The sequence below is a fragment of the Aquila chrysaetos genome, chromosome 3, assembly GCF_900496995.4.
Source record: "Aquila chrysaetos chrysaetos chromosome 3, bAquChr1.4, whole genome shotgun sequence".
Classification (NCBI taxonomy): domain Eukaryota; kingdom Metazoa; phylum Chordata; class Aves; order Accipitriformes; family Accipitridae; genus Aquila; species Aquila chrysaetos.
The window spans coordinates 15,311,543-15,382,658 of NC_044006.1; the positions used below are offsets into that span (position 1 = coordinate 15,311,543).

General features: G+C 46.6%; 1 protein-coding gene across 1 annotated transcript; it reads left to right on the top strand.

Annotated features, from left to right (window-relative positions):
• The first annotated feature begins 1,692 nt into the window (after positions 1-1,692).
• On the top strand, positions 1,693-28,736 carry CHMP4B (charged multivesicular body protein 4B). Its single transcript, XM_030007552.2, has 5 exons — positions 1,693-2,102; positions 23,167-23,344; positions 24,097-24,211; positions 24,775-24,901; positions 27,922-28,736. The coding sequence occupies exons 1-5, from the start codon at positions 1,907-1,909 to the stop codon at positions 27,987-27,989; spliced, it is 684 nt and encodes a 227-aa protein (XP_029863412.1). The 5' UTR covers positions 1,693-1,906; the 3' UTR covers positions 27,990-28,736.
• Positions 28,737-71,116: the final 42,380 nt, after the last annotated feature.

Consider the following 71,116-nt stretch of genomic DNA (forward strand, 5'->3'; position numbering starts at 1 on the left):
TGCTTGTGTGAGAGTAAGAAAAGGGCAGGTAAAAGCTCTACCTCCCCTTGTACTCTTCAGCCTCCAATGTTGTCAGTTGGAGGGGTAGGGAGGGGGGGTCTCCTGCCCTGGGGGAGGTTTCTATAAACCTCAGTGGATTTTTCTCATGTATTTTTTTTTCTTTCTTACGTATCTGCCATTACAACGTTAGCAAGGTAGAATGAGGCAGGATCCGTTACACAGCTTTGTTGCTGAACTCTCACTTTGTACATAAGGAGGCTGTCTTTCTGTTACCCGTGCAGTGCTTTTTCCTGCTTGCTGAGGGAACAAAAAGGATCTCTTGCCCAATAAGCTGTTGTTTGGTTCATTTTTCCTCTCTGCCATTTGGTGTGTATATGCTGGCCTGTTTTACAGAGCACAAAATAGTCCAACCCTGCTCAAAAGCAATGATTAATTTTTTGGGGTGATTTCCAGTGGTAAACACTACTATTGTCTGTTATTAATTAACTTGTTTTCATACCACTACTGTGACTGGAAAGGGGGGTGTTTATTACTTTTACAGATCATAGAGGCCAAGGCACAAACAAACGCAAGTCAAAAGTATCCAGTAAAGGTTGGTACCAGGCTGAGGCACTTAAAACTTGATTTCCTCGTTGGACTTTGGACTCTGTGGTCATATAGCATGGAATTATGTCCATACTGCCTCCACAAATCAGAATGCGCAACTGAAGTGTCCAGGAAATGAGTTCACAATTAGTCACCACCAATTAAGCAACTCCGACTCTGGACTGTAATACTCGATTTTGTAAAGTTGGCAAGCTGAGAAAGGGAAGTTAAAAAAAGAGATTTCAGCAGGTGTTGCCTTGACACCTTAGCAGGCTGTGCGCAAGTGGTGGAGTTTGAGCGGTACGTGAAGGCCGGTAGGCGACAGCGCTCTGCCGTCACTTGCTGCGCGGACTAGCGCTAGAGAAGGATTCGCACCCGGGCCCGCTCACGGCGGGGGCAGGAGGCTCCAGCCCCGGCTCTGCCGGCGCGATGGCCGCCGAGGGCAGGCTCCCACGTTAACTTCTTCAACCGTGGCCCCGTGTGCCCGGTTTCCCAAAGCACCTGCCCCAGCCCTGTCCGGCCCTCGGCGGCGGTTTCAGCTCCGCCTTCCTCACCGACTCACGCTCCTTCCGCGTTTCCCCGCCAGACGCGGCACACGCGGCCCGAAGGCCCCGTGGGCCGGGACCCCGCCCCGGCAAGGCCCGTGGGGCAGGCAGAGGCGGCCTCGCCCCGGCCCTTCCCCGGACCCGGCGGGCCGCGGTCCCAGGGCGGCAGCTTCCCCCGCCCCGAGGAGGCCGCTGAGGCGCGGCGGGGGGCGGCCCTCCGCCGGGGCTGCTGCCCTGCCCGGCCCCCGCCCGCGCACCGCTGGGGCCGGAGGGAGCCCGGCCGAGGGCCGGTCCGGGCCAGGCCCACCATGGCGCCGGCACCCCACCCCGCCCCCGTCCGGTGGCGTCAGCGCGGCCCGTGACGCCACTTCCAGGTTCTGCTGGGGAGACAGCCTCGTCCCGCCCTTCCCGCCGTGCCCCGCGCCGGCCGCGACTACATCTCCCAGCAGCCCCCTTGAGCGGTTACCGCCTGCTGGCGCGGCGCGGCGCCGCGGGGCACGCCGGGAGTCGTATGCGGCGCGGGGGCGGGGAGCGGTGGCAGCGGTGGCGGCGGCGGCGGCGGCGGCGGGGCGGGGCGGGCTGAGGCGGGGCGGCGGGGTGCGGCGAGTCCGGCGAGCGAGCGGCGGCCTGGGCCGGTGGACTGACGGTCGGTCGGCCGGCCGGTCTGTGAGGAGGGGGCACGGAGTGAGGGGAGCGGGTACTGGTGCTCCACGGCCGTCCTCGCCGCCCCCGCCACACACCGCGGCCTCGGCGGCCCGGCCCGGCCCGGCGCAGCCATGTCGGGGCTCCTGGGGAAGCTGTTCGGGACGGGCGCCGGCGGGAAGGGCGCCGGGAAGGGCCCGTCCCCGCAGGAGGCGATCCAGCGGCTCCGCGACACGGAGGAGATGCTCAGCAAGAAGCAGGAGTTCCTGGAGAAGAAGATCGAGCAGGAGCTGGCGGCCGCCCGCAAGCACGGCACCAAGAACAAGCGCGGTGAGAGGCCGGGCCGGGGGAGGCCGGGCCGGGCCGCCCCTTCCCCTGGCAACAGGTCGGCCGGGCCCGGCTGCCCGGGGTGGGGAGGGCCGGGGCGGCCCGTTGGGTTGGTGGCTGCGCTCTGCGTATAGCACAGGCGTACGCGTGTACCTGTATTTTATAGCTTGTTGCCTTTATTTTATAGCGCGCTGCCTGGGAGCTGCGGCAGCCTGCTCTCCAGGGCCTGCTGCCCTTCCCTAGCAAGGTTTATACCGGAGCAGGCTTTCCCCGCCTCGGAAAGGGCAGCCTTTATGTCTAACGTGGGTGCCGCATCACTCCCGCGTGATAACGATGTCACGGTGTTGCTTGGCTCTTCTGTGCGAGGTTCGCTTTCTGTTCCGTGTGCGCGTCGCTTCAGGGAGAGGCCAGGAAAATATTGCAAAGCAGGAGCCGGGGTTTTTCTGGTTGCGTGCAGGAGTAGCTGGAAAAGCAGCGCATCAATATGGAATAAGGCCTTGCTTTACTATGTTGTTGTTTTTTCTTCTGACAAACAAAGCTCTTTACCCAAACCGCTGCTCAAATTGAGGATTATGGCTAAATATATTTTTATTGTTGTCAGCGTATCCTAAAGCTGTAAGTGGCTTATAAATGGATATTAGAAATTGGTGATCACCAGGTAGAACTCGGCTCGCCGGAGGAGGTCTAGCTATGTATTTGTAAGCAGTGCTTGATACGCATTAATGGTCTGTCAGCCTGAAGATAAGCAGCAGGTTGTCAGCTATGTATTTTGGTGCTCTGATGAGCTTTTTGCTTGTTTTACAATGGTCATTAAAAGCGGCATTTTCAGGAAAGCATATTTAGATTTTTGTGTCGACGATGCCCTTTTTGTGCTGGGACACAGCAGAACCGCAGGGCTTGAAGCGGGTGGTGCGGCTCTGTCTGTGGCATGGAGAGTTGCTAATGCACAACTGTTGGCCAAGTAGCAAGGGTTAATTTACAGTAATTACCTATAACAGTTTCTGCTTCATTCCACTACTTTAGTCAGCATTTCAAGCCTCCTTTCAAACTTCAGAACAGTGTGCTGCATCAGGGCTTCTCACTTGCCCTGTATTTGAGCGATAGTGCAAATGGAGCAAGCTCAGGAGTGCTTGCTGGGTTTGTAGGCAAGCAGCAGCGTGGCACAGGCCTGACTTGCTGCCCCAAGTGTCTTCTGAAGGACCTCAACAGAGCCTGGCTTCAGGCTTAACTGAGTTAATTTCTAAAGCAAATTTATTGCAACAGTTTTAGTAAGTCTGAGTTTCTTGTGCAGTTTTTTGCCTAGCTTGGTAATGAGCTTAAAAGGAGAACTAAAATACATGACTTTCTAGCCTTCCTCTTCTTCTGCAGTTTCTGCATCCTCTGTCTTACACTGGTCCTGTTTAACTTCTACTAAACTCTTTCTGCTGCTGGTTGGTCAGGTCTTTATCTTGCTCTGCTGTAATGTCATCTCTCTCCATGCCTTTCTGTACATGCTGCCTGTCAGTGTGCTCTGGAGCACTTTGGGTAGTGGAGGGATTAAATTTCTTTAGAGGTGGAGGAAGGAGAAAAACCTGCCCATTCACTAGCAGCATTCTGGGTCAGACTAAGGTCTCACAGAAGGACAGGATCCTGATGAGTAATTAAGGAGCTGTGAAAAGGAGAAGGGCTAGGGATGGTTTTCTGGTGGAAAACAGACCCTCTTTTTTCCAGAGGACTTATGAAACTAAGAGGCCAACTTTTATTATTGGGCTGCTAGGAAAGACAGCTGGTTATCTGCGAGGGAAGCAAGTTCCTGTCAGGACAGACTAAGGGCCTGCTCGTTTATTCTGGGTTCAAGATGTCAGTCATCAGTTGAGCTGTAACAAATTGCATTTTTTTTATATGGAGTTGTTTGGATTTTTTCCTCTCGGACTTCAGGCTGTTTTATAATCTAGAAATTATGTAATTTTGATGCAAAAATCTCTTAAATCCATAATTTAAGTGAAAATAAAAAGGTGTTGGTTTTATATGTGAAAGTGTCTTTTCAACTATGTCAAAGTTTTTCCATTAAAATGTTTTAAGTAAAAGCAAACAAAAGTGAATTAAGTAGACTTTTTTTTTGTTGTGTTGAATCAACTTCTAAAAAACACAGCTTGAAGAATCCTTAAGCTTTCTTAGTTCTCCAAGACTTAAGCATTTTATTCTGGAGATTTCTGTATATCCCTGCTGTTTATAGAGAAGCGTACTGTGGATGGTGCATATGGGTAATGCACAGCTGGACAGTCGTGCCGACATTAGTGGAAGCTGCTGTGGTAAAGCCGGCAGAAGAATATACGTGTCTGCAGCAGTGGGGCAGGGAGCTTACCTGAAAGCTTAAAGCCACCTTGGAAAGATATTTTTGTTTTCTCAGAGGAAAGATGGACATCTGACACACTGGGGGTAACAAAAGGAAACGTTTTCTGCTCTCCAGCACACTGTGCGATTGTTCGGGTGCCAAGTGAGCGGGGTTTCTAAAGGCTCATTGACTAATTCCTACAGCACTTCTGGAGTCTAACGAAAGCACAGAAGCTTATAGGCCTTCTTGTTCCTCTGCCTGCCCCAAGCACATGCAGGTTTTTATTAATTTATGAGCTTATACATGTATATTTTTCATAATCTGGATTTAGGATATCCAGGCTGTATAACCAGACAACTCCTCATGAAATTCTGAAGTTATAATGAGTAACTACCTGGAATAAATTTCCTTAGTCTGTGTTGTTTCTTGGCATGGGAGGCTTTCAAATTTTAGTAAAAAGTTCCTTTTTTTCAGGGTCTTTCTGTTCTTTTCTGGCTGCACAGATGTGGCAATTTTATGATCACCATGCATTCTGAAGGAACTCAAGTCATTTTAATAAGTAATAATTTTTTATTTTTTTTCTTTCACTCTACCAATTCCTTCTCATTAGTCCACAATATCAAAATAGCTCCTGGGGGAGGGAGAGGGCAACAGTCTCCAAGTGTTAGGTTGGTGCGAAGGCAGCTATGCTGCTTCTAGAGAGTGTTAGACCAGCAGTTATGGCTTTAATGCGCATGTCATTTTTTGTCCGTGGGATGAAAAACTGCCGAGGAGAAGACTGCTCATCTTTAGAAAGGTTTCTTGAAAAGATGCAAGTTAATATTCCCTCTTCTGGGAAGAACTTGGGTTATGCTTGTTTTTTTATGTGTTCTCATGGAAATGTTCAGCCTATTCCTTTGAAAACAGTGTGGGTTCTGGTGTTTATCTCCGCTCCCCCCCCTGCCCCTCCCTGAGGCTTCTCAACACTTTTACTCTAGCCCATGAGTAGTGGACTTACTCCTCTCAGTGAAGTTAATGGAAGTGGCAGTAGTACAGTGTAGTTTGAACACCAGTCAGCGCAGTATCTTACTGGATTTTAAATCTGTCCTGAAAATAAATTTTGTTTTAACAAAAGAAGTGCACAGCTGTGAGCTTGACGGTTTGGAAGTACTGTGCTGCTGCTGCATCCTTTTATTCCGCTCCAGTTTGTCAATATGGCATTGTTTCATCAAATCTGGTATATTTTATCAGGCACTCAAACTTCATGAAACTAACGAAACTGCTAGATCTTGCCAAGGGTAATGAAGTTCTGGGGCTCAGTATTCAGTTTCAGGATAGCTCAACCTGATCTTAATCACTGCTGCTCCAGTTTTTCTCCTTTCCTTGTGGCTCTTGCCTGGTTGCACAAAGCCAAGCTGCCAGAGAAATAGCACGTGCACACAAAGAAGCAACGCGTTAATTCCTTGATCTCTGACTACTTTGGGTGTAATGATTCCAGAATCTGTTTCTCATGAAAACCCAAAGCTCAAGTTATTTCTCAATATTACAGTAGGGAGAGGAACCAGACACTGTCCTAGGGTGCCATTTTTATAAGTAGTCCATTCTAGAGTTTAGATCCAGTGTGAATCAATGCAGTTATGTTCCTGCCTGCCACTAGATTTTACCTTTTTGTTAATGAACACTAGGTCCACAAATACTGGAATGAGTGAAAACCTAATATCGTGCCAATATGCAGTAAATATATTCAGGCTTTAGCAGGAGACAGACATTTCATGGATTTTCTGTCAACTCTGATTTCTGTTAGCTAGTGTTTTTTCTTCTCTGAGTCAAAGTTTCTCTTTCACTGTAAAAAAATATAACGCTATTTTTTTCAGCACTGGTGACTGAGTACACAAATGAATGCAAAACCACTGCTAGATTCCTGCTGTATAATTCAGGCTTTTCCTGGAAAGAGAACACTCCTCCACCCGGCACCAAAAACAAATAGGGAAGTTGGGTGTAGGCTGAAGCCAAAAGTCATGATTTTATGCCCATCTCCAGCTTGCAATAGATCACAGTGCTGCCACAGGTAAGTCAGTTCAGCTGGCTGATCTGATGGAAAATGAACTGTTTACCATCCCCCTACCTTTTTTTTAACCTGTCACATCAGTCTGCTGATCTGATTTGCCTGTTGTTGGAGGGTTACTGTGGCACCGGAGAGGAGACAGAACTGCCCCTTTCCGTAGCAGCTTAGTTAACCTGGCTGAAACATACAACTGGTGCATTGTGGTGTGGCTGTGGAACTGGCACTGGCTGATCTCGAGTGATGTGGCTGCCAGAAGCGGTAGTGCCTTGTCCTGCCTGTTTCTCTTCTGCTGGAGTTAGCATTTGTGTGGGCAGTGCTTGAGTTGGATTGGTTTGCTGATCCAGCCAAAACCTAAGTCTTTAAAAAAAAAAAAAAAAAAAAAAAAGGAGTTTTCTGCACTTAACCACACAAATGCTAGAGCTGGCAGGCAGGACAGGAGGTCAGGAATGTGACTGAAGGAGGAGGGCAGTTCTGCCTCTCCTGGCAACAGTCCCCTGCTTGGTCAGCTTAGAGGTACTAACTGTGATAAAATCTGAGGGTGATGTGCAATCTCTCAGCAAGAGGGCCAGCTGATCATTAATTAAAAAATGGAAGCATGCCTGCATGATGGCGTGGACATTTTTGTTTAGAAGTTTGAGTGGTTCAGAATGTTGCAACAATCTGGAATTCAAGGAGAGGAGAAAGCTGCAACCTCAGGCCTGGGTACAGGCAAAGGCTCAAATGGCCTGCGACCATGTATGTAAGGTCTTAGACATCAATGCATTGCTTGCGAACGTGTTTTTAAGGCACTGCTTGGCATCTGGCAAGAGAAGTGATCTCTGCTCCTAGAATCAAATAACATGAACCTGGTTTTGTTTCCATGAATCATAAGATGCTGATGTAGCGGAAGCAGGAGTCCTACAGCAAACACTATCCAGCCCTTCTTGCTGTACTTCAGTCTGCCTTTTCTGTGTTTCAAGTCATAGTCTAATGTAAAATGCATCTCTGAGTTCCAGGTGCTTAACTGTAAACCACAGCTTCAGTGCAAGAGTACTGATAGCAGTGCTGGCCTGAGTCCTTCATCTCCCCTGAGATTAATGAGTTGAGCATTAACCACCTGGCTTGGGAAAAGTGTGACAATTACCCTTTTTAAATAGGTGTTTAAAAGCAAGAGGAAACTTCTAGTTTGTAATTCTACCCTACCTGTGTTTAACAGAGACTTTTGGAGACAGATTGCTGTGCTATAGAACAGTTTGGGAGGAATGGGGGGATTCACAGACACTTTTTAAAACAGCTTTAAAAAGTGGCATAAATAAAACCAAAACCCCTCTGGTCCTGTCAGATGTGTTTTGATAACTGTATTTGATGCAATACATCCTTTCCTGTTCCTGTTCTCTATCAAGCCCTTTCAGAAGGGAAACTTGGTGTGTTTGCAGCTACTGACTTTGTTTTTATTACTTTTTCTCTCCAAATGTATTAGATGTTGGATTCTAGTATCTCATTAAGCTCCAGGCCTAGTTACTGAATCCTGCTTAAGGGCTCCTAGTGCTAGTTCAAAAACTGTAATTTGCAGGTGATGCAAATTGTTAATTTGGGTTAACTCCCTTTTACTTACTCAGACTTGTGCAGAAAACTGCCAGGTTGTTTCTCTCTGGCAGAATTTGTGCTGAGTTGTGCAATGTTTATCTGGGCTGGGATGTTGTTAGGCTTTGCACTTGTATCACTCAGGCCTCTCTGTCAATCCCTTCTTGCTCATTCTGACTGGGTTCTGGTAAGAACCATGTGCTCGTACTTGAACGTCACCTGGGGCATGCAGCAGGATCCCAGTTGGATTCCTGGGATGCTGGGGATGGCCAGGCGCTGTGCACTCAGGTACGCTCCGTGGTGCAGTCTACAATGCTGCTTGGCAGGCGGGTCAGCGTAGAAAAGGTGCTGTATTGGGGCTTGGAATTAAAAGCAGTCAGTGCTCCTTACCTGGCGAATCTTAGTGCTTCCGGGCCTGAAGTGATGGTGAAGGACATGGCCAAGTGTTGTGGTTTAACCCGAGCCAGCAGCTAAGCACCACGCAGCCACTCATTTGCTTCCCCCCACCTAGTGGGATGGGGAAGGGAATCGGGGAATAAGTAAAACTTGTGGGTGGAGATAAAGACAGTTTAATGGGACCAAAAGGAAGAAAATAATAATAATGATAATAATAATAAAATGATAATAATAATAATAATAAAAGAATTGGAATATACAAAACAAGTGATGCACAATGCAACTGCTCACCACTTGCTGACTGATGCCCAGTTAGTTCCTGAACAGTGATTCGCCCCCCCAGGCCAACTCCCCCCACTTTATATACTGGGCATGATGTCACATGGTATGGAATACCCCTTTGGCCAGTTTGGGTCAGCTGTCCTGGCTGTGTCCCCTCCCAACTTGTTGTGTCCCTCCAGCCTTCTTGCTGGCTGGGGGTGAGAAGCTGAAAAATCCTTGACTTAGTATAAACACTGCGTAGCAAAAACTGAAAACATCAGTGTGTTATCAACATCATTATTGTACTAAATCCAAGACATAACACTATCTCACCTACTAGAAAGAAAATTAACTCTATCCCAGCTGAAAACAGGTCACTATGCTTCATTGCTGAGCAGGGGATTAATTTAACATGGAGAAGGGAGGGACGGTGTCACAGCAAGAGGAGTCTGCAGCCAGTGCTGTCCAGGAAAAAGATTTTTTCTTTTCCTTTCCCAAACTGTTTTGCAGTTGCTCTTTGGCGTTCAGGAATGACCTACATTAGGAGGGTACCACCACCTCTAAGCTCTTGTAGGGCTTGTGCAGACTGTGTTGCCTGTACTACTGGATTGAGTGGACGCCCTTGCTAGAGGTGTGCTGCAGCTGTGCATGTCCATGTGCCTCTGTGTCTCCCTCCTGGCAGCCCAGCCTCTCTTGCCTGCACACGGTGCTTTGCATTGCTCCTGGGCGCTTGTACTTGCTGGAGGCAGCAGCAGGCTGGGGGATGTACTGCTGGCACTTTCTGAGTCTAGCTGGGAAAAGACCACTGTGATGATTTTGGCAGCTTTTTGCTCTCCCGTGTGAAATCCCCATCTGTTTTGGAAAAAAAGTTTTTAATATTGCCCTTTCTTTTTTTTTGGAGTAGTATGTGCTGCTTGTTCCAGAGACTTTGTATGGGATGTGATGTGAGTGGGGAGGATGTGGCCTGACCTTCTGCAGCCAGCAAGGCTCTGAAAAAGGTGTGGTGTGGGGTGTAAAGTAAAATCTTGCTGTTTACTCACGCCACTTAAAAATGGATGATTTTGCAAAACTAAAAGTTGGAGCAGCTTGCGTGCTTTAACATGCTTTCCATGAAGTTTTCAGCCAGGCATCTAGCAAACTGGAACTCCTGGCACAAAGTGCTTGAAACAAAAAGGTTGCAGTTGGAGAATCCTAAACAGGCCACACATCAGATGTTGATAGACCATTGGCTTTCCCTCAGACAACCCAAGGCCGCAGCACATAGCTGATGATAAGGAGGTTAGTTCTGCACGTAATCATCCTGGTTGAGTCTTTGAGCAGAAGTTGTGTTACAGTTGCTGAAGATGTTGGCAGATGCATGCAGGTCTGCTCGCAAGGATGTGGCCAGGTTGCAGGTGAGGAACCTGTGGGCACTGTGGACCTTCCTGGGGCCAGTACTGAGGGCAGTGAAATGGCCACAGTGGCCTTGCACTGGTGGGAACATGGGAGAGCAGAAATTTCCCCTTGGTGGAGCTCAGTGCCTGACTGGGGCAAAGGAATAATAGTTCTGCCTGTGATGTCCTTGTAGCTGGAAGCCTAGCTGGAAAAGGTCTGCTATGGCTTCCTCTGGGTTCATTGTTTAAATAACCATTTTTGTAGGGCTAATACAAGCATAGGGTAATTATACAGACAGCTGTTGTCTTGTAACTCTCAAGTGATTGGCAGCGAATGATGGAAGTTTGGGGTTGTCCAAATAACCAGGATAGCCATCTCTCTTGCACACACTGGGATATGCATGTTGATCCTTGTGCGTAGCAAGCAAGGGCTGATCTCAGTACAGACTTTCATGACTGCTCCCTTCCCATTTCTGAGCTTCTGCACCAGCCTATGCTCCTGCAGTCAGCTGTTTCCCCAGCTCCTTACCCTCCCCCAGATAAGGGAAGCCAAGTCAGCAAGTGTACTGGTACAACTGATAGTCCATCTTGGACCGTGCTATTCCCACTTTCAGGATCATATCTGGAGCAATAACCAGATCATACCGCTTTCCAGACAGCAATTGCTTCAGAACAGAATACAAGATTAACAGGTCTTTGTCCCCCAGTCCCTCATCCAGTAGGTCTGACGTGTTGAAGTCAAGGGTTGATTTAGGCACAAGGTAAACCAAGAGACTTGGTAACATAGTCACTATCCTGCTGGTGCATATCCCTTGAGGTTAACCTGATAGTGACCGTTTGTGAATTTGGCCATGTAGCTGCATCATGAGCTTGTTTGGATACCTAATGCCACGTTACTCCACACATGGAAAGACTTGCAACGTCTTTCACTGTAAAACCTGTCTTTTTGGAGTCCCCCTTTCTGATAAAGCTGTCATCAGCCATGCTGACTGTCTCACTAATGTGGTGGTGTGTTAAGTGTTACCAAGCATCCATACTGTATGTGCTCTTCATGGCTTGGCAGGAACTTACTCAGGTTTAAGGAAGTCATGTTTACTTCCACGTTGACTGCACAGACATTGCTTGGATGTAGTGGAACCGAAGAGAAACATAAATGTCAGGGTGACAGGAACATCAACCAATGATATTCAGAAATATGCAGGTGATTTTTGTTAGTTATGAAATAAAACAGCTTGATACAAAGCAAACTTCATATTGGGCTAACTAGGAACTGTGCACAGTCTTTACATCTCCCTTGGAGGTGGTACCTTAATAAAATGTCCTGACAGAATCCCTATGGTGGGCTCAGCATGTGCAATGTCCTGGGAGGAAACTGAGTGGTAGAAAGCCTCTTCTGATAAGTGCTTCCCTGGCAGCACCATCAACTTGTGATGGGAGGACTACAGTAACAATGTTTATTGCTAAACCTGGCTTCTGGAGCTGATCACTGGCTCGGAGTATGGGATTGCCATTAAAAAAATGCAATTCAGTTCTGGCTCGAGCGATGTACTGCAGTGTTGCCAATTAAGTGTTTGGAGGTTGATTCAAGAAGTACAGATTTTTTTTTATTTAATTTTTTTTTTTTAATAAATGTGGTTCATCTTATTTGCTTTATAACTTTTGAGTGTGTTTTCCACTTTTCCCCCTTAGTTGTTAGTGTTGGAATCTGAGCATTCATGAAAAAAGTAATTTTTCACATCTCAAAATAGCATAAGTTCACCAAACGAGATGTTAAGAGAAATGCTAAATGTTATGACAGCCTCAGTGAAATTCTTAGACTTGGCAACACTCTAATAATAATTGCCCAAAGCTGGAAAATGCATGATAGATTACCCAGGCAGACACTTGTTTTAATTCCCCAGGAAGAGAAGTCTTGAAATGGGCCACTTAAAGGTAGGATCTTCCGAGTTTTGTGACTTAATCACAAAAATCTGGTTAAGCATAGGGAATTTGGTTGGGTGGGTGTTTTTTTCCCTGTGAGAAAAGAACATTTTGAGATACTTAAGAAGAGCTACTTCTGTTCTTGTAAAGCTGAACCCTCTACCTGATGCATTTCTGGCAGGGATACAGAAGAAGATTATAGTTTTTCACTGGAATTCTCTTTAACAAGGTATCTTCAGCAATCACAAAATAAAGAAGAAAACCCATAAAGAGTATTTGCAGGCTGTGAGAATCCCAAGTTGTGCTTAAGAAACATATTTTTCTCATGCTAAAAGTTTAAACTTTTGGTGAATTCTGAACAATTATCTTCTTTTATACACATATAAAATTCTAATGTGAAATAAGCTGCAGGTTTTTAACAGAAGAATTATTGGGCAGTATAAAAGGGTAAGGGAGGATAACTTATTCCAGCAGCCTTAGAAAATATCTAGTTGTATTTGGAAAGAAGAAATGTGTTTTGGGTAAATCAGTTTTGGAGATGACTTGCAATCCCCTGCCGTCATCCAATGACATGCGGGACCGCAAGAAGTGAAACACTGAAGATTGGGAAATAAGGTATATGCTTTGCTTTCAGAGGGTGGATCAGATTTAGTGTGATGGTTTCAAGCATTAGGCCTAGATGATCTTGGCTGGTCTGGCGTTTCTTAGGCTCATTCCAACTGGGTGGAACAAACCCGTTGGCTCCTTCTCTGTAATTGGGATCTCTCTTCCCTGGTTTTCTCATTTGGGCTTCAAATCTCGCTGTAGTTGACATTTTTTTCCTTTTTTCTTGGACAAAGCTGTCCCAGACTCACCTAGAGATTATTTTACAGAGCATTATTGACCAGAGGATCGTTGCCTTGATGTTTAAGGGGCATAGGTATCAACTTCCAAGGCTGAAGGCTTGGTTGCTTTCTGGACTAGCCACCTGTGTTCCCTGAAGAAGGCCAGGCCAGGAGGAGGTTACTCAGCTTGCTGGTTCTGCATCCACAAGTGCAATATGTTTCCGTCTGGAACTTTCAGCCTGAGTGAATTACTCACTGTTTCAGGAATAAATAGCACTGTAATCATGGATTCTGACCTTCGGAAACACGCTTTCTGCACTCCTTATGAAAATGACTGCTTGTGACTAATTTGTAATAAGGAGCGTGACAAGGAAGTGCATTACGCTTCAAGTATAGCTGCCTTACGTCTGGGCTGTGGGATGTGGAACAACGTCAATAATTGCTGGTGCAAAGGTCGAGTCGACGCTGACCAGAGCACTGAGCAGTGCCACAGTCAGTGATGGTGTGAAGGTAGTGGTTACTGTTCTGTTTGGGTATTGCATGTATCAAACCTCTGATTGCTGTTGTATGGGATGGTTTTTTCTTTATCTTTTTTTTTTCACCTTTGTGTATTTATAGATTTTTAGACCAGGAGTGCTTATTGTTTAATTTAATCTCTTGCACAATAGACTAAATGTTCTGGCACTGCTTTGCTCAAGAGGAAGTTGTAATCTTGTGTTTTAAATACAGATAGTACAGAAACCTTCTTGTATTCTCTGCCTGGGTTTGGATGCTTTAATGAAGTAGTTTTAATCAGTCAGTTCATCTCTGAGCTGGGAATAGTTGCTTTCCTTTGAGGATAGGGTTTGGGAACTTTATTAGATGTTTAGTAGACAAAGATAAGTGGAGGACCAAGACTGAACTCTGCTCACGATTCCCCACTAAAAGCATAGCATCTCCCAAAAGAAAGGCAAAGGCACAGGAAGCTGCCGCGAGCACTGGGAGCTACGCTGGAGACATTAGGCCCTGGCATCTGGGGGAAATGTGTGATAATGACTTCAGACATTCACGATAAAGTGACTTTTAGACTTGTGTATGTCCTCTAGACATCATAGATCTCAGTAGGTGATCCTCACGGGAAAGGAAATCATGCTGCTTTGCACTGTATTAGCCTTGGAGTTGATGTGACTTTATTTTTAACTATGCTTTGGTACCTCAGTCTCCCAACCACTTTCACACCGTGACGTTTAAAATCAAACCTGACTTCTTGGACCTCTGACATTTTGTGCTGTGCCATCAACTTGGCTCAGTGTAGCTGGGTATTTAATGGAAAACCAGTTAGGAATATGCTTATGTATCAGCTTAGTGGCCATGCTTGCTTTCTTCCTCTTCAGTCCTTTGTACGAGGTCAGCATGTAAATGTCTCTGAAAGGCTTTGTGTTTCTTTTCAGGGGTAGGAATCTCACTAACGTGCAGGGTGTGGGCAAGGCTCTGCTGGAGCACGGGAGGGGTAGGAAGTATTTGCAGACCGGGAAACAGCACCAAAACAAAAATGCTCAGGCAGAAGCTTGCAGGACAAGGGTGCTCTCTAGCTGTTATATCTAGAGTAGTTACATGGTTTTGGAAATACCCTGAAAGGTTTTGGAAACACCCTGAAAAGATCTGACCTCTGGGACCCTGCGTAGAGAATCAAGAGTCACCAGCTTCTGCATTTTGTAAGACTTGCCTGGTCTGGGATGAGCATTCGTTGGTATGTGCTGCAGATCTGCTGTGGCAAGATACCGCTTGGATGCTTTTATACTTGGTTTGGTTTGAACCAACACAAGCATTCGTCAGCTGGTTAACAGCTTCCTGAGCTAGCAAATCCCTGCAGAAAGATATTTATTCAAGGCTGAACTCAGTGGTGTGAAAGAAGTTTGGTAAGACCGTAGTGGGATTTATATCTACCTTTTTATCTGCTTGTAGCATTGGAGGATACTCTGTGCATTGCTTTACATTACCTTTTGCTTCTTAGGAATTTTTTTGAGATATTGTAGGCAGTTTGCTAATTCTAAATAGAATGAGAGATGAGCAGTTGTTGCCTGAGATTAAGCTGCTCTACTGCAGACTCCACGGCAGGCAAGGCAGCCAATTACTTCTTACACCTACTGGTGCCTCTTGTCTATCCCATTTCAAGGATGGCGAGGATGTTGTTCCTGATTACATTTGCCGCCGAGGCAAGTGCCAGGAAGATGGAACGGTATTTTCAGAAGCAGCAAAAATAATGACACTTCTTTCTGTTGAGCAAGTTATAGATGGATACACAATATAACGTGCGAGACAGTCACACAGTATTAAGTTGATTATCTCAATCATCTCTAGTGCCTGGGCTTTCTGCCAGAGGGGCCAACAGACCCCCATTTGGGAAGCTCCTCTGCAGCTGTCTTGCACTATTTATTTTGGCATGGCTGACATTTGATGTACGTTAGTTTTGAGGCTGCTGTGGAACTTCTTCATCCCATATTAATACAACTGGTATCCTTTCGCAGTGGTATCTCTGCTGCTGCCATTTCTTTTCTCGTTTGCCAGAGAGAATGTAAGAATTAGATGTGAGAGTAAGTTATTTTTTTCCCCTCAGCTGGAGTAATCAGAGCTATTAACCCATGTGTCTTCCTCTGTATGAGAAGCCTTTCTGTTTTAGGTATCAGTGTGATTTTTTAGCAGATTTTTGCCGAGGCAGGAGTTGGATAGGCAGGAAACATGCCTATTATGAGCCATTAGTTGGCTCAAATTCTCTGGGTTCACAAACGTGTGGACCTTGGTACAAGTATGTTTTTTAATTCAGTGAAACTCTTGAATTATACTCCCAGTTGTTCCCAGTGCTCTTTGAAGTAACTGGTTGTCCTGCTCCACTCAAGTTGAGACATGTTTTTGCTAGCAAAATTTGGAGTTGCAAGTATGTAGAAAAAGAAGTCTTTGAGTTCTTCCTTGTTTTTTATCTACTAATCTATACTTTTCTAATAATGATATTTAAAAGCATTTATTCAATAGACTTGCTGTATGCATAAATATCTCATTAACACTATTTGTCCTACAAATGTATAAGCAGTACTTATTTGCAGGAGGGTTGTTGATTTTTAACAAAATCACTGACCCATTCATACTCAATTTTTCTTCTCTGAATGCGGTACTATGTAGTAAAATTTTATTTTTGTTATCCTGCTAACTTCTTATCACAGTGAACATTTTTCTTATTTCTCTAGCAAACTGCTGTAAATATTGCAAGGGAAATCTTAAGACTTTCAACAGCTCTCTTAATAATAGTATTAATAATAGTAATTTGCTTATATACAGGTTGAAATACTTTAAAAATACATGAAATTAAATTTTTACAGATAGCATTTTTTGAGAGCAAAGTGAAATTATTTGGGTGAGCAGTCATGCTTTTCAGCCTGTGAGTGCTGACAGGGGAGGATAGTCTGGCTAAATGACTCTGTGCTCTTTACTTCTGCGTGTTCATTAGTCAGAAGGAGTAGTGACTGAAAACCGTAACACGAGTTCCTGCTTATCAGTTGTGTTGGAGCGCTGGGTGTTGCCGTGGTAGGCATAATAATGAAACCCTTGGCTTCTTGTTATTCACCGTGGTTGAACGGTAAGTATAAAACTTCTGCTGTTTTTTCTAGGGGGGACTATCACAGAAATTCAAAGAAGTAGGGGATTAAAAATAGTATTTTGTAGTTCATCAGTTGAAGACCGTAAATAAATAAAAAACCCAACAACAACAAACAAGCCCCCTCCCCCCCAACCCACGCTCAAAAACCCAACAGTGGAAGGAATAGCTTTTTATGTATTAAAAAGTTTGAGCTCTTAAAAAGGCTGTAAAATGTTCTTCAAATGTACTTTTATACATGTTTTTATGTTCAAGTAATTGAAACAGTCCACATTTAACTGCTTTTGACTCAGCTGCTGTTTTACTGGACTTGCCCTCCTCTCAGGAAGCTGATGTTTGTGAGAATTTCTGTGTAAAAAGGAACTGCAGAGATTAGAGGTTCATGCTCATTAACACTGAGACATTTTATATTAGTTTGCCAATGGAAAAGAGGTCATAAACTATTTATATCACTTTTAACTGGTCAGAGCTCTGTGGTGAAATCTTTATGAATAAAAACTGGCTCCAACGTCCTGGTCGTAGTTGATGATAAAGACAATGAATATATCAAAATGTCATACAGAGAAGATAATTTGGAGCCTGCTCACTGTCTCCTAATGGATGGCAGGAGTCACCCAGTTCTGTATAAATGTATTACCTTTAATTTAATTGCAATAATATATATATATATATAAAAACCCCTGCTTTTTCCCCAGTGCATGCTTCTTTATGTATTCTGCTGAAAACTTTACTAAAATTCAAATAAAGTACAACTAAGTTTTGTTATCTGCTCTTTTTTTTTAGAGGACATCTTAAGTGCATGCAATTCATAATGCACATTGGACTTACAAACTAAAACACACACTGTGCCTTTGAAGGATAAGGTACAGGTTGTAAAGGCTGTCTAAAATACTGAGTGTTTTATTGGCAGGTTCTTGCTGTCATCTTGTGAAAACTAACTTCCCATGTAATGATCAAATATTTTTTGCTGTCATTGGGTCTGCATTGATTCATTAAGTGAAGGTTATCTTATATGTTAAACTTTTTTTTTAATAGTAAATTCTAAGTCTACCAACAGTTTTCTTTTCTCGCATCATTTGTCTAATCCATAGCTATAACAGGTTGGGAGGGTAATGTGTCAGTTTGTTGTTGTAAAATGGTTCAGCAACTACTGTCTTTTCCTCCTGTACAACCTGTGGGAGATTTGAGCTTAAAAAAAGGGGGGGGGGGGGAGGGCAAGAAAAAAATCCCCTCCTAAACTGTTTTTATATGTAATAGGGATATTTCAAGAGTAAGTTAACCCCCACCCAAAGGCAGGATGCTCTTGGAGGAGAAACTTGAGATGTTATTGAGCAACTTCACTGGAGTGTCACTTCTCACCGAAGGAAGGCTTTGCTGGGACAGTGAGTGCCGATCAGGGACACTGCCTGTTGTTTTTCTCTACCTGTTTCTGGCATCCTTTGTTGCAAGTCCCGTGCGTAGGAGCTGGGGAGGTTTTTATACAGAGCGGTTTCCTTCAGCTCTGTGCAAGAATAGTGCCCCACTGAGTGATCCTGTGAGAGCTGTGCCTTGCCCTGTAGTCACCACCTGCAACACACCAGGCTTACCTGCTGCGATTAAGCCATTAGTACCACATGGAGATCATAGTCAGGGTCTTTCTGTGCTTTATTCTGTATAAAGGCAGAGAGATCCGTAAGAAATACCCAGCCATGGTGAGAGCAAGCATCAGTCCTTAGTTGGTTCAAGCCTCTGAATATCAGGCACTTTGCAGAAGCTACTGTGAGAGTCTGGTCCAGCAATCTTGTAATCTTGTGTAGCTTTTTACTCTAAGATAAGGAAATTATCGCACTGTTGTAAAACTGAAGTCAGCCATTTCTAGAAAAACGTGCTGGTGATCTGTCCAGCAACAGGTTCTGGGTCATGAGCGAACTCTGTCTAGCTAGGCTAGAGAATAAATGCTTTAAACTTAATATATGGTTACAGGTCCTGCTGAAGCAGTTCCACAGCAATTAAAGCTGGGTATTAAATTATGTTGCCTGCCTATGTAATTGCTATCTTCAAAGCAGTAAAGGTGTAATTAGGGGTGTGGGTCCTGAGGACCGTCTCTTCCGCAGCTGCCTAATGTGATAGCAGTCTTCATGAAGAGCAAAGCTGGGCTGTGTTACACTTTGACTTCAAACACAAATCTGTTTCTTGCATGTGTATAATCCTAGAGGACATATTTCTAGCCTACTGTCTCTGTGTCATATTTATTTCAAATTCTGGGAACTGTTGGGTGGGTGTTTTTTTTTTTTTTTTGGTTTTTTTTTTTTTGTTTGTTTGTTTTGTTTTTTTTTTTTTTTTTGAGAAAAAGAGCCAATGTCATTCCCTTCAGATTAAGTGTTTGTAGCTTTGACTTCAGTGAAACTTAATAAAAATGTATTACTCTGGCGGTACATAAGATTTCAGGAGGTATTTATGCAGATGGTAAAGACTCTTTTGCAGGAATAAAGCGGCACAACTGCTAATCAGTTTTCAGAAATCAACACTTAAATAGAGTAGAGATAAAGTAGCTGTAGTTAGAACAGAATCACCTCTTTGGATCTATACCTCTGTCAGGTACCACCACTCTGTAAAGTGTGATAGCAGCATATGGAAAATTTGCAGCCCTATTATTTGTGCTACCAAAGACTGTTGCTGGTCCTGCATTTCAAGCAGGAGTTTGTGGCCTGTGCCTGGTTGGGTGAGCCCCTTGGCCCCTGTGCAGAGGTTGGCATGGCTCCTATTTTTGCCTCCAGATGGACCCTTACTCTAGAAATTCCTTGTGAGCTCAGAGCTGTGGGTATTGTGGTGTGCTCATCCAGAAATATCTGACAATGGGGAAATCAGTCCCGAGAGATGGAAAACCGACTTAACTGTAATGATCCTAAACACACAAACAAGATTTTAAGTATTTCTCTGAAAGAAAATGCATTTTTATTAACTTTTATAAAAAATTAGATGCAGAGAAATGATCATTTAGTGATCTGTTCTCTAGCTGAGACAAATACCGATTAGAAAGGTCTGCACGAGATCCTAGCAGTCTCCACCACCCTGTGTAGAGGGCAGGCAGGGGGGAGCGTAGGGCAGAGCATCATTCTCTGAGTTGCGTTTGCATCCACATGAAGATGCCTGGGAGCATCTGTGAAAGGGGCACCGTGAAAGGACTGCGCTGCTAATTGCAACAAGGAGAATCCTGAATGTAAAGTGCAAATCCTCTTCTGTGGGGGGAGGAGTATGGGAAAAGAATTGCCAAAATTTGCAGGATGAAATGAATGCGAGTGACCTAAATTAACTTGCTATTTTTTTAACTTCTCAGCTTAATAAAATCTTCTAGTTATAAACAAGGACTTTACGTTAAAAGATAGTTAAGCAAGGAAACACAGATGAAAATAAATTGCAGGAAGTTGTGATCATCTAATCTGAGGCACTGAATACCTTGTTGTACATTCCTTAGTGCTTCTAGCTGCAAAAAATTGCAATCTCTTGTGTAAGATTTTCTTCATTGCAGAAACTGATCTATCACTTTGATGTTAATTGACCTATGCTAAATATTTATGCTGAACTGTCCAGACACAGAAGCTTTATGTATGACCCTGTGTTTATTGCCAGGGCTGTGTATCAGTCCTTATTCCTTTTAGGCTACTGAAACAGGCCTAGTTTCAATGTCTTCAAGTAGGTACAGGTGGGCACTGTGGCCATGGGAAGCTTTGTCCTTGCATTGGCTGCACAGAGGAGAAGGGAAAATATAAATATCTTCCTTGGCCACTTTTGGTCTGAAGGAGTTGGAAACATTTCTAGAAAAGACCACAAATCCATTTTAAGTTTTCACTTGAAACAAGGCAAGTTTTAAAACAAGCATTTTGATATTCCTGTTCCTTGGCAGGGGTCTGCATGTCAGGCTCTTGGCTGTAGCGGATCTGAGCATGGTTGGTTCTTGGCTGAGACCAGCAGGAACTCGAGGCAGTTCAGCAGGAGCTCAGCAGGTAGCAGTGCTGCAGCCTGCACCCAGGTGGGAGATATGTGTCATCTTCCAGGTCTTCTGGGGCCATCCCTGCTCAGTTCTGCAAGCTAGAAGATTACATGCCATGCTTTTGTAAAAGCAGGAGCCTTGATCTGTATGTACAAGTGAGAAATTAGTCAAGGCAAGGCTTTATAAAACAGAGTGAAGGCTGGGGAGTTCAGTTCTGGTACACTGAACTGGTGTGTGTGGGAATGGGAGGGATAGGGTTACCCAACAGTCCTGATAAAAACTCCTGATCACAAGCTCTTTTACAATGATGCTTGCAATGTTTGGTGTCTGAACAGCTTGTTGTAAAAGTACATAATCATGAAATGTACATAAACTGTTGCTATTCTCAGAGAAAACTATCGTGGGGAACTGTACGTAAATTGTAGTACTTTACTTGGATTTGTATAATGGTTATAAAATCTCTGGTTTTGCCAGTAATTCTCCATGATGCACAAAATCCTCAATAAAGAATGTCCTATCACTGTCTGACACTTCCCCAGCATCTGTTGCTATATAAACACAGCCTATTAACAGTTTTATCTTTCTGAGTAAGAAAACTTTATATATCCTTAATTAAACCATTAGCACAAAACTAACCAGACTAAATATACCAGTAATGTGTTGCTCATCACTTTATGATCTGGCATAAAGCTGGAATGTTTCAGATGATATTTGTGTTGTGCTCGATTCTGCAGAGCAAACATTGTCCTTTGTGTTACACGAAAACCCAGTCCTGTTCCCACTCCTGTCAAATGAGAATGGATGTTGGACTGGCCCCAAAATGTGGGATTTACTGGTTGTTGGAGTGCAAGTCAGTGAAGGGGTTTGGTTTGGGTCTTTGGCTTCTGTGCTTTGGCTTCTGTGATCTGTGCTTTTGCATTTTTGAATACTTTTACTAAATCAACCTGTGCTACTTTGTGTGCTTGGCAACCTTAGCTGTACCTTCACAAAATACTTTTTTATTCTGTAATACATTAGTGTAATTTGAAAGCAATCAAATACAGCATATTCATAACCAATTGTAGAACTGAAGGTATATGTGGGACTTCTGGATACAAGAACGTTATCTTGAAGGACTGTCAATCTTCTCAAGATGACATCTGACAAAATACGCAGGGTGCCTGCAGACTTAATCTGCTTATAGGAGAGGAGCTACTTTGCGTGTGTTTCAGGAGCACACTCCTCGTGTCGCAAAGTTATCATCCCTCTAGTAGGGTAGATAACGGAAGCTGTCTGCTGTCGGGATTTCCTACTCCTTGTTTTTGACTCCCTCCAAAAAATATGCAAAGGTTTGAAATAATGTCTTTTAGAGATTTAAAGATTTAAAGCCTTTATTTGCCACCATTCCTGGTGCAGGTAACTGAGCTGTTGGGAGGTCTAGAACGTTGATTTTTAGCAGAGCTGATCCTGTATCATGTTTTCTGCTATAAGTCCCTCAGAGATTAGAGCACTGAAGAAATGAAGTGTGCATGTGGCTGAGTTCAGAAACTGAGAGTAAGGCTGTTAGGAGAGCAGTTTGTGTCCAAGCTGAGTTTTTAAAGTACCCGGGTGTATTATATGACCAAGACTGTCATGCAGCGGACAGGTCTGTTCGTATCGGGAGGGGAGGCAGAAATGCCATGAAGGGAAGCTGTACTCATGTCTCACTCCGTGTGATACTTGGTTCGTCAGTCAGCAGTGCTCAGTGCTTGGCAGATCTTGCCCGCACTGCAGCTCTTACCAAAACTTTTAGCTGCATACAGGCAAGACTGTATGTAAATCTAGTTTGTGTTCACTGTCAGTGTTTCAGAAATGAATGTGCACTGGTCTGTTGTCTGTCTGGGTCTCAGGAAGAGCTAGCTGTTGACTGTTGTCACCCGTTGGATGCATACCTGTCTGGGTGGGGTGGAGCGAAGCATTGCAGAAGGAGCTGGAGAAGCCTAGCTGTCCAGCGAGTTGGACCAGTCCTCCCACACCAGCTGATCCCCGTGGGTGTGGAGCTCTGTGTTGGTGCTGTCATGGGTGGGCTCCTCTTGGAAGAGCAGACATTGTACAAGTGCTTACGAGCAGCAAATTGCTCAAACCAATTTAAGTGGTGGCATCTCTCTTCTCATGTCTATCAGTAGAGACTGTTGTGTGGACAGTACCTTGTAGTAGGACTAATATGAAACATGCACAAAGTTTGTTTATATATAAATATATCTACAAATACGTGTATTTCACAGCATTAAGTAGCAAAACTGAAGAAACATTTATCTTGCTTTGTATTTGAATGAGCTGCTTCTCTCAGGAGCTGCACAGGAGTTCAGCTGGCTGGTAGGGACCTGCAGCAGCATCACAACCTCATCTGACAGGAGCTACACCAGCAACTGTACCTTGATATATTGGGAGTGATGGTGAACAAAGATATATTTAAGTGGATCAGCTTGCACATTGAAGCCTGCTGTTATTTGTAGCATAGTCTCTGGTCTACAGTGTGTTACAAGTGACTGGACTACCAATCCTTGAGTTGCTTCTTGGCTTGCAACCTTCATGTGAAAGGCAATGGGCAGTAGGCATCTGGCCACCTTTAAACAATTTTGTTGAAAGAGGCAAACACAAGGGTTAGGCAACTTAGTTTATCTAGGAAGAAAACTGGACAACAAACAATAGAACGTGCAAAATATTTCTCTGTACTGAGTGGCATTTGCTGCAAAATGTGAATGGCTGTTTTGGGCATAAATCTCACAAATCCTACCTTTTTCTTTGTTGTTCAGCTGCTCTTCAGGCCCTAAAGCGTAAGAAGAGGTACGAGAAGCAGCTTGCACAGATAGATGGCACATTATCAACAATTGAATTTCAGAGGGAAGCCCTTGAGAATGCCAACACTAACACTGAAGTGCTTAAGAATATGGGTTTTGCTGCTAAAGCTATGAAAGCTGCTCATGACAACATGTAAGTTATTCCCTTCTGCATCTTTCTGTAGGACCTTTAGTTTGTCATTTGTTTGATCTGCTAAATGCCAGGTGTTTCATAACCAAAGGTAGAGCTAGAGTAGCAAAACCTTCTTCTAAAAGGCTCTAACTTAAACTGAAATACTAGATACACTTTCATATTGAACAAAATACGCAAGTATTGATGCTTTCTCAGTTTGCCACCATTTTATACAGCACAAAGCCGCTGCCTTCGTCCAAAAGGCAGCTAGCACCAGTGTAGTCTAAAGCAAATGGGAGGGTGCACCAGTTACAGATCCACCTAGTAGCAGCAAGAATTTTAAGCCTCAAGGGGAGACTTAAACTTCTTTCTGTGCAGTGGAGTTTGTGTATGTAGCAATAATTAAAGGTAAACTGCATTATGGGAATGTTGTACTTGCTCCAAAAGCAAATATTGTAGACGTAATGTAATAATGCTGGATCAGGGAACAGCAAATTATTATTAATACCAGTAATGCAGAACAAAACCTCTTCATATGAAGTCTCTGTATGTAACTGCTATGAGCTAAGCTTTTAGGGAAAAGTAAAAAGTACATGCATAATTTTGTTGAGACCAGGGGGATAAAATTCAGACTTGCATGTGAAGTATATTTTGGGAAAGGACCTTGTAAATGTCACCATGGTGTGGCATTTCTACAAAAAACAAGAAATACAGTCTTAAGTGTTGATTGGGAAACTGGCTGATTATATTGAACTCTTTACTTTCTTTTACAGGGATATTGATAAAGTAGATGAATTAATGCAGGACATTGCAGAACAGCAAGAGCTGGCAGATGAGATTTCAACAGCCATCTCAAAGCCAGTAGGATTCGGAGAAGAATTTGATGAGGTATGCTTTAAATTTGCCTCTGTTTTTATCATAGAATCATTTAGGTTGGAAAAGACCCTTAAGATCCTTGAGTCCAATTGTTAACCTAACACGACCAAGTCCACAACTAAACCATGTCCCTAAACACCACATCTACATGTCTTTTAAATACCTCTAGGGATGCTGACTCATATGCGATCTTTCTTTTAAGATCTGCAAATTGCATGTGTCTAGGTGTAGTACTAGGATATAAAATCTCTTCTAGAACTTGTTACAAGCTGTTCCTACTAGTGCATACAGCAGCTGTGACTCTGACTTTATGCTGAGAATGGTCTGAATGGCCTGATCTGAGAATGTTTGGACTTAGATTTCTTCTCTTTACTGCTTTCCCCACCCTCCTCACCCTCCAAAAGATCATGTACAGGAATTCAGAAGAAGAATCAGACTCCTCATCTCCTCGGTTTGCTCTGATCCTGTGCATTTAAGCTGTTTTCTTTAATAATATGACCAGCTAAATCTACTTGCAAATAAATATGACTTAAAGTTTCTTCCTTTTTTTTCTTTTTCTTCCTTTAAAAACCTAGGATGAACTCATGGCAGAACTAGAGGAACTAGAACAAGAAGAACTAGACAAAAACTTGCTGGAAATAAGTGGTCCCGAGACAGTACCACTACCAAATGTGCCCTCAATATCAATACCATCAAAGCCAGGTATGTATGGAGCTTTACCAGAAACACCTTGGATTGTTAAAAAGTATGCTTATTTAACTGCCAGATCCTCAGATTTGAGAGATCTAGCTGCAGGCAACGCAGACGTTTTGCTTGAAATTGCTTTGTGAATCACAAATTACATCTAGTGCTGTTTCTCCATGGGGGTAACCTCCCTTTCATAAGAACCACGAAAATTAATAGCTATCACAGGAACGATTATTATCTATTCTAGCGCTACCAGTTTATCTACAGCGTTGATGACACTCAGGGTAGAGTGGAGATGTGGAGAAAGGAAGCCTTCTACCAGTTGCTGCTGGCCCAACAGGGAAGTAGTCTTGACAAACCTACCAAGGCTATAAAAGGAAGCGGAGAGGAAATTAGCTCTCGGAATTAGTCCCAGGCTAGTTCAGATTCCCACACTGAACTGTGCTTCCTTGCTGCTGCTGCTTTGGTTTTTTAATTTGATTCCTGTTTTTCTGGCTTTTGGGAGGAACTAACCTGAGAGTCCCCTCTTTGGGGACAGCTGTTGCCTCTCTGAGGTTTGCATGTACTTGAGCCAGACAGTATCAAACTTAGGGTCATCCCAGTCTTAGAGCGCATATATCTAGGAAATTTTAGTTAGTGTGATGATTTTACGTGGAGAACGGGCAAGAAATGTTCGTATTTACACAGACAGTTCAAAGCTGCTCTTAAATCTGAACTAATCACTCTTCTATGAACTAGAAGTGATACCTCATGAAATATAGTGTAGTTGGAATACCTCTGGCATGCATTAATGGGATATGAAGCTTTACTAGCCTATTTTGCTGAATCTGCCTTAATTTATTATGAATAAGTTGTAGACTTTGCAGCTCTATTTCATGTGCTTGCTTAGGGAAAAAAGGTCCAGAAAACTAGTGGATGAAAAGAGTCCCAGTTGGTCAGTGTATCTATAATTATCTTGCTGCCTTTCCAGGCTTAAAAGGACCTGGGAAGCAGCAGACACTGCCAAACAAGGTTCTGCTTTAGGTGACATGGTATGAAGTCTGCTGCTTGTGCATTATAGTTCTTTTATTTTGACATAATTGATTTTGTTTTTTTCTAGTTCTGTTTTGCTAGGCAGAATTGCTGACAAGTGTTGATGAGAGGGGAGTGAGTTATATCAAAGTATCTTAAATCTGAGACTTTATCTAGATTCAGATCCAACAGCAGGAGAAACAGATTAAATGAACGTGTGTGTAACCTTTTTATTTCCTAGCTGGTTTAATGAAGTTTGTGCTCTAAATATTCTTTGGGTATGGAAATTAAAACATACTGACTTGAACCCAAATATACTTTTTGAATTATATTAGGTAGTAGTGACTGCGCACTAGTAAGAGACATTGTAACTGTGCACCTATTTAAGTAACTATACAGCATAAGACTTATGTAGACATAGCACTTCCTAAAATAATAAAAATAATAAAAATTCTGAATGTTTTTGTAGTAAAAACTATGAGAATAAAACTCAGTGTTTTATAGGATTTATGTTAAGCTGCTTTTGGATGGAAATTAGAATGCCATTAATGTATTTAAATGACATGCTACTTTTTACTTAAATAAAACTCTCTCCAAGACCAGCATTTGGGAAACCTTGGGATTCTGGGGTGGTAGTGGGTGGGGATTTTGTGTGGTGGTGGGGGTTTTAACCTAAATTGTTTTTCTCTTAAAATTGACTTAATATACACTGGGATTAAAAGTTTACTTCTGGTCATCATGGGTCGGACTTTCAAAGGGACTACTTTACCTCACAATGCAGGTACATGCTTAATGTGTCTTTTGGAAATAAGTAATGTGTCTTCTGCAGTAGAGCTGACTCTATTACCTCCTTTATATTCATTGAATAGAAAATGATTGTGAGCTTTCCTGCTTTTCCGGTTCTCAGGAGCTGTCTGGATTTTGACTTAATCGGTCTGAATGAGAAATTTTTTGCTGTTGCCTGTCAGCTAAATTGATGTCAGAAGAAATTCAGGCAAAAGCTGTTTTTGTTTAACAGAGACTGGAAGAACTTAAGATAGAAAACCAAATTCCAAACTTGTACAAATGATAGGTCTTGAGTTTGACTTAAAGCTGACTCAGTTCTCTCTTATGTACATGTTTCATTTGGAATGACACAAACCATTTTGAGTATGAACTATTTGACTCTTTTTTTGGTTTGGTTTCCCCCCTTTCAACCAAAAACACTGTCTGAGGAAATGACATCTTTTTTTGGTATTTTTCAAAATTATTGCAGCTATTTCTTTGTTAAGACATTTTTGCTGAGTTAATGGTTTTCATCTCCAGAAACTGGACTTGTCACATTATGACAAATAGTAGCATTTGCTTCCCTGGAAGGACCAAAAATGATAACAAGGCAGCGCATAGCGTGCTGCTTAACATCCACATCCAACCAGCTACTAGTGAGCATGGCAAGAGGGCAAGTAGCACACACCCAGTGCTCGTTAGCTCTTCAGCCCCTTGAAGAGCTTGAACTGACACAAGAGTTGGAGGTCTCCAAATTCTGTACTTGGCTAGACCAAAACACAGTAGCCTCATTTGTTGCACTTTGAGGACTTAATGATGGAATAAGGAATTTATTTTTTATGGGGGAGAGACTGTAATACTGGAGATGTCAGATGAATTTCTGTAAGAAACTATATCCCTCTGAGAGGGGCTCAGAAGCTGAAGGCTCAGGTTCTTCTCCTTGGAGGCTTGGTGATTATGGAAAACAGACACTGCTGGTGCATGCATCTTAACCTTCATGCACATTTGCATTCTTCCCATGTGAACTATTGTCTCTTTCCACTTGAAGTGGTAATATCAGAAAGTTTAGCCCATGCTGGCTTTTTCAGAAGGCACCTTTTACTTCAATTCAAAAAGGTCTTGTGTATTTTTTCCTCTACTGTCATTTGGTGCTTCATTTATTGGTCAGGTCAGTGGCACAGAGGCTTCTCTCCTCCAAAGAATCGAGACAGGCTTCTGTCAAGATTCCCACTCATTTGTTTTCTTTTGATATTTTGCAGCCAAGAAGAAAGAGGAAGAAGAGGATGATGACATGAAAGAGCTGGAAGCTTGGGCAGGAACCATGTAACCACAGCAGTAACTGGCTGTAAAAAGACTTTGATTACCTATTCTGGGTGCAAATGTGTTGTGTTGAGGAGAAAGCATAAGCAAAATGTCTCTATCTTTAATTTTAACCCAAAGCAGTGAGAACTGCATTGCTGTTTTCTGCATAGCATGGTCTGCACAAAGGAAAGAAAGGGGAGCAGGGGGAATTGCCTGCAGTTTATACGGTTGAATTTGTGTAAAAAGCTATTTGCAAAATCACACATTCAGCTTATGGACTGTGCTACTGCCACTGCTGGATCTTCATCTTCAAAGTTTGGGCCATATTGAATTGAAATAAGCTGAAAAACACTCTGTAATTTTAAGTCAGTTTAAGTGTGTCTAGAAGTCTTGTAAAGCATTTAAAAAACAGGAAAAGTCGTAAGCCATCATCGGCTTCTTATTGTGTTTAGGTGCAAGAATGCTTTAGGTTTTTAGTTCTTTGCAAGTTATATTTATATCCCTTGACTGATGTGTGGCCAGCCTTGTGTTTGTCACCGCAACAACGTAGTCACTATTCCCATTTTAATTGGTGATAATGATTTGCAATTGACAAATGCTATCTTGGAAGTAGGGAAGATTTAAATTTCAGTTGTACATTTTTCTACCTAGCATTACAATGTTTATTGCTTTTTTGTGATAATTGATAACCCATTCAGATACATGCACACAATTATTTTAATTAAGAAACTACTATGGATTGCACTGTATTAAATATCTTGATTAATTTTCATCTGTGGCTACTGTTGTCAATTCTTTGTGATGTTTTAGTGATCTGGCTATAACTTAGGTGGAGTTTGGCCTATTTCTATGTGAGTGCCATACACCCTTCAAAGCTAGCTGAACTTTGGTTGTATGACTGTAGCTTAGTTGTATAAAACTACAGTCTTAGCTGAGCAAAATTGCCAGAGGGCTGCTGTAGCTGTTTTCTTATTGTAATAATATTCTGGTCCACCATTTCAAAATCCCCACACTAAGGAAAAATCAAAGCTGAATTAAAAGTAGAAGCAACAGGTTTAGGGACAGAGCTGGGAGCCTTGGCTTTGTATTTTTTGTCACAGAAATGATACCTGTTGTGCACTGTGCTAAAAAATGTTGTATTTTAAAGCAGTAGTATTGTAGGAGTTATGGGTGAACATCTCAAGTGCATTGAAGTGTCTTAATAGAAGTGTTCAGGTGTAGCTGGGAGAGGAAACAGAAATCCCATAAGCACTGTTAATGCTTTTAAGGTTACTGATGTAGAAGCTCAGAAACTGTAAGTGACAGGGGCACCACCTGGCAACCCAGCTGTTTCCTGGGTTATGTTTTCTTTCCTGTTCATTTAGCCAATTGCTTTAACTAAAGGAAGAACCTAGTCTGCACAGCAAGAAAATGCAATAATGAGCATGTGTTGTGATTCCTGTTTACTTTTAGCCAGACAGCCAGAACAACCTTATTTCTTACAACCTATTTTTTCTTGATTATTTTAATAAATGATGGGGTGGTTTCTTAATCCTACAATTTATTAGTAAGTCTGAGGACCAATCACCTTTCTGCTTTGAATATCACTGAATTCCTTCATGTATTGCATATCAGTGAATAGCTACAATGCTTAGAGTAAAACATTTTTCTGCCTTGCTCAGACTCATTCTGTGGGCAGAACTTACCTGTAAAGAGCACCAAGATGCAATGTAAAAGGAAGGAGCTACCAGCTGCTGGCAGGCTTTCTGTAGCTCTGCACTCAATGCCCAGGGTTTCCCCTTCCTAGGAAAGGCGGTCTGGTTCCTGTTAGGAAACTATTCTCAATTAACTTGCCCTCATTGGGCAACTTAATTTGCAGCTGCATCAGTGTTTTCTTGTAGAGCTGCTGTTAGATGTTAAAGGAGGCAAGCAGAAAACTGGGATCCAGGTATTTTCAGTTTGTGGTTAATCCTTGTTTTTGCCTGTAGGGAGGGTGCAAAGCATTGTTGATGTGGCATGCGTGTATGAGACTGGCACATTTAAAGAAGGGCAAAAATACAGTCTGGGCTGATGGACCTCATTACTGCTTTTCCCTTAGAACACTTTCAACCTTTTACAGAGGGGATGGCTGTTATCTCTGCTATGCAGAGGGAGAAACCAGGACATTGCATTTGTACTTCGACCCTAGGGGAGCACAACACTTTTGCCAGGAGTGGCAGGGATGTGTTTTGTGTTTATGCTGCGTGTTTGGGTTGGGGAAGTCAGGAAAGAGATCGCTGCATGGTGGCTGCTCAAAGGCTCAGGATTTCACTCACACCAAGTATCTGCTTTTGTACCTATAGAACAGGGCAAATGTGCAAAAAGCACTTGCAAAAGCTGGGCCAGAAAGTGGCTGAGGTGGCTTTGCTTTCAGTGCTGCTGATTATAAACCTGAGCAGAACTCCTCCCCCCGGGGCTGGAGAGCACTTCTGTTGTACAGCAGGCAAGGTGGCTGTTCCCTCCCAGGAATAACAGAAATCCATAGCTCTGCCCACTACTGCTTTCTATGAAATAGATCTTCAGTGTTGTTGTATCTTTACCTTTCCAGATGTGTAAATGGCTTTTCAGTGTGCCTTTCCTGGTCTTCTCTCCAACAGATGCTCTTTCTGGGACTGTTTTAAGATAAGACATTTAACTGCAAGAACCTTCAGTGTAATGTTAAATAGGCAGGAAATAAGAGGGGCTCCATTAGCCACTGGTGTGGCAAATCACTCTCCAGTTGCTTAACTGATGAGCTGTAAGCAAATTAGCTTGTTAGTTAATGCATGTTAGTAATGGGCTCTCGGGAGGTGCTTCGTGGGACTTCCCAGGCGCGAGCGAGAAGAGCTCGCTGGAGAGCAGTTGGCCTCGCACATGGGTCCAGGTGCCATAGGAGCAAAGCAGTGTGTCATGTGGGGGCAGTTAGGTATGTAGCATATCAGGAACCATCTTGGGTTGCTGCGGGGGACAATGTGCTCACTAAAATATATAATCTGTTTTTTGGTACTTGAAGCATTTGAGGGAAAGTGTGACTTCTCCAGGAAGTCTTGTCTTTGCTTTGTCTGCAGGGAAGTGCTGTCCAGGAATGAGTGCCGTACCCCAGCTGCCTGTCCCTAACAGACCCACTGTGGGCCAAAGGCTTTGCTGCTGGATGTGCCACAACTGTTCTTGTGTTCATAGGTCTGCTCTTATTGGTCATGGCTAGATGGCCTACTTTGTGTCAGTGAGGAGAATAGCTCCAGTGCTGAGAGAAGGAAGAGCTATTTGTCTTCTCCACCTGCTTCAGTTTGAGCGTTTCGCATCCAGCATGCGTGAAGCACCATGCATCAACTGGCAAGGCTGTGTCTGGGTAAGTCCCCTGCTGTGCACAGCTACTGTCCATGCCAGTGGGATCAGACACAGCTTTGATGCCAGCCACGGTGGCAGAAAAGGAGCTTACGGCTCTGGGGAGAGAAAGTTTGGGAGCTGGTTCCTGCAGTTGTGCCGGAGCCTGGCTCTGCCCATGCTCAGCAGCAAGTGGAGGTCAGCATTCAAGTGCCTGCACATGGCTGTAGCTGACTTTCACAGCGTGGGCAAGGCTGAACCTGCTCTGAGTGCTCATGGGGTGGCAGTTCATTAGCATTGGTTGCTTCAGGGATGGATGGATGGAGATGTGACTGCTCTCTACAGGCATGGAGAACCTGTGTCCTCAGTTCAGGAAGGTGAATATGGAAGTGGTGGGAGGCAGGAGACCTTTTTCAAGGGGGCCAAAGTGCTGTCTCAGCCGTGTTTGTTGGCGCTGTGATGAGAGGGAGCAGGAACGCTTCCCCAGCTCTTCAGGAGCTGCTGCACCCTGCAGATGCACAGGGCATGACATTTAATTTAAGAGTGAGAGCTTATGGCTGTCACTTAGTGGCATAAATCAGCTGCCACACTTGCCCTGGGGATTTCCTTTTCCCTGTCTGAAGTGCTGGCTGCCACCCCGCCTCTGTCACACTCTCTCTTCCCCTGGCATCTTCCCTATGCCTGTACAGCTGTCCCTCCCCTGATCTGGGGGACAGTTGACATCATTTCACTGCCAAATAAACGCTGCTCCCAGCTCTCACAGCAACACGTTACAGCTCCCTGGCTCTATCTTTGCCCCCATGTTGTCTGATGTGAGTTATTGTCCCTGACTTTCCCAACCCTAAACTGACCCTCAAGCTCTGGACTCCTGCTTGGGTCTCGCTGCTGGGCTTTCTTCTGGGATGGATGGGTGCCACCAGGCTGGGCCCCTCGGGAGCAGCCGATGCGGGTGCTACGGGGCGTGCGCTGGGCTGTGCCTCTGCTAGAGCTGGGAGCCCCTGCCTCCCTTGCTCTGGAGGGAGGTTGGGGCTGCGACCGTGTGTTTTGGTACTGAAGAACCACTGTCCTCTGGCCAGCCTGGCCCTGGGGTTCACAGTCTGGGCTAAGCTGCTTGTGCTTCTTTCTTCCTCCTCTTCTCTACTTTGGACCTACCCTGCCTGCATTCTCTGTTAAACCCCACCATGGAAACCCATCGGATGCTCCCGTGATGCTACAGCTCCTCCATTCGTAGGCACAACCCCTGTGGCACATCACCTCCTGGGGTCCCGAGGCCACCTCTGTCAGCCTGCACGTTGCTGGTGCCAGGTGAGTGTTTAACAGCATGGGCATCCAAAAAGCAGAGGGGGCTGGAGAGCCCCTCAGCCACACCAAGGCTGCAGCACTGCCTGGCCACAGGGTCTCTCCCCAGGTAGCCTGTCCCTCCACGGCACCCCTGGGATGCTGGCGCCCCAGGGATCACAGTGGGCTTCTCCACACCCCCGCGGGTACCACCAGCGTGTGACGGCTTGTTGGGTTACTATGGCGATGTGGCTTCATCCCCAGAGATGCCATCACCAGTTGCAACTCTAATCCCTTCGCAGACGTGTATTTAAATCTCAACCCTTTCATTAAAACCGATCAGCTTATTGAAGCCTCTGAATGCAGCGTATTTATGAAATTAGCCTGCCTGTGAGAATGAGTTTCTTCTCACTCAAGAGGTGTAATACTGCTGATCAATACAATAGGTTAAACCCTTTTATTATGGCTCTGCTGAGAGGATCTGGAGTTTGACATTTGTATGCTGTGCTCAACGCTCCCTTTCTCCTCTGCTAGTTATTTTTATCATTATTTTGGTTCTTATGACAAAATTGCACTCTGCTCATCTGGAAAGCTCTTCCCCCTCTAAATCCTGCTCGCATTTGGCTTATGCTCAGCCCTGTGGCCAATAAAAGAGCTCTCTTGACTTAATTTTCAAACATCAAGGTCCATTGAATTGTAGTGATGCTTTCCAGGTCTTGTGGCTCTCAGCAGCCCATCCCCATTCCTCCCTCCCCTGGCTCCAGGCATTTCAGCTCTGCTGGATGTCTCCCGAGCTGGTCAGCTGGCAGGACTTTGAGGCCATGTTTTTAGGGCATTATTGGAGCTTTTGCCTTGTCTTGCCTGCGCTATGGGAACCTGGTGATGTCCTCCTACATGTCATCTCAGAGCTGTGGCTGAGAGCATCCCTTGTTGGCTGTCCCCTGGGTGCAAAGGAGGGATGGTTGGCTGGATCCAGCTGGGTCTGGGGCTAGCTCATGCTACCCTTCTGGCCAGCTCATGTCACCCTTCTGCTGTTCTTGCGTTTCTCCTGCCCTTTGCTATTTGCTTAGCTATTAGCCTGCACTCGTGCTCCTGTTCTTGTTAGGTGCTGTGCTAAGGGGGGAATTTCCCCATCCTTCTCTATGACCGGCAACATGCATGTGATGTGAGGAGGTTTTGCAGAGGCATCCGGAGAGTGGTCAGCAGGGAGAAGGGACACAGACATGCAGAGCCAAATGGCTCAGACAGATCTTCCCCGTCCATGGTGAGTTCTCTAAAATCAGCTGCCTTTGCAGCTCCTGTCCCTGGCCGGGGGCAGCTGATCCCAGGGACTCACTTATGGGTATGAGGGAGAAGATGGCTTTGGGGTTAGGTGGAACTGAGACTTCTAGGGCTTTTTGGGGTCCCGGGTAGGCAGCACCTGGCTTGAGGATCCCTAAGGTCCTAGGCACCAATGCAGTTTAGACTGGGCTATCAAGCACAGAGACACAACCAAAAAGCTTTTCCTGCTGCCCTGGATTGTCCCATCCTCTCTGCTCTGCTTGCACATGTGTGCACACACATCCCCCTTCTCCGTGTCCATTCAGCCTGCTACAGAGACCACGCAAACACAATTTGCAATCTGTACTGTGGTGTGCAGAAGGATGAGACCAGCTAATGCCATCTGTGCAATATCCTGCTTGAACGCTTGGAGGCAAAACTGTATTTCTGGACAGACGTGCTGACAGTGTGATGCCCTGTGCGGCCGCTGCCTCTTGCCTCCCTGCTCAAGGCCAGGGCTCCTGCTGACCCTTCCTGGCTCTTCCCTTGAGATTCTAGGGAGGCACTAACCCCAGTTGCTGGATGCTGCCTGGGAGCAGGGTGCTGCCCGCGGGCTCTGTCCCCCTGTGATGGGTTGAGGTATGGCCACAAAGCCGCTTTGCCCTGAGCAGCGGGGTCTGGCTGTGTGGTGCTCTGCCAGCTGCCAACCTTCTCCTGGCTGCCTGGGGGGTGGGAGGTGATGAGGTGCTGGTGGTGATGCTGCTGAGGGCACCCTGCCAGGGTCACCCCGGGCCCAAAAGCAGCGGTGGCCTGTCAGCCAGGCATCCCCCTGCTCTGGAAAGCATCTCCCAATGAGGTTTGCAACCATAAAATAACTTCTGTGTCTCTCTCCTGAACTGCGTTAAACTTCTGTAAATTAGGAACTAATATTTTAGTGCTGCCACAGGGTCACTGGCTGCCAACTGTTAATGAAAACCATTTTTTCCCTACTTTAATCTTCAGCTCCCTGTTTCCCCAAGGGTGAAGCCTGGCCACTGAAAGGCTCCAGTCCCCTTTTCCAGTAGCTCGGCTGCTTTCCTGGGCACACAGCAGCCTGCTGAAGCCTGCAGCCAAGCCTCAGAAGAAGGTCTTCCTCACCCAGTCCCTCCAGCTGAGGCCAGTGGTGCCACTGGGATTTGGCCCTGGGGATGCTGTGGGTGCCCAGATGAGCAGCCAGAGGCAGTGGAGTTGCTCCCCGGAGTATTTTGGGGAGACGGGGCTGGGGAAAGGCCTATCCGGGAGGGATTACCAGCAGAGGGCAATGCCGTGATGGATTTCCATCTCTGTGCAGTTCAGGAGGTGTTAAACCAGAGCTGGTCCAGCGTGGCAGATGCTGGGACCGCAGTCCCCTGGGCCCTTTCAAACTGCCTCAGCCCTGGCAACGTTTCCCGGTGCAGGCAGGAGCAGGCAGGAGGGCACCTTCTTGCCGGGGCAGGTGGTTCACAACTGCCCAGTACCTCCCTGTCCCACCAGTGAGGGGTGGAGGTGATGGCTGGAGCTGCCTCCCTGCCTGCGTGGTGCCATTGTGGGCAGCTCTGGGGAAGCAGCCGTGGGATCAGGGTATCCCAAATCAGGGTGGGCCAAATCCTGGTTTTGGATTTTGGATTTTGCTGAGCATTTTGATTGCTCTCAAAGATCAAGGCTTGGGCTTTGCTGCTGGCCCGTTCCCCTGAGGGCAAGGCAGAACATTCGGGAGGCAAGAGGAGCAGCACTCACACCACTCTTCGAACCTGCAGCAGGACAGGGAGGAATGTTGACTTTGGCTTTGCGAGGCTGCAAGCATCCTAACTGGGGTTGTGTACCTGTATTATCAGTAGAGACAAGAGCATCCTTCCAGCAGGCAGTGACAAATGCTGCCGCTCTCCTCGGCATGTCGATGCCATCCGGGGAGGAAAGGAGTGCTCATGCTCACACAGGTGGGATGCACGTGGGGTTGGTGGGAGCTTGGTCTCTTGTGAATGTGGTAAGGGAAGGGGAAAATCTGGTTACAAGTGGCAAAATGCAGTGGGATTACACCAAATATGTGTGGTGTGGAGCACAGAAAAGCAGGTGCTTTTGCACAAAAGACCCTAAAAAGCTGCAGCTGCATGTAATAGGCTGAAAGTAGGGACTTGGAGACTAGAAAACCATTACAATAACCAGAGAAATACCAGGGTGCCGGGATGGTTGTGTGGTGCGTTCTCGTGGCTCAGCTGACAGGCAGTAACATGACAGCTTGGCCACACAGGGATGCATTGGATCCTGAAAAAAAAGTTAGATGCTCTTTTTCAAGTAACTCTGCACCCACAGCTTGCTGACTGTCCCTTGTTCTGCCTGGATCACAGTGTCCTCTGCAGCCCCAGTGATCCCCGTCTCTCCTACCGAGGTGTGCTGGAAAAGCAACTTGCTTTTTCTCACTCTGGCCACCTCTGGAGGTGACAGAGGTCACATCCAGTTGGGGAGCACAAATGCCTTTTTCTACTGGACCGGTAACTTTTTGGCAGCGCAACCGCCCGCATCCCTGTGTGGGGCTGGGTGCAGCTCCTGGGTGCTGGGCTCTGTTCTCCTGCCCTACAGCACATGGGCACCCAGCCAGAGGAGCAGCACCTTCCCAGGGGCTGCTGATGCTTCGGCATCCTTGCTTTGCCTTGTTCTGTTGTTTCATCAAGCAGCAGCACACAATGGTCTTTTTAGTCTCTATTAACAGGACAAGAGCCAGGAAAAATTTGTAGCCAGCTGAAATGCTGAGCAGAGGAGGAGGTGATCCGCTCCTGCAGCTAGAGAGCGATGCTGCTCCGGACACCACAGAGGCACTCATCATCCTGCGGCCATTCCCCGCAGAAACACAGATCAGCTCAGCGGATCAGCTCTCTACATTTACATCTTTTATTTCACCCCCAGGAAAGCTGCTGCTCCTAAGGCTGCCATAAGCACAGCCCTGTCCCCACACCCAGGAGACCCTGGCCAGGTTCCCGCTCTGCATTTTCCAAGATCGCACTTGTTTGGCTTCCAGGGAAGAAGTGTGCCTCGTTCTTCCAAAACAGGTCAGAACAAGGAGACCAGTCTCATCGTAAATAAAATATATCCCATCTTCATTATTAAGTGTACACCTGCTCCAGCATCAATTATGGAGAAAGAATGTTACTGGCCCTGACGTTCAGGGCTGGAGTCAGAAGACTGCTCGCTGGTAAGAAAATACCTGGGGTAAACCGTCCTCGGCTCTTCCTTGGCAGTTTGGGAGCAAAGCCCTGGGCAGGTCCCCACTGCCGTGCTCAGCCCCTGTGATGCTGAATGGACAAGTGAGATCAGCTGTAGGTGGGAGATGTCACCACTTATTAATGACCCCTGTTTTGAATGGGAGTGTTGGAATGAACTTGGCTGATGGCCACTGCTCTGCAGTGTCTTGTCTGGGTGCAATGTCTCTGTGGTCTTGTCTGGGACTTCTCCTGGCCAGGGCCGGCAGCTTTTGGTGTCCATGTTCATCCTCCTGTCCTTCCCCTGTTGGCTTTGTCACCTCCAAGGTGCCAGAGCCATTTTTGAAGCTCTGAGCAATGCAATCCCTCCTTTGCAGAGCCATCCTTGGGCTGCTGTATCTGAACCCCAGTCTGAGCAGCTCTTCTTTCCCTCCCCAGCCCGTGGGGTACTGCCGCGGGACGATGCTGGGGTCTCTGGGGTTTGGCACAGCCTCTCACAGCTCTTGTGCTCACCCATGCCAGGGAGGGTCGGGACTTAGCTCTACCTGACCAGCAATGACATGGAGATAAAATGTAAAATGTGCTTATTTATTGCAGGGAAGACACTGTCCAAGGCCTTTCTCTCCCACGCTGGCAATGACGGTACAATTTATGACTCCTTGAAGGTAGGAGGGCTATAAAGAGGCTGTGGTGCAAGCAGTCCCATGGTGCAAACTCTGGTCCGTGGAATAAATCCTGGGCAGGTTCATTACAAGCTGGGTGGATCCAACTGTGATTTGGGGATGCAGGGAGCCTCTCCTGTCCTTCCTTGCCCTTGTGAGTTGGAGGCTTCACCAAGCTGGGCTGTGCTCTGCCCCAGCATGCCTTATGTATCTGCCCGGCTTTCACCTCGATGGGCTTGGGGCTGGGTTGTGGCTTTCACACTTCTAGTAAGAAAACCATCAGCTGATGTCTGATGGCACAGGGGGGGATCGGGCTTGTCGGCACAAGTGGTTAAACTGGTTTATAGGTGGGGCAACTGAGGCGCAGAGTGGCAGCACTGCCCTGTGGGACAGGGTCTCTGGAAGCACGGCCACCATCTTCAGACAGGGCCATCTTGTGCTGTGTTGGCATCCTGACCGGCAGCGCGTCCCTCTTGTCTCCGTGGCATTGCTGTTACTCAATTAACACTCTCAGAACTTTCTCTCCTTCACCTCTGCTGGAAGATGAGAAAGTGGAAATTTGCCATATGGTTTCTTGATAGCAATGTTGCTGTAAGTGGAGCTATTACAGATGCAAATGAACAATTTTAAGCAGTGAATGTGAAACCCAATGGCAACAGGATGCTTTTTACCTCTGTGACACTTTTACTTCGGCATCACTGGAACAGGAAGACTTTGCTTTGCCTGGGGAGGGATAAATCACCTTGTGCTGGCTCGGGTGGAGCATTGGAGGCAGTAAATGCTGTGCTGAGCTTCCCCAAAAATGGGAGCGCAGCTCCTGGGAGGGGAGCAGCTCTGCTGCCTGTCCCTGAGGATCTGTTGCAGCGATGGAGCCGTTCCTTCTGGGCATCTTCAAGGTGTCCCAGTTCTGGGGCTCTTGTGTGCAACAGGGGAGAAGAAGGGATTGCTGGGCTGGTGGTTGTGGCTGGGCTGGGGCTTTCTGCAGCCTTGTGAGACACGTAATCACTTTTTCTGTCTGTTGTCCCAAACAGCTCTTCTGCCAGGTCTGTGAGTCCCATGAGTGGCAAAAGCACATGTCCATCCTTGTCCTTGCCTAAGTCTGCTCCTCGCTGACTGCAGAGGTGCAGAACAAAAGCACTTGTAATGACTTTCACAGGGACCTGCTGGCATTTTGGGGCACGGGGAGGAAGCAGAAACTTCCCAGCCCCAGGTCAGATGTGCATGGAGCCAGGGTTTCATGCCCATAACCCTGTGTGCAAGGAGAGCAAACGAAAAAACAAAACAAAACAAAAAACATCCTTGTTTTTTCAGCTTCTGCATTAACAGTCTGCTGCCCGCAGATATGAGCCGGGGAGCAAGTGCTAAAGCTCTGCAATGGGACACATGTTCCCAGCAGAAAATGCTGACACGTGTTCCGCAGACCAAGGAGGTGCTTGTGAGAGGATGTGTGGCACGGGGAGATGGGGGCAGAGCCATCTGTCACTGCTTTCTAATTAACACTGGGTTTGATATGATAATTAAATCTGACTTTTGCATTAATTTTTTGCTAATTATTTACAGAAATGTTTTGGATAGCTGTCGTCATGTTGTGCAAAAGTGATATCCAGCGGCCAGCTGGTGGGCAGTGAGTCTGAGCGTGATGATGGGCTCATCAGCACACTTGGCTGTGGGGCCAAAGCTGCTGGTGAGCAGGCGGCCCCAGGTCCCCAAGGCCACCACATCAGCGGGGGCTTTTTGGGAAGCTCCACATCCCGCAGTGCTGGCATGGGGGTTGGGGCTGGCTCTGGGGGTTGGCAGCTGCTCTCCTTCACCCCAGATGTCCTGGTGGCATGTGCTGGCATGTGCAGGGCTGGAGGAATGAGGACACATGGGTGCCCCCCATGGGGCATCCAACCCTCTGATGAGGGTGCAGGAGGGGCCCAGGGTTGCATCCTGGGGCTGCCTCAGGCAGTGCAGGGGCTGGAGGCAAGGTGGGGGGCAGCAGCATGGCTGTCGCTCTGCTGGGGTCTAATGAATGACCCAATTTTGAGCATCCATTGACGAACACAAGGGGCTGCTCCCACCGAAATTTTACAGCTCCGACTGCATCAGTAGGAGCTCTGGAGACTCACCCCCTTGCAAAGTCGAACCTGTGACCGTGTTCAGTGTTGCCACTGGGTGCTGCGGCCAGATCGCTCACACACGTGGCTCCGATGGCCACACAGGCATCCACGCTTGGGAGAAGCTGCTCAGGGATGCTCTGCCCATAGCGAGTCCCGGACCCAGAGGGAAAAGCAACCCTGGGGCAGCAGCCTTGCGAGTCAGGAGGAGAACAGTGCTGGAAATCAGGGGTTTTGTGCAATGCAAGCTGCCCCGGAGGAGCTGTGCTCTGAGCACCCCCGCCTTCGGAGCTCTCCTTCACCTCAAGGTGAGGCAGCATTTGCCTCATTCTCAGGGCACCCTGGAGCAGCTCTGCCAGGTGCTGCCAAAATGTCAGCTGCAAAGGAGCTTCCTGGCATTTCAAAGCACTGGTTGAGTTTGAACGAGCTGCGAGAACGAGAGCCAGTGTCAGTAGGGGAGCCGTGGGGGGACTGGGGAGCCAGCACGACCGAGGCGGTGGCCGAGGGATGTGGATGGCTGCTCCAGCACTCCTGTGGAGCAGAGAGGGACCATCAGTGACTGTGACAGCATGGTTGGGGTCTCTGCAACCTTCTTGGCATTATACCCAAGCTGCTCCGCGCAGGTTCAACCTTGGGATTCCCTCTTCGTCCATTGTGAGCAGCCGAGGAGGCTGTGTCTCTGGGGGCTGTAAATGCCAGCCAGCCTCTATGCAGAGGCTCCATTTTCCCCCTTTATCATGGAAACTGTTTTTTTGTGGGACCTCTCTTGCCCTGCTCTGCCACTCCTGCTCTCTGGGTCCCCAAACCCTGTCCTCTTGGGTGCTGGCACTGCAGGGGACAATGTCAGCAAAGCCAGTGCCACCATGTCAGCCTGAGAGCAGTGTGTGGGGGATGTCCTTTCCCAGGAAGGACCTGAACTGCTTCAACCTCTTCCCACTGTGGAGGGCAGCACTGCAGGAGGCTGCTGGCAGCCCTGCAGCTCCGTGGAAGGACGTGCCACCACTTATTTTATTTTTACAAGCATCTGCATTGAAATCTGTCAGATGGCCTCAACAGGGAGTAGCTCTGTGTTGCATGTAAGGCTGGGGTGGGCACCATGGTCTCCTGGCCCTCCCAAAGCATTGGTGCCATCCCCACGCCTCCTGTCCTCATGCATTTCACCAGCTCCACCGGCCCTTGCGTGGTTTGAAGGGTCTGACTTTGCTCTCCCTGGAAAGGCTTTGGTGAGTGAGGGGTGGTGGCTGTGCTGGATCCACACAGGGCCAGCCACGCTGCCAGTGCCTCGGTGAGCCTCATCCCTTGCACGAGGGGAGCAGGAGCATCTCAAAGCCAGCAGTTAAAAGCTGTGTGGAGCAGCTGTGGCAGATGTTTCAACTAAGTTGTCCTCCACTCAGGGCAAATCTGGGTAAGAAATGTTAAGTTTTAAATCTGTGGTTCTCACTTGCTGCTTTCGTGGCTCTTCTGACTCTTTCCATGCTGCTTGAGAGGCAGATTATGGAGCTGGGTGGGACTGAGCTGCAGAGGCCGGTGCTGGGGGGCAGGCAGGGGGTAGCAGGGAGCTGCCTGGGGGTCAGTGGGGCCCCGTACCCAGCTGTTGGGGTGCAGGACAGGGTGCATGAGCTGCAGGCTGTGGCACCCTCAGTTCTGGCGGTTCCTCCTCCTCTGGCAGAAGAACCACCCTCTGGTTCTTGCTTTTCCCTTCGTTAGTATGAAGCACGCGTGCGGATTAGCTCACCCTGCTGAGCTTATTATAGGTTGCTGGTTTTCTGCACCGGTCGGCTCTGTGGCTGTACAATGTGTAATTCACAATCAATTTACCTGAAGTTAAAATACAAAGGAGGGGGAGAAAAAGAAGAAGAAAAGCCTTTTCAGTTTAACAGCTGGCGATGCCTCAATAGCTGCCACCGTGGGCTACCAACGGCACTTCACAATCCAATATCTGACATTATTTCTTAGCCTCACTCAGTTCAGTTTCACCTCAGTCCTGAGCAAATATTGACAAATCTCATATAATCCTGCCAGTACAGTACTGGAGAACTTTATTCTGTTTGCAGCGTGCTTGGTACCATCTATATCCCCTGGACAGGAGCCAAGGGACACAGGCACAAAGTTAAATTGAAAGAGCAAAAGGATGGGAGAGCAAAGAGGCTGTGTGGGTATGCAGTTTGCTGGGAGTGTTTTTTGGGGACCGGGGCTGCTGCTTCCCATGTGTCTGCCCAGCCCCAGCCTGTCGGGTCTGGGTGGCTGCGGGCACATCTCCTCGTGGGCATCCCCCTGTGCCCAGGGGCTCTGGTTCCCTGGTCCTGCTGCAAAATTCTCCATGGCATGTCCAAGAGGAAAACCTCTCTGTAACATTTCCCAGGGACACAGGTATGGTGCTGTCTGCAGGGGACCAGGTGGAGAACCCGGTACATGGGGACGACCTGCAGCTCTCAGACCCCAGGCCAGAAGGGACACCTGGGCTCTGTGCCACGTCCCACTGCTGGAGCCTGTCTGGGGCTGAGCGCTGCTGTAGCGAAGCACGATGGGAGGAAGGATCGCTCAGGTGAGCAAGCAGGGAGAGTTTTGCTTTGATATTCCTGCTGGGACAGTTTCTACTGTTCACTATTGGAGAACATGACAAATCTTCCCACACCCACAGCTTTCATCACTTGCCTGTGGTTTATTGTCCCCTACCAAACCGTCTCTCAGAGAGGCTGGGAGGTGCTAAATCAGCTCCTTCTCAGTGCCACGACTCATGTTATTGCTTGGAAGGTTTGGGGCGCTTTTGTTTTACCAATCCATCAAAAACCAATTCCGGGTCAGGGAGACTGATGGGTGCATTGGGATAAAGACCCAGGAAGCTCTGCAGTTTCTCCTGGACATGTGCTGCCTGGGTGCCCATCACTCCTGCAGTGGTCGGCGAGGAGCTGGGGATGGTCCTTGCTGCAGCTCTGGGGGTTGGTGAGCAGAGTCATGTTGTGGGTGTGAACTGGCTCAAAGCTGTTGCCTTGAACTTGAGCCAGAGGTTTTGGCTGAGGCAAGGGGAAGGTCTTCTCTTTCTTCTGCTTATCCCCATGGAGGTGGCAATGGGTGCTCAGTATTCATGCTAAGCTGATGTCTGGTTCAGCAAAGCTCATAGCAAAAGAGCGTTCAGACTGTGCTGCTTGTCCCTGGGGCACGGGGGTGCCATGAAATGCTGAGTCCTTTTTGGGGATTGCTCTGCACCCCAACAGGCTGCACCTGATGGGCAGAGCTGGGCCAGCGCTTGAATCTTGGAGGTAAAATCCCAGCACTTGAATGGGAAAGACCTGCCCCAGCTCTGCTTGTAGGAAACCTGGAGTCTGTTGGGTGCCGTGGCGAAGCTGGGGTCCCTGGGGTGTTGCGGCAAAGCTGGGGTCCCCTGGATCCCATGGCAAAGGTGGTCCCCAGGGTGCCACAGCAAAGCTGCAAGAAAAGGGACCTTCTTTCCTAAGGTGGCTGCTGTGGTGTCACTTGCTGCCCGGTGCAGGTATTTGCAACCCCCCTATTCTGGGTGCAATCTCCCAACCCATGCAGCTGTCGCTCTGGGTCAGCATGTCTCACCACAGCCAAAGGCGACCTTCACAGCTGCATGGCTCTGCGGGGGCTGCAGTGGGGCAGGGTGTGCACCCAAATGTCTGTGTCCCTGCTTTGGGACTTTGGCTGTGTTTTTGTCGCCTGGGCTGTTAATTCTCTGATCAGCTCATCATAGCCTGCCCAGCACAGGAACAATTCTGTCCCTGGGCTGGATGGGACTGGGCTTTGTGGCTGGTGCTGGGCTAGCAGATGGAGGGGGAGTGCTGCTGGCACCATCGCAGAAGTGAAGCAGAGTCAGGGCAGGATGAACCCGTTGCAGCAGGATGAGCCTATTGCAGCAGGATGAGCCTATTGCAGGAAGAGCCCATCTCCATCAAAAAATGTGCTGTTTATGCAGCCAGGCAACTGAATTTCCTACCTACATCATCTGCAGCATCTTCACCCTACCCAAATCCTGCTGCAGCGCAGACCCAAGGGATTGGCGCTGGGGCACCGAGATGGATGTGCAGAGCCGGGAGTGATGGATGGATGGGCGCCTGGCAGGAGGATGGCAGTGGAAGAGAAAGCTGATTTCAATCGACTGGTTAATGACTTCATAAAGTCAGTGACTTGTTGGCAGCGCCTGGCAGCTCATTTTTAACAGCAGAACTCCAGTGCTCAGCCCCAAAGCCAGCTGCCTTGGAAATTCAAAACTCAATAAGCAGCTCTGGGGCTGAAAATAAGTTGTTTGAATCAAATTGTGCTCTTCCCTGCACCCCATCCACACTCTGCCTGCTGCATCCTTGCCATCCCCCAGTCCTGATGGAGAAATCATGTTCTTCCACATGGTATTAATCATAACCCAGGACCTGGATTAACCTGTTCAACATCTGAAAGAGATGGGGGCAAATGACATCTGTGGTTTGACCTGGACATGGCATTCAGTTTCTTTCTGGATTTGTGTGCTTTTACACCCTGGGGCGGATCAGGCCCCTAGGTGGGAGGCAGCGGCCGGTGCCATCTCACCCTTGGTTATTCCCTCCCCAACGTTGCGTTCTGTCCCCCCGATTAAGATAGATCATTTATCTCATTGCTTATCTACTGTATGTGTCTTGAAAAACTCGTAATATAATATAATCTTTTTCAAGTCCCACAGCGTTGCTTGGCAAAATGCTGGGTATTACCACTAATCTTCCTGATCTCTGCTCATTTAATTATCTTACTCTACACTTCACCCCCACCCTCTCCCACCCCTGGCTCTCCAGTGCCCGATCCATGATCTGTGGTGGCTTCTCAGCATGGACAGAAAAGCTGACCCTGCAGCTGGGGCTTCATCTCCAGCTGTACACTCTGACTTTAAGGTGTCATTTGAAATCTTCACCTTAAATACCTTTAAAGGCTCCCTTCAACCTGCCCATGACCTGCTCCCCACCTTTCCAGGTCTCCCTCCCTGTGACACTCCCCCTGCTCCCACACCCCACAGAGCATCACAGCTTCTCCCACAGGTGAGGCTCACTCCTGGTGAGGTCCAAAAAACCAGGATAAAACAGTAGTAAGGGCATCCTGCTTTGCACTAACTTTATAACTTACTTATGGGCACATGTGCAAAAAGCATTTCTGCATTTAATCAACTTGCTGCCAGCAGCCCGACGGCAATGGGCTGCGTTATTTCAGCAGCTTGGGCTCATGGTTATGGAAATGTGGGGTTACAGCCGTGGCGAGGAGCTGGCCGCAGAAGAAAAGTCTTTTCAGCGCGGCAGTGTGTGGTAATACATACTAATTAAGACAAATGTAATTACCCAGGCTGCAACTCATGCTTAACAAATTAGAACCAAAACATGGCAAACATGAAGAGAGGAAAAACAGGCTCACAGCTTTGAAAAGCACAGAGCCCAGGTAGGAGCTTGGGCATCATCTCAAGTTAGCGACTCTCCTAGAGTTCATCCAGGGCACAGGGGATGACTTTTCAGCTTCCTCCACTGTCAGAAAGTCACTGCTGCAAGTTAAAGGGGCAAAAATTGAAAAAAAAAAAAAAAAATTTAAAGGGGCAAAGAAAAAGAAAAAAAATGTGTGTGTTTGTGTATCAAGAAATTGGGGTGAAAAAATGAACCAGGTGTCCCCAGGTCCTTTGGAAGAAGCAAGCACAGGGACAAAAAATCCACGTTCTTATTAGCTGTGAAACCCCTGTGTTTCCTCAGAGGCCACTGCTGGGGACAGCCAGCTGCCCGAGCTGGGGACACCAGCACCGAGCAGTCCCGTAGGTGGCAGTGCTGGTTTGGAAGGTCAGAATTTGGGGGAATGCTGCCAGAGCTGCTGCAGCACCCGGGGCTTTCTGTTACGTCCTGCACTTCTTGCCTCCTGCTCATTTTCTTGCCTCCTGCTTGTTTTCTTGCTGGTGGGTGGACGGCCTCCATGGCATCGCTGAACTTCTGGGCAAGTCATTGAAGGAGTTTAATGCAGGCTGCACTAAAAATCCTCATTGTCTTTATGCACAGCCATAAACTAACCAAGGAAAGCTGAGCTCTTGGTAAAAATCCTGAGCTGGATTGCTTTAGACTTCGGGCTTTAATTTTTATCAGATCATCTGATTTGTAGCAGATAAATCAGGCTTTAATTTTTCTCAGAAAGGAGCTGCTGGTGAAAGCTTAATGCAATGATCACAGGTGGATGCTAGTGAGGATGGCGAGACTGAGGTTTCCTGCAGCGATGTTGCCGTGGCCGAGGTGCTGCATGGGGATGCGTGGGTGCTCCTGCACCAGCCCAGCCGAGCTCGCTGCCCTGCCTGGGCATCTGCGAGCTGAGCGCGGGTCTCTGCTGGGCATCTCGCTTGATTCCCTGGCTTGGACAAGCTGCTGTCGGTGTACGGGCTGGTCTGGTGCAAGTGTCCTCAACAGAAGCCTGCTGCCAGGAGAAGGGTTTTTGGGAAAATAAGTGTCAATGAAACCTTCCCATGCTTGGTATAAACGTTGGGAAGAGATGCTGACTATTTCATGCTCCCCTGGAAATGCCAAAAGAGGCTTTGGAGGATGGAGCTGAGAATAAGCAAACTCGCTGGAGAAGTAGATGTTGCCCAGAAGTGGACATTGCCCGTTGAGGCCAGGCAGGACCGTGCAATCCCACCCTCGCATGCTGGGAGAAAATGCCGGTGGCTGGGCTGACCCTCCGTAAAGGCTCAACGGGTTCTCTGGGGATGCTCTGCTTGGAGCCCCCCTCGCCCGGCTGCACTTGGTGGGAGGGGGGGCTGCATTCACTGTCTTGTGGTTTCCACTCACAGAGGGTTGTTTGTGAGGGGATGCTAGAAAGCAGATTAATGAGCAAGACATTAAGCATTAAACCAATAAAAATCTGCACAGTAAGTAGAGCTGCTGTCAAATGGTGTTCCCGAGGGAGATAATATCTTCCCCCTTAATTTCTTACTAAATCCATTATGATTAATGCTGTTACAGAGGAAACACTATTATTACAAATACATTGATGATGGCAGAGCTGCAGAATTAATAACACTAGGTATTACTTAACTAATTAGCTGCTGTTTTCAATAGGACCATTATCCAGATGTGTTAAACTGAAGCTTAAATTGCATTGTCCTCTGGGGTGTCTTTGCCCAGAGATGAAATGAGACGCATCTCCTTCTTTTTGGCCAAAAGCAATCTCCTCATGGCACCACCATTCAGCTGAGCTGCCCACTGGTTGGTGGCACCTCTGGAAGCCCTGGGAAGCTGGTGGTGGAGCATCTTGTGTTGGAGACCACCAGCAACGGAGGAAGGGACTCGAACCAGGACCTGGCATCTCCAGGTGGTCCTCAACCCTCCAGGACTGTCCATGCGGGGGACAAGAAGCCCCCGCAGCTCACAGGGACCTGGGCCAGCTTTGGAACGTGCCCATCCCTCCTTGCAGCCTCACGGCTTCTGGGCTTCTCTGAAGGATTTTCCGACAACTTTTTTTTTTCTTTTCTGCTTTTCCCACCTACTGCAGAAATGCAATTAGCAGAAGACTTCCTTAGCCAGGGGTTTGCTTTACCCTTTGCTGGTTGGCATCTCCATATTGGGAAATCCTGATAGCTGGCTGCATATTGGGCTTCACCAAGAGCATGGTACCAGCTTAGTGGACAAACTGGGTTTGAACAGGAGCTGAAGGGAGACAGATGGGATGAAAGTGCCTGACACATTGATGCTGTGCTGGTCACCAGGACCTTGGGGACCCTTTTCTTGCCTTGGGAAAGCCATCTCCTGTTGTCAGGTAGACCTGGGAGCTGTGGGCAGCCTTAATAGTTATTCAGGGTATCCCATTTCATATTGGAGCAAAGACCAGGCAGGGGGTAAGGCAGCCACCTGCTGTAGCAGGAAGGGTCTCACCCAGTCCAAGCCACTGTCACATCAGCGGTTGCGTCCTGGTCAGCACCATTGGGCAACTTCTTGGCAATTGCTGCATTATGGTAGTTTGTCTGACAGAGGTCTGCTGGGGGCTAAAAGGCAAATAAGCCCTGTAATGCTATGCAGGGAGGTCGGACAGATGGCTCAGGGGCTGCATTTAGGTTGTAGAGGATTGCTCCCACCGAGGAGGAGCAATTGCTGAGGGTCTGGAGCTGGCCTGGCACTGTACCCCCTCTGCCAGCACTGCCCCTGCTCACTGGGGACAGGGACCCTCCTCTGCACAAGCATTGCTGTCCCCAAGTGATGGAGTGGGGCTCCTCCCCTCCTCCATCCCCATCCCCTTCTCCTCCTGACATGAATGGATCCTGACGCTGCCGGAGGGCTCCTTTCAGTGCCTTCAAATTAACACCTACTTAAAATTCAAATGCAAATAAATTTTTAATTTCCTTAATTAAAATTATTTCCTTGTTAGATCTGAATAATGGGATTTGAAGAATAGAAGTAACGGGACGTGCCTGGCCACATTGGAGGGGACGGAGGCACAGGCGAGCAGAGCGAGGGTCCGGGAGCAGTGGGACTGTGACCCACGTGTTTGGGGAGCCGGAGCTCAGCATCCCTCACAAGTCCAGTAAGTAAAATTCACACAAGTGGCAGCTTAAAATGATATCACAGCAGCCCTTGGTTTTGCAGAGTTTGAAGATGATGGATTGCTCCCACAGCCTCCCCTACAGCCCAAAGCAAGGTCCACATGGGCTGCTGGGGGGTGGGAGATGCTAAGGGGGCCGATCCACTCTCACTTGCACTGTAGGGGACCGCGGGACCCAGGGCCTGGGGTGCTGAGCCGGGGGCGGACGTGGAACAAGAGCATCCCTGAACCAGTGCAGCCCAACAGCGGACGGAGTGAGCGGCAGCAGAGCTCCCTCTCTGGGTGCCGCTCTGTCCCGAAATGCCTCTGCCCCAAAATAACTCTGGTTTTCTGGTTTGCTGGCTGGTTTTCTCAGCTTGGCTGTTGTGCTGGTGAGATGCAGCAGACCCGTGTATTGGGACTCTGGTGTACACGTGACTGTGAAAAAAAAGGAAAAATATATGATGATATAAAATGCATTTAATCAGCTCTTGCTGTCCATACACACCCCAGTGTCTGGTCTCGTGGATAGGAGGTGCTGGAGTAAAGAGACAGATTAGATCTGCTCTGATCTCATTTGATCTGACCAAAAAACTGTTGAATGAAAACATAGACGTTTGGACTCTGAAACTTCCCTGCTGCTCTGTCTGTGTGTCTCCTGTCTGCTCCTAGTGTCTCCCTGGCATTGTACTGTCTTTGGAAGCTCTTAATGTATTTATTTAAATTAATAATAATTTACCCATTAAAATACTGCAGATCAGTGAGTTATTCTTGAACAAGGTGAAGAGCCCTGCATGTACTGCTTTGGAGAATTTATTAGCTCATGTATTTGCACCTCTTGCAGCATGCTTGTTAGATGTTGTACATGAAATGATTTATACAGATCACTGCCACTTGTACCAATCCAGCCTAGAATAATTCAAAAGCAATTGCATAAATCATTTATTAATTATTACTGAAGTATTTATGCAGCAAACGGATGCCTTCATTTGAATCGTTGACCTTTTTTTACCAGCATTTGCTGCATTGACAAAAAATTTTTGAGTGTCTAATGCATCCTGCTAACAGGACGAGCTGACTGCAGGAGTGGCCAGACCTTTGCAGCCCCGGTCTGTATGGCCGAGGTTTGGGCATGCAGCCTCTCACTGCAGCCCCTGGCCTGACCACAGTGCGTCTATGCACTCCCTCAAATAACGAGCAGGTATCCTAATTAATCCTCATTTCTAGCAGCAGCCAAAATGAGCTCCAGGATGAGCACAATGCCATTTGATGCAGATGAACTGTGCTTTGGTGGGAATTCAATTACACAATTTTTCCTCGCTGAACATAATGCATTTTGACGATACAGTAGTTTCAGTGCTAATGAGATGCATTTTAACTGCTGTGAAGACTGTATTTCTCCCTGCACTTAGTACACAGGATCCACTTTAATTACAGTTTCAGTGGAGAAAAACCCACAGAGTTACTACCTACATTTTACTCCTGGTAATAGCAGTTTCCTTGTATTGCCAGGAACATTATGGATTCACTTTCAAGCCACATTTTATACCAAACAACTTGATTGTGATAGCAGGGAGAAAACAGCCCTGCTTTCCTTCGACTGCTCAGTCAGTGTTGTAAAAGGGTCATTTATAGCAGGGAGATGAATCAGATGCATTCAAGCCAGAACATCCTCGGAATAAAAGCATTTATGGAAGTTGTTTTAAGAGGTTTTTGTAAGACATATGGGACTCAAGGCCAAATTAAAACAGCCACTCATGGGCCCACACAAAGGTGCACTCATCCTTTGCCACTGGGACGGCAGGGCTGTGGCTGGCTGAAGCACATCTCCGTGGGGCAGCATCTGGCCCTGGAGCCAGCATAGAAAATCACAATTGTTTTTTTCCAAGAAAGAAGCACATTTGCTCTTTGATTTCTTTTGGGGAGTTTTCAAACTCTCAAGCCTGGCAGCGTGGACTTTCCCTGGTATTTCTCCCGCAGGAGTTGTACATTGTGGGAGGTCCTACTGCTTGCCGTAAGCCACAGCAAAAAAATCACATTTTGGCCACAGGTTTTGTCTCATTAGTTAAACCATGCTGTTTGCCTGCATCTCTGGTGCACGGTCCTGGTGTGGCAGGAGAGCAGGCAGGCAGCAGAGCAGGCTCCTGTGAGGTGGGAGAAGCTGACCGCTAGGATGCAGCAGCATCGAGGAGCCACTGCGCTGCATCCAGCTGGGGAGTGTAGAGCAGCCTTGGGGCTGCTCTAATGCTCTGAAGCACTAGCCTTGGGAGTTTGTAACCTATTTCTTTACAGCTATTTCCCTTTCTCCACACTGCGGTTCGGGCTGAGAGACCAAAGCAGAAAGTTTGGAAAAGCCAAGCAGTTGTAAGCTGCATGAAGCATGTGTTTGATGAGGAGTTAGCAGTCAAAAGTACTGCAGAGATATTTAATAAAAGATTGATTGACTGTGTTGTAGCATGTTGTATAAATCACTCTGTGACCTTCATTTAATGCCGACGCCTCATCTGTTAATAGCTGGAAATCATTTGTAGCCTTCTATAATGCATTTCAGCAATTGTCATGGAAAAAATAAAAACAATTATTTCTGTTAATCATTCATGTCTTTATTTAAGTATTTATACATCTTCCTTCATTTAGAGTTCCCCTCCCTGTCAGCACAGGGGAGAGCCCGAGCCCACCCGTGCCACTGAACTGCGGAGCGCTGCAGCTGGGCTGTGAACCGTCACTAAAGCAGGTGACAAATAAACAAGTTGTTCATCAGCCCAGCGAGGCAATTAAATTCTCACTTCTGTGACTGGGGGAAATAGCTGAACAGACAAAGACGTATTTGCTGTTGAAACTCCTTGAATATTGGGTGTGGTTAAAAGTGTAATACCATGACCAAAGTCTTACTTAGCTTCCCTGAGGAGCAGCTGTGCAGGAGGGGGAGACGCTGGGGTCCATGGCTGGTGTGGTGAACATGGACAGCAGAGGGTCTTTTGAAAATGGGTTTGCATGGAGTACTGGGGGGGAAAGATACTGGGTCTTTATGCCAAGTGGAGTGCATTTTGGGAAAAAGCAGTGAGAAGGATCTCATCCCGCTTTTTCCTTCATTCCTTAGGAAATTAATGCCGCTTTTTTTTTCAGAAAGGTTTCTTTTTTTCTTTTTTTTTTTTTTTTACCCTTTTGATACTGATCGTTAAAGCAAAACCAGGAGCTCACAGCTCTGTTGTGCTCATGGTGCAGGCTCCCTGTTTGCTGACAAGTCACAGCAGGAGGTTAAGGGGAAACCATCGTTCCCTAGAGTCCTCAGCACCTCTGGCATGGTGGATACATTTGAAGACAATTGGGCAGGTGCTGAGACCTTGAAAATCTGAGTCCTTTTGAAAAATTGGAGCTGTGTTTCAGGCAGCCATGCCCTGATGCCTGGTTCTGCCCTGCTCTGCACTTAGAGAGGTGGAGGTTTTGGCACTGGTGAGCAACAGAAGCTTTTCCAGCATGGGCAGCCCCAAGTACTTCCAAGTGGAAAAACCAATGAGAGGATTAAAAAAAAATAGAGGCTCACTGTCCTTTTACTTTCTCTCTGGTTGTAAATGTACCTGTATTGTGGTTTTATGGTGTCGTCTGCAGCGGCAATGGCTGAAAAACGTACTGATTTTGAGAAACATAAAATACGAGTCTCTGGGAATCCCAGGACTCCAGGAGCCAGGGCTTCCCAAAATGCAGAGACAGGAATAAAACCTGGGTGCTGGCCATGCCATGGGTGCAGCGCACTAGATGGAGCTACAGGATAGCTGGCTGCCCACTGCCCGCCTGGCCACTCACAACCCAGCAGTGGTAGGTGGCCGGACACAGGGAGCTGAAGTAGGTGACCTGCCCAGGGATGTTGGTGGCCACCCTGTCCACCCCAGCAAAGCCCCCAACATGCCTTAGGCTAATCTCATTTGATGCCTGCTCACTGTTTTTGCTCCCTGTAAAGAAAAATCTCAAAAATGTGGAAATAATTTTTCAGATACCCTAAGGCAAATACCTTTTTTTTTCACTTTAGCAAGAATCAGCGGTGGATGTTGTCCTAGTTTCAGCTGGGACAAGGTTAATTTTCTTCCTAGTAGCTGGTACAGTGCTGTGTTTTGGATTTAGTATGAGAATAATGTTGATAAAACACTGATGTTTTAGTTGTTGCTAAGTAGTGCTTATTCTAAGTTAAGGATTTTTCAGTTCCCCATGCTCTGCCAGCAAGTAGGTACACTAGAAGCTGGGAAGGAGCATGGCCAGGGCAGCTGACCCAAACTAGCCAAAGGGATATTCCATACCATAGAATGTCATGCTCAGTATATAAACTGGGGGGAGTTGGCTGGGAGGGGTGGATTGCTGCTCGGGGACTGGCTGGGCATTGGTCAGCAGGTGGTGAGCAATTGCATTGTGCATCACTTGTCTTTCTTGGGTTTCATTTCTCTCTTTTTGTTATCTTCCTTTTCATTACAATTATTACAGTTATTCCTATTATTATTACATTTTATTTTATTTAAATTATTAAACTGTTCTTATCTCAACCCATGAGTTTTAGGGGTTTTTTTGATTCTCCTCCCCATCCCACTGGGAGAGGGGAGGAGTGAGCGAGTGGCTGTGTGGTGCTTAGTTGCTGGCTGGCGTTAAACCACAACAGAAGTGAAGACGTTTCACTCATCTGGATTTATCTGTCTTTTCTGGGAAAGTATGACGGTTCCCACTGGGCCAGCTGGGACTCAGCAAAGTCAGTGTTAGCTCTTTGCACTCGCAGCGGGTGAGGCTGTCCAGTGCCTTTGCCACACGAGCACTTGCTGCCCACCTGCTCCATTAACCGCTCTTATCTTATCCCGCCATCTCGGTGAAACATTGGAGGATGAGTCAAGGACCATTTTCTGGACCAGAAATGCTATCTAAAATACCAGCTCTTCCATCCCTCTTCCACCAGCAACTGTCTCTTTGGTCAGCCCCATGTCAGAGGCAGGAACACGCCATCCTCCTTGGTCTTGGGACAGTGAAGTGCTGGTAGATCTTGCCCTCAGCTCACCTGCTGCTGGCATCATCTGCATCTTTGCAAAGGGGACGTCTGTCTGTCCAAGCAAAATGGGCATGGGGGTAGTCACGGCTGCTGAAGAGGTTTTGCAGATCATAGATTAAAATTGAATGAAGGGGAGCTCACTTCAGATATAAAAATATAGAAATACCTAGAAGTAATGGGGAAAAAAGCAGTAAAAAATGAATCTGGAGGAATTTACTTGAGAGTAGAGATTTCACTGATTCTTTAAATAAAACTTGCTAGCAGGTTCAGGTAGTTCAAATTCTCCTTAAATGTCTGGCTTGGTAGACACCTGTGAAGGTTTAGTGGTAGCTAGTAGGAGGTACTGGGCCTGGTAATTAAGGGGAAAGGAATAAAAATGCATCAGGTGAGTGGTCATGATGGAGCTTTTAAACATTTCTGAAGTTCTTGGGTACTCAGTGAGATCCTGCTTTCCAGGCAGGCATGTTCACAGGAAGGGTTTTACTTAAAAAATCCATTTATAAATGGTGCTAGAGCCTCTGGAAAGACTCCAGAAAAGATACTGCTGCTTCTTGAATGGGTAAAATGACTCTGCTGGTGAGGCTCTGGCTGGCTTTTGGTGCTTGTGTGACTGAGCCTGTGTGTTGATGCACTAAGCTTAATTGTGCAGTTGTGCTTATGTAGCCTTTGCTTGTGTCTCAGCCCAGGTTCTGCTTCCAGGTAAGGCTCAATGTCAGAAATTTCCAACTGTTTGTTACTTTTTTGCATGAACGTTTTCAAGGGCCCACAACAATGGCCACAAAATTAGCAAACTTTCATGGAAATGTGTCAGCTGGTGAAACCTTTAATGGGGGACATGCCCTGGCCAAGGATGAGGAAGGAGGGAGCTGCTCCTTAGGGTAAAGGCTGACCACCATCTGGTGCATACCCCTGAGCAGGGCTGGGGACGGTCCCACTATGTGATGTCCTCTTGAGTGCTGGTAAGTAGAAGCCAGCAGGGTATTTTAGTTTGGGCAAACAGCTGGTTGCCTGTGGCAGGGTTGGGAGGTTGGCTGAGGTCCTGCTGTTCAGATCCTGTCCTGCTGCAGGTGGAGATAAGTATGAAGAGCAGTTTCTCACCTGTGGACACTTCTGGTTTTAGTGACTATAGAGCAGGGAAGTGAATGTGAAGGTCTGTGAGGTCAAGTCCAGCCCTGTGTCCTAAGTCAACCCAGGTTGCTCTACTCCCTTCCACCTTTCTCCCCCACAAACATAGGTCTACTTCAGGGTCTTTGTTGCAAAGAAACAGCAGACATCTGTTCAGCCTGCATGAACTTTTATGTTAGTTCTCATTTCCATGTCTTCTGCAATAATGACCTCAGCTGGGAAGAGAGAGTACCTTGCAAATGCCATATGCCCAGAGTTGTTCCATTGGAGATTCCCAGAAGCACTAAAATCTCGTAAGCAACCTGGTTTTACATGATTACCCGCCCAGTTTCATTCACCAAAGGGGAATGGATAGTTTTCATCTATTTCAGAGAAGCAGCTGCGATTTTGATACTTTTTTGTGAGATTAATTGAACCGTGACAAGTTTTCTGGTTCACCAGCTCCAGAGGTCTGGCCATAGAAATTCCTCCTCTTCTACTACTTAAAAGCAGATGGCAATTTATTCTGTAGTCATGTCGGAATAACGTGTGTTTCTGTGCCTCTGTATATGGGTGGTCAACAGGGAGCAGTCCATCTTCATGTAATTTTAAATATCTTGGAGGCTCCAAATGCACAACCCTGTACTTGGGGACTTCATGTAGATTTGCGACCCTCTTTAGAGGAGCTGAGGTCATAAAATAGTAACTAGAATTCAGGGGGACATAAATATCATATTTTCATCTGTGGCAGCTATAACCTTGCTTGACTATTGTTCATATTATTTAGAGGGAATATGGACCCATTTGGCTTATTTAATCAATCTGAAAGTTATAAGATGGGATGGAGGAAGTAGTTCTGATAATGAAATAAACTGCACAAGATTTGGAAAGGCAGCTGAATGTCCTCTGATGGGGGGGGAAAAAATTATTTTTAGGCCTTTCTAGTGGTTTTTTTATGGAGGGGTGGATGCTCCTGCACTCTGGAACAGAGCAGGGCTGGTGGGAAGAGCATCTCTTTTCCTTCATCAGAAAGTGGCATGCCACGTTTTAATGATTTTTACTGGGATGAGATGGAGGCCCCTCGGAAGCATCAGGGAGCAGTGGTCCCCTCAGACAAGGGAGTAACTGTGGTGCTTGGAAGGTCTCTAAGCTGGAGTGCAGATCTGGAGAACCTCAGCTGTGCTGCCAACTGACAAAGTGGCTGGTGCATGGTCTCAGCAAGGATATTTGGAGACTACATGCTCAGGCTGGGCCTCCAAGCATATGTGAGTGTCCAGTTCTGGGGTTGTCTTGTGAATGAAGGTCCCATTTTCCATAGTCCAGAGCTACTGCAGAGGTGGTAGGCACAAGGCAGGCCTAAGATAGGTGCAGCACTAACACTTCTTCCCCCTCTCCAAGGTCAGCGCTCTATTTTGGGTTTTTAGGGAGTCAAATCATATATATGAATAACTTATTGCACAAAGTTTTCAACTGTCAACAGAGTGATTTGTGAATAAATGTTTTCATTACTTGGCTGGCTCTATGGATGGATGAATAATATCCATCAAATAAATTATTCATCCTTTTCTCTCCTTGCCATCATCAGATAAATTCTTTGTGATTTATATTTGTTCATTATTCATCTGGCTATGAGAAACAGACATAGATAACAGATATTAGAGATGGGTTAAGAGCTAAATCTGCTTTATTGAAACAAACAACTAAGTTCTGGTTGAAATTGGGAGCTGTACCAACACAAATCTCATCCCATGTAGTTCAAGTGCCCTCTGAGCAGTGATGCTCAGAGCAGGTCCACAGCTGGCGAAAGTCCCCAAGTGATGTTCTGAGGGCAAAGCCATGTTCTCCTGCTCTGATACCTGGTCCCCAACTTCTTAATGTCCTCTGATATGTTGGGGCTGCCTTGTACTACTTCTTGCCGGAAACCATGAGGTAGGGATGCCACCCTGCGCGGCTGATGAGTTGTGTCCTTTGGCCAGGTCATGGCTACAGCAAATAGACATGTGTGCTCTTAGAAGGTGCAATTCCCCAGACATCTGGTGTATTGGAGTCCAGGGACAGTGGAGAGGAGAGGCATTATAAGTTTTCATAGCAGTTTTTGCAGTATTTTACATAACATAGGTGTCTGAGGCTGCAGCCCTTCCTTTCCCAGGCTCCCACCTTGCAGTTTCCTCAGGCTGCTTTTGCCCCTGACAAAGCCATGCCAGCAGGCTGGCCAGCCTCCTCTTCAAAACACTTCAGCAGCAGGGATATGGGAAGACTTTCCAGCAATGCCAGAAGAGGAAGGGAGGCGGTAAGGGCTTCATTTAGCTCCTCTACAAAAAGGAGCAAAGAAAACCATCACACAGAAGCTGACTGAAGGGACAGGAGTAGGAGATATCTGCTGCTCCTGCTTAGAAGTGACTTGATTTGTTCATATGATTTACAAGTGTTATGTTGTTCCATGACGTGGTGACTGAACCAGTTTCAAGTTTCAAACTGCTTTTTTGCTTTATTCCAGTTCTGAAAAGTGAGTCTATGGTTATTTTCTTTTTAAACCTCTGGGAAAAGCATCTTTCAATTGCTCTCCCATGACTCAGAAAAACGACAAAATGTTCTTCAAACACTTCTACCTCTCAAAAAGTTCAGGCAGACAGAAAATATAGAAAGTTTCACCTTTAAATAGTGAATAGCTGGGAAAGTTACCTGTATGCGAAAAGCTGAGGTAATAACCGAGCTTGTTTTGTAACCTTAGCTTGAGTGTGCTTTGCAACGCACCCACTCGTAATAACAGGCTGATCTACATGAGGTATTTGCAGACAGACCTGGAACACCAGAAAAGCTTTGATTTTTCATTCACGGCACCTAACATGACACACTCATCTGAGTGACCAAATACAGACATAAGTATCAAGATTCAGCTGGAGAGAAGGAATGACAACTGAAGGAAAAAAAAAAGTAACTGAGTGGGTGAAGGCAAATGCATCCTCTGCAGGCAGGGGGGAGGCAGGTGGCAGGGGCAGTGATTTGTTTAGCGCTTCCCAGCCCACCTTGGTCTGGTGCTGGTTTGTTCCCAAGCAGTGCTGCTCAGCCAGACCCCGTCAGAAGGGCTGCAGAGACCTGCTCTGTGATGTTGGGTGCATGAGCCCATGGCTCTTGTCCCTGCCAGGGTACCCCACAGTGATGCCCTATGTGGGCTTTGTGGCTGTCACGGGCAGGGTCCTCTTAAATGCACACTCAGCTGCTGTAATCCATGCGTACCCTAAAGAAAGCAAATATGGCAGCAAGTAGGGGACCTTCATGCCTGAAGGACATATTGGAGTATAATTTGTGGAGTGATTGATTTTTTTTTTTTTTTAAATAATTTTTTTTCCTCTCTTGCAAGCTGTCTGATCCAGGGGACGCATCAATCTTTGAGCCCTTTCAAACTCAGAAATGTATTTCAGCAGGAATCATTTGTCTTGCCCACCTGTGTGGGATAGGTGGGTGCAGGAAGGGAAAGGAGCAGGGGTTTCTTCTGGAGAGTAGTGCTGGAGGGAGGTAACTTCTGCTTGTTTTCTGTTTGCCTTTAGCCTTGGCACCCAGGGTACTTGCTGCTCTCCTGGGTGTGCAGGAACCCTCACCCAGCCCCCAAACTGATCCATTAAGACCTGGTGCTGTAGAGACTTTGAGAGCTTTTTGCACAAAATTAAGCCTATTTCAGTCTCTTTTTCAAAGCTCAACAGGTCTTGGGAGCAATCATGGGGGACAAGGGTGTCCTGAGCCTCAGCCAGGGAGCTTACGTCTTGCTGGGGCTTCCTCAGGTTGGCTTTTCTGATGTGGATGGGGAAACGTGTTTAGGTTTTTTTTGGTGTTTCCCCTTCTTTTCCTCCCTCCAGCAATGGCAAGGAAAGATCTTTGACACCAAGAACTTGGTGTTATGTATAGGACTGGGGGGGTGAGCGCTATCAGGCAGACTGGTGTGTGTCCAGGAGTGACCATCTCACCAGCTGGAGCCAAGGCAGACCTGGGTGCAAGTGGCTGGACTTCAGGGCCTGTTTAGGCTGCCTCTGTGGTGCCTAAGATCATTTTAGCACCTGTGATTTGCTGAAGTTTAGCCACATCCCTGACCTTCCCTGTGGTCTACAGAGAGCAGAGATATGTTGGGAGGGATGGAGAGAGCCAGTGAAACCAGCGCTGGGTCAGGTTTGAGGTACTCAGTGCAAGAGGAGGCTGACTGCAGTCTAGAAAAGGGCTATAGCCTCCTTGGGAGCACCTCTGCCAGGGGAGCTGCTGGGCAGGACTGTGGTACACCCCTTCCTGCTGTCCTCTGTCACTGGTGAGTCTGCCCTGACAAACTCAGGCAGACATAAGTAAACATGTGTGTGTGTTGGCTTAATCTGCCCTGATTAGTCTCCCTTGAGCACTTGCATCGGGCAGAGGATGCAAACACGTGCAGGGGAGTGGAGCTGTTGGTATCTGCTGAGCTGCAAGGGTGGTGCTGCCTCATGGCTTTGCGCTCCCCGAGTGCTGGGTTTCATCGTGTCTCGGTTGGCTCCTGTGAGATGTAGCTGTTAGCTGGGGGGAATGGGATCAGGAGCTGCAAAGGCGGCTGTGAGCCTGAATCCTATTAAATCAATGGAACAAAGAAAAGATGATGAGACATCTCCCAGACCTGTGTAAGCAAGGAGTCTTTTCCTTAAGGTCAGGCTACCAGCATCTCGGCAACAGATAAGCTTATTATTTGGTTTGGACCTGCCTGCGCATGGGAACATGTGTGAATAGCTGCCATCTGTGTAACAAACCAAACTTGTTCTGCAGAGCTGGTTGGGTTTTTTTTGTTTGTTTATTTTATTGAGTTCTCAGAGCTTCTGTTTTTTGCTAACAGCTGTTTGTCTGTCAGAAAACACAGAAAACTGCAACCTCCCATGAAGTTGGGAGAGGGCAGCACTCATCTGACTTGTACAATATGACTTAGAGCTGTCCTGAATTTTAGCATGAGGTTGTCTCTGGCCAACATTGGGAACTGCATCTTCAAGATGTTCCCTGCACTGAGCATGTTCATTGGGTTACTTGGCCTCTTGGGACATAGAGGTGATATTGAAAAGTTCTGGGCTAGGAAATTCAGCATCTGCTCATCCTGCTCAAGGTTCCCTGCAGTCTCTGTCTATTACTGGAATTTGCTGGGATATATTTTGATGAAAATCCTGTTAATCACCTCAAATTAACCAGCAGACAGTTGTGCTGCTCTATTAGTAGCTGCTGTATCTCCTGCAAATGTTGGCAATAAGTACCACAAATGCAGGCTGGGAGGTGGGTGGCTCTGAAAGATGAAGACTGGTAGGCCAGCTGGTGCTTGTGACCCTACTGATGGAGATTTGCAGACCTCCCTCTACCAGAGAGCTATGAGAGGTGCAGAATAGCTCCTGAGAGATGTACTCACACTCATGTTGGGGCTGGTGTTCAACAAGGTGGTGTCTATGGAAAAGCAGTAGTGGCCAGAAGTAGATGCTTGTTGCTTTCAGAGTCCTTTCATCTGCAAGTCCTTTGTAGAAGTGTTACCTCACCAATGTCAGAGTAAGGGGGATTATTCCTGTATTCTGTGAGGGCAACTGGTGTCTGGATGGACTATATGGCATTGTAAAGGTGACCTCAAAAACTGCTGAAGGAGGGCATGCAGACCCTCAGCTAGAACTGCTGGGTCATGCTTCATGAATTGTCTTTGCATGACTCTGTGTGTGTATTATGTGGAGGTCCTTGAATCAACAGGTTAGAAAACCAGGTTCCTCCATCAGTCCTGTCCCCTCCATTTCACCAGCTCCTACCCATTCCTCGGTGCCCTCCTGGGGAGGAAATTCCCCCCCTGGAGAGCATGGTTTTGGGTGGCTGGGGCAGCACTGCCATGAGGGGTTGGGATGAGCACTTTTCTGCTGTTGAGCCAAGTGGTGGGTGGGCAGCCCATGGAGATGCTTCTTGTGAAGCTTTGCAAAGCACAGGGCAGTGGCCTCTCTGGAAGGGCTGCTGGAGCTAACCTGCCCCATGCAACTTGAGGGCTGCTTGATCTGTCTCTGGAGTGGGTTAGAAGATTTTTAGACTTCTTTTTTTGCTTCCAAGCAAGTAGCACAATCTAGACATGCTATTGCACTTGGGGATGTTGAGCGGCAGCTTTCCCACAGGCAGACCCCAGGGCTGCTCATGAAAAAACATCATTTCCTTTTGGCTACAGAGAAACCTTTCCACACAGGGCCCCCATGGAAGCAGGGGCAGTTTTACCAGCTGTGCCTCTTCATTTTTCTTTTGGTAACAGGAGCTCCAAGAGGCTTCTGCTGAGACTCCCCACCTTGCGTGCAGCCCAGGTGTCTCCAGCTCAGCTGCTGGAGCTTCCAGCTTACCAGTAACAGTTTTTCTAACACTCTTATTTTACCCAGAATATTCTGTAGCTCACTTAAAATTAAAAATGTAAGAGTTGGGTAAAATAAATTGTATTTATTATCAACTTAAATTGTCTAATGATACTGCACAGATGGTATTCTGGATTTTCATATTTTATTCAATAAACCCTTTGGTTTGTGATAATATAACTGAAACAGTGGCAGAATTTAGCAGCCTTGCCTCGGCATTTAGGCCAAGCCTGCTGCAGAGCTGAGAGGGCCTGAGCTGTGCTCTCTGTTTTTTGGTGGGGCCAATTCTGATCTTGGGTGGGCAACAGTAAATGAGGAGATGCCTTACTCGCAGGTAGAAATAAAGTTGGTTGATGGAAGACAGCCTGAAAGAGACCAGATGATAAGCAGTCTTATAAAGGGGAAAGAAAGGTGAAAAGCCATATTTCTTGGAAAACTAGCTGGAACACTTGCAGTTTCTGTGGGCAGGGCAAGTGGTTGGACCAGCAGCTAATCTTTCTTCTCCAGCCACAGTTATTGCCAGCATTGCTTTTTAAGTGGAGTCCAAGTGGACTGATTTCCTGAGCTCTCTTCCTTTTCTTCTCTGTGAAATGGTGTCCCTAAAAAGTGATGCCTTGGAGGCTCCCACTGGCCCTGAGCTCCAAGAGGAGATCCTGTCTCCCTTGGCTCTGGGGACATGTGATGAGCCTCAGCCCTGGCCCTGCCTCTCAGTTGCTCTCTATTTTCTGAGCCTCCTTCATCCACCAATGAGTATCCCTGAAGAACTACCTATATGGGGCAATTTTACTTAAGAGCCCAAGCTAAGTCTCCTGCAAGTATCACAGCCAAATTACACAGTATGCAATTACCAAATCCACTGCTTTAGCCTGCGGTTGGTGTTGAGAAGCAGAGGAGCTGTGTAGCTGGGCTGGACTGTGTCCCAGTTCCCCATCCCAGATTCACTGTGCACTGCTGAGTTTCCTGCCTTGGTGCATTCAGTTACTCCTTGCTAGGGTGACCCTGCTTTGCTCCTGGCCTTGCCAGTCATCCCATCTCCAGGGACAATGGCAGACTTTTTCAAAAATCCTTTTGCTTTATTGAGCTAGCACCACCTTGATTTCAAGGCTGGGAAGGGCTGTTGCAATGACATGAACAGACCTCCACATGCCCAGGAAATCCTTCTTGGGGCTTCTGCCTCCAGTTCATTGTTTTGTCTTTGCATGACCTTCCAGACACTGGTCAGCCTTGATTTCAAGACCCTGGATGTAGGAGGCCTCCATACCCATAGGGAAGGTCTTCCAGTTTAAAGGTATATCCATTACAGTCTTGACACCTGGTCCCTTTGGCCCAGGTTATAGGGTTTAACATTGCAATGAACTCCTCCTCTTTCCCCTGCTCTGGCTTGGACTTATCCACAGACTGCAGTCCCTTAGGGGTGTACCTGCTCCAAGTGGAGCCTTATCTATGAACCACAGTCTCTTCAGGGCTATACCTGCTGTGGCATAGACTTATCCACAGCCACAGTTGCTTTCAGGTGCACCTGTTCCAGCGTGGCCTTATCCATGGGCCCCAATGCCTTCAGAGATATACCTGCTCCAGTGTGGCCTTACCCATAGCTGCATTCCCTCCAGGGTGTACCTGCTCTGTTGTGGGCTTATCCATGGCCACATGCTTTGAGGTGCTCCAGCATGACCTCGTGCACAGCCACGGATGCTTCAGGGCTATACCTGCTGCAGCATTGACTTAACCACAGCCACAGCTGCTTCAAGGTGTACCTTCTCCAGCCTGGACTTATCCTTGGGCCACAATCCCTTCAGAGGTATACATGCTGTGACACAGATGTAAGCATGGCCAAAGATGCTTTGAGATGTACCTGCTCTGGTGTGGGCTTGTCCATGGCCACAGACACTTTGGGGTGTCCTGCTCCTGCATGGACTCATCTGCAGGTCACAGTCCTTTTGACTCGAGTTCACGCTGGAGTTCCAGCCTGTCCAGTACAGCAGCACAGAAACAGCAGCCATGCCCTGGCCATCTGCCAGGCCAGACCCACCTCCATTGCTGTTATCAAGATGTTCCCAGGCACAGCAGAGTCAGACGATAAACACTACAGCAGTACAGCAAGCAGCAAAAGCAAAAAGCAGCCGTTAACAAGCACTAGATGCTAACATACAGTGAGGCAAGCAAGCCCCATGGCAAGCATAGAAGCCTGTCAATTAACAGCTAAAGAGCAGTAACAGCTACAAATTCACTCTAGCACATTCCAATCAAATCTGTCATTATCTCGAACCCTTTGAGCCCCACACAGCTGCTTGCTCACTCCCCTCCAGGTGGGATGGGGGAGAGAATCAGAAGAGTAAAAGTGAGAAAACTCCTGGGTTGAGGTAAAGACAGTTTAATAGGGAAAGTGAAAGCCGTGCACGCAAGCAAAGCAAAACAAAGAATTAGTTCACCTCTTCCCATGGGCAGGCAGGTGTTCAGCCATCTCCAGGAAAGCAGGGCTCCATCATGCCTAATGGTGACTTGGGAAGACAAACACCATCACTCCCAACATCCCCCCCTTCCTTCTTCTTCCCCCAGCTTTATATGCTGAGCATGACATCCTATCATCTGGAATATCCCTTGGGTCAGTTGGGGTCAGCTGTCCCGGCTGTGTCCCCTCCCAACTTCTTGTGCACCCCCAGTCTCCTCGCTGGTGGGGTGAGGTGAGAGGCAGAAAAGTCCTTGACTCTTGTGTAAGCACGGCTCAGCAGTAACCCAAACATCCCTGTGTTATCAACACTGTTTCCAGCACAAATCCAAACCACAGCCCCGTACTAGCTAACATGAACAAAATTAACCCTACCCCAGCCAAAAGCAGCCCACCATGCCTGACAGTGTCCCCAACACCAGGGAAGGAGTCTCCTACCAGCTTGTCTCTTGCAGGGCAGGAGAGATGTTGGATGGCAAGTCTTCAAGCCATGTTGGCCAGGCGATGTGGGAAGACATAATGCTGCTGGACAGGATGTACTCCAGAAAGACCCCTTCAGCTGAAGGGATCAGTAAGGGATAGCCCAGGAGTCTGGATAGAAAAAGTAAACTTCACTGCTCCCCCAGATAAAGCACTTCACATGTGGCTAGTGTGTCTTGGGAAAGACAGGCTGCTCAGGTGGGTTTGGGCAGACTGAGGTTGGTGTCTCCTGCTGCAACATCTTGCCTGCAGCTGGCAAGAACCTCCCCAGGTGAGCATCCAGGCTCCAACCCTGCTCCAGCTGAGCAGCAAACCCTGCTCACCTGTGTTAAACTGCACCAGGAGCCTTCCAGCACTGTGCTGCATGTTTCAGCATTGGAGCTGTGATCTCCTGATGATGGGTGGTAATTAGCAGCTCTTGGGAAGAGTGGGGGGCACTCATTTCTGAACCTGATCAGATGTGATCTGCAGTTGCCCATCTGTTCAAACCCTTAATTAATATCCTGCTGTGTGTCTGATGAGTACTTGACAAACCTTAGAAGTTAACCAGAAGCGGCTCATGGCCCTGTCTAAAGCTTAGACACTGCTAGCTACATATTAACGGATTCAGTGAGCCAAGTATTTCTAGAGTCCTCTAGACAGTACTGAATGTGACAAGCTATTTTCATGGATCAATTAGCCCATTCATGCCCTTTCTCTCATCGTTCCAAGTTGTTTTTAATACTCCCATGTTCTACTTTCAATTGTGGATCTTGTTCCAGAGATGGGGGGGGGGGGGGGGGAAGTGTGTTGTTTGTTTTTTTTTTTTTAGATTGAAATAACCTTATCTGATTGAGCACATGGCACCATGGTCATTTACATCAATCCAACAGAAGGGTCAGTTAACAGAAAATGAGAGCAGGGGTGGCATCAGCCTCCAAAGAGCCCATTTGTGCTGATGTTGCTTTGCACCCACCTGTTTCCCATGCACGGCCTGAACTTGAGTGCGTTCTGTTCAGCTGGAGCGATTCAACATGTTCCACCTAAGGTCTTGGGGGACACCGAGCCTTCAATCACACCTGCTCGTGTTTGCTGCCATGTATCAGGACTGCAAGAAGGCAGATGGTCTCACTCAGGCTCTCAAAGAGGGCAAGGCTGCAAAGAAGAGAGAACCAGCTGTGACCTGCTCAGAGGCACAGAGTAAGAAGCAAGAACAAGGATGAATACTCTATGGCAAGCAAAGCACAGGGTAAGGGGATGTGTTGGGGTGAAAGCAGAAGGAAGAAGGCTGGGCGAGCTGGGGCAGGGATCTGCACCCTCTAGCCCTGCTCCTCCTAAAGGCTGGACTGGCATCTGGGACATAAGCGCTAGTGTTGTTGTGGTGCCAGCAAGGACCTGTGGAAGTAACCCTCAAAATGCATCTCTTCACTCCACGCACAAGGCCATAACTCATCAGAGCTATAGTTACCCTGTTAGATCAATTCCAATCATCCTTTCTGTCTATGAAGGTCCACTTTTGCTGCTACCCCATCCCATAGGACAAAATATTTCTGTTTTCAGGGCCTGTTTAATTTGTATTTTTCATGGATGTTTCAGCAGTAAAAGACCACTTGTTTTGGGTGTAGAGTGGAGTGCTTGAAAGTCAGAACTGCCAGTGTTGTATGTGTTTGTTAAGGCATTTTCTCTAATTGCTACCTTCCCTTGCTGCTGCTGCAGAATCCTCTGCCCCTCTATAATCACATAAAAGCATCTCCCAACAGCCTTGAAGAGCAAACAGGAATTAAGTTGTGCTTTGACTTTCCTTATTTGCAGGCACCGTCTGGTGCTCCCTCCTCCTTTCAAACATTATAAGTGGTAGAGAAAGGTCTGACGAAAGCCCCGGAGCCATCTCTGCCATCAGAAGAGCAACCGTGTTGAGTCTCTTTTCTAATGCCTTCCTCAAGGTATTGATCCATGAGCTACAAAGTGTATGTAGGAGCAAGATATGGATGTAATCCTTACTTAAACCCCCAGCAATGCTAACAGTAAATTACTTCTTGTTGAGGGTTTTACTGCTGCCTGCATATTTGACATAGGCCATCAAACTGAGGTTGTATCCTGTCCATGCCCACTACCACCTTGTTCTAAGCTGCAGAATTAACTGGGAATCTTTGCCTTGGGCTTGGCCCCTTGTTGCCCTCGGCTAACAAATCCCTCTGATGTGTGCTGGATTCAGCTCACCACTATCAGCCATCTGAAGCTGAGGCATCTCTTTACAGCAATTTTTTTTTTATTATTTTTTTTTTAGTTTTGGACAAGGCAGTAGAGAGATGTGGTCACTCTAGAAGGCAGCTGATCTAAATTGGAGGTTGGTATCTAAAGATAGCTAGGGTGGGTGGCCCTTGGGGGACATTGTCTCTACAGCCCCTAGAAGCTCATGGTGACTAGGTGAGATTGGAGACAGAGGGGGGATCTGCATCATCCAACTTTATATGTCTCCAGTGCAAACGGCTGTGTCTGAACGAGTTATACAGGCTTCCCTTGGAGTGGAGAGAAATAATTTTTCTGGAGTGCTATTCACCTCCCTGGATTTAGATATCTGAAACGAGTGAGAACACATGTCCTGGAGAAGCCTCTTTATTTTAAACATGAAGCCTTCAAAAGGACCTTGAATGACTAGCTTGGACAGAGACATCTCAGTGGTTAGTATCTAAATTTGGACAAATGTACTTCTTCCCTAATTTTAACTCAACTTCCACCCTCCAGCAGTAAGTGAGCTACATCCACCTAGCTAAAGCAGACCCAAGTTCTCTGCTCTTTCCACCCCTCCCCACAACATGATATGAAACACTATTTTAAAATGTTTTACTCTGTAAAACAACATATTGCACTGTTCTCCATTCACTCTCAATTTTATGCAACTTTCTTCACTGGAATAGGCTCAATGATCTCAGGAAATAATTGGTGAGCTTGTTAGACTAATGGGATTTTTATTTCCAGGGCTATAGATCAAACAGCTATGCCTGAAAATTCATTATACATGCAGTGTGCACTAAATAATTATTCCTGCCCATGAAAGTGCTGGAGGAGAGACTATGATAAGGTATAGCTTTAAAAAAAGCTGCTTGATTTATCATTTATAAAGCAAAGTTCATATTAGATGCACTGGTTAAATATTCAGTGAATAGTAAGTCACTTGACTAGCCAGGGTGCAGGAGGAAAGCCTGGCAAGAATGGTGCCTTTTCTTGTTTGACTTTATTTTTGGTCTGGATCTGAACGAAGTGCCTCTCCCTGAGTTCACCTCCACCTTGTTAGCAGAGATAGCCCTTCATGTTGCTGGAAACAGCAGAATGTTGTTTTGTTTCCAGGTGGTGAAAGGGGATCATCTCCTACTTCCCTCTTCTCCAGGGCTTTGATCTTCATCCTTCTTTCCCTCTGCTCTCACTTACACCTGGGGAAGCAAGAGCAAACCTCATTGTGCAGCCAGGAGGGAAGCATTTCACCCAACCCTGCATGTGGGCAAATGGGACATCGGCAGTGGAGAACCTGTCCCATAATAAAACGATGAATATTAGTGACTATGAGACACGGACTTTGCAGGGATCACACTCAGCCTTGCCATTCTGAGCATTTTGTATTTGAATTGCAGTATCTGGGGTTGTTCTGGCCAAGGCTGCTGGGAGGGTGTTGAGCTGAGATCTTGCCTATGAGCTGAGACTGAGCAACTCCATGTGTTGTGCCCTGTGTGGATCTAGATGGAGATGTTGTGTTTGGCTGTGTGCTCTGGATGAGCAACTCTGGCGCAGGCTCTGACTATATATGTACTCCACAAATAACTTGAGGAGGGTGGTTGTTACCCTGGGACCTGACCTCTGTCTCACAAGCCAGGCTTAATACTTGCTTTTTGGCATGGCTGGGTACAGGAAAGATTTTTCTTGTAGTTGCTCCTGCATTTGTCCCCCTTTTTTTTTTTTTTTTTTTTGAGGTGTGGTGTAGTGGATGAATTTTACCTTCAGTGTATTTGCAAATTGCAACTTATTTTTGCAGCTTTGTTTGCAAGCTAAGCTGTCTTAAGGATGATATTTTGTGTGTCTGTGTTGGATTTGTCCACTTATTGCTACTTTTCTATCAAGTGTTTAGTATTTTCCATTTGTAGAGCTGGTCAAAGAATTGTTCATTGAGGGTTTCCATAGAAAAAACTTTTTAAAAAAATCACAAGTGGATACTGTCTTTGTGGGGAAAATTGATGAATGTTTGGGATATGACAGGAGAAAGAAAAAAAAAAGAAGAAATATAAAGGATCAAGAGCATGAGCTATGACATCTCTCAAATGAAAATGCTTGATATATCTTGGAAAAACTTGAAAAGAGATCTCCAACATAACTTAAAAATAGTTATTCTCATTTTGCAAGCACAGAGACTAATTTGAAGTGACATCATTTAAGAATGTCACTTCCAGTCTGTTTCATCCACCCGGTATTTGCCTTCTGGGTTACCCATCTTGTGCCTGGGTGGGATCACTCTGTGAACAGACAGGAGGAGGAATTTAGCTACCCCTCATTGGAGGCTGGTCTAGATGCTCTGTCTCTTTCTGGGCAAGCAGTTCCTGACCCCCATGGTGTTGCACACACAAGTGCAGAGCAAGGACTTGAACTAGGGTTTTCTAAGCCTAGGGTCTGAACCACTGAACCATTTTCCACACATGCCATTAATTTAATAAATGATTTAATCACTATTCAGCCCCTGACAGGAAAAACAGTGCTCTCGAGAGCTGTGCTCTTGCCAGTGCCCACTGGGAAGCAGCCCATGCACAGCCTGGATGCTCTGCTTGGAGCAGGGAGGGTTGCAGGCTGTTACGCTGGTGCTCCTCGTGGTGAAATGACTCTTGGCTGCTCTGTCTGATGGGACATCTCCTGGCTCAATCGTGGTGAAGGCAATGTCACCATGAACGTCCCGACCTAGGATGAATTTTTTTGCTCGTTAATCTAGCATTCAGGGTACTGCATTCATCAATCTTGTTAACCATGGGTTTGCTGAGAGAGGGAAAGGGAGCAGGTTTGAATGATGAGTTGCACGTCATGGTACACTGAGTAAGTGGATAACTAATAGGTGAGTAGCACAGTTTTGGCCGGAGTGTGCCTGCTGGGACGAGGGGAGTGGCTGCATCCATCCATTCAGAAAACGCACTCAGCATCTCATGATGGAGGCCTTTAGGCACATAGTTCTGCTAAATGTTTGCAACTGTTTGCCAATAACTTGCTGGGCAAATCATCCAGGGCAGTTTTTCAAAAGACCACAGCAGCACCTTTTAGAAATCCACCCTGCAGAGCACAGTTTTTAACAAGATGCACACAATTACTCTGCATGCATATGAGAAACAAGCAATCAAGCATGCTAACAACGAGCAACATTAATTACTGGCCATTTTCCTCCAGTTGCTTCTAACCTCTGATCACAGCTGCAAAACCAGTTCACATTGTGCAACAACTGCATTTAGAGGCCCAGAACATCCCCATCCTTTCATTTACTGTGTAAAAGTGGGATGATAATATGTAGCTCCACAGGGAAATTGTAAAGCTTAACTAATCTACAAGTGACTGTGAAATTCTCAGCTGCAATGTGCTGTGTGAGTGTGAAGTACTGCTTATAATGCTTTAAGACAGGTGTTGGTTTTATACTCTGTGCTTCATAAAGGAGTCTGGTCTCGCATAGTTCCCTCTGAAAGTCCAATAATGAAAAGCATCTCCTTAGCTCTAGCTGCTGAATTTCAACACTGGAAGCCACCAACAAAACCCAGAAAAAAATGGAGCTCCTAATCAAGCTGGCCAGGAGGAACGTTTCCTCTCCTGCTGCCAATTATTGGGCAAGTATTACAATACAACATGTTAGTAGAATTAAATATCTATTTGAACTTGGCTTCTCATGTACTTATTGGTGACAAATTAATTTTAATATTATTTATTATGTGACTTTCAATAATTCATTAAGATGTGTTCATAACAGTAATTAGAACATGTAAAGTAAGAAACAGAGTTCACATAAATTATTCCATGGCATTCATTATTTATTTGACCATTTATAGCTGTGCAAAATTTACTGAGAAAATATGTACATTAATTAACATGTACATTATGATTTCATTAGTCCTACTACACTTTTTCAACAAGTAAAGATACTTAGATTTGGCTGTGTGAACAGACAGAAAGGTCTTCCTAGTGTCTTTTAAATTATTTAAATTTAACAAAGACCTTTGTGATTTGGCTCCAGGAGGAGCTGCTTGTGGGAAGCCTTTCTGCTGGCCTGCACAAGCAGTGGCAAAGTTGTTTTATCAAAAGATAAAACATTGGCTAAGATTCCTGAGCCAATGTAAGAGACAGGTGTTTGGCTGTATTGTACAATCACTGACATTTGAGCTAGAGCAATGAACAAGAGAAAATCCAATGCTTAAGACCCTCTACTTTATTTTCCTGTAGTTAAGGAGACTACAGGGGAGTGCAGTTGGCATGGTGGTCCCATTGCATTTGCTTGGCTAATGCATGCCTGGTGGCTGAGGCCCAGGACAAGGCCCTGGAGAAGACTGTCAGAGGGGTCCTGGGGGCATCACTGACTCCTTTTACCAGCCCCACAGACCTCGCTTGAAGCTGCTGTAAAGTCACTCCAGTTCCAATAGTGTGTGTCTGAAAAGTCATGTGCATCAGCACTGATATACAGCTCAAACGATGAGGAATTTGTTTATGCCAAGTGGGTTAAAAAAACGTGAACAACCAACCCACAAATTCTTTTGTAGTCTGGAAGGGAAGAGAAACATTTTTAATCAATGCCATAAAACTGATGCCTGCTCACCCTTTTTTACATCATTAATGAGTCCACTGGAGGATGCACCAGGAAATTTCCACATGAGTAAACTCCACCCACTGTAAAAAGGCTTAGATCCACCTTTGTAATTTCATGGTTCAGCTCACACATGAAAGCTGTTATTTGGGGGTTTAATTATTAAGCACAAATTGATTTTCAGCTTCTGGAGCAAAGAGCTCCCTCCCTCTGCAGGTTCCAACTGAGGGCTTCCTTGCTGGGGAATGCTGAAGAGGATTTTGGTATGTCCACTTAAAATAACAGCCATAGAGATGCATGTCCCATGGGACCCCCACATCTAGGAGTATGTTCAGAAAGCACTGTGTCTTGGATAGAGATAATGAACTATTCATGAGGCAAAATTCATCTCAGGAATCCCAGTTGTATGCTTTTCTGGTTATAAATTACTAACAAAACTCATGGTGAAAGCCGGCTATTAACTTTCTCATGGTTAACTGCTGGTCAAGAAACCTGTGGAGTTCCTGGTCAATGAGTAGCTGGTTGTGGGCTGGAATTAAAGAAATGCTCCACTTCACCCTTGTGGTGATTCTTCTTCCCCTGGCAGGAGCTCTGGCTGGCTGTGACT

What these genes read in the sequence shown, in the direction of transcription:
- CHMP4B (XM_030007552.2), top strand. Translation starts at nt 1,907, where the DNA reads ATGTCGGGGCTCCTGGGGAAGCTGTTCGGGACGGGCGCCGGCGGGAAG. An exon ending in CGGCACCAAGAACAAGCGCG is followed by an intron (nt 2,103 to 23,166) that starts GTGAGAGGCCGG and finishes TTTGTTGTTCAG; the next exon opens with CTGCTCTTCAGGCCCTAAAG. An exon ending in TCGGAGAAGAATTTGATGAG is followed by an intron (nt 24,212 to 24,774) that starts GTATGCTTTAAA and finishes TTAAAAACCTAG; the next exon opens with GATGAACTCATGGCAGAACT.